At 42.5% G+C, this 72,089-nt stretch overlaps 2 protein-coding genes across 2 annotated transcripts; both read left to right on the top strand.

Annotated features, from left to right (window-relative positions):
• The first annotated feature begins 18,436 nt into the window (after positions 1-18,436).
• LOC138977648 (uncharacterized) lies at positions 18,437-31,350 on the top strand. Its single transcript, XM_070350373.1, has 4 exons — positions 18,437-18,459; positions 23,517-23,716; positions 27,851-28,023; positions 29,464-31,350. Exons 2-4 carry the CDS (start codon positions 23,517-23,519, stop codon positions 29,847-29,849), a joined length of 759 nt encoding a protein of 252 aa, XP_070206474.1. The 5' UTR covers positions 18,437-18,459; the 3' UTR covers positions 29,850-31,350.
• A 17,940-nt stretch (positions 31,351-49,290) lies between these two features.
• LOC138977754 (probable ATP-dependent RNA helicase DDX49) lies at positions 49,291-71,136 on the top strand. The gene is made up of 12 exons (XM_070350380.1): positions 49,291-49,486; positions 50,290-50,413; positions 51,254-51,339; positions 54,722-54,843; positions 55,233-55,411; positions 55,849-55,989; positions 56,673-56,825; positions 58,890-58,987; positions 61,442-61,516; positions 69,241-69,329; positions 70,562-70,633; positions 70,966-71,136. The coding sequence occupies exons 1-12, from the start codon at positions 49,372-49,374 to the stop codon at positions 71,107-71,109; spliced, it is 1,398 nt and encodes a 465-aa protein (XP_070206481.1). The 5' UTR covers positions 49,291-49,371; the 3' UTR covers positions 71,110-71,136.
• Positions 71,137-72,089: the final 953 nt, after the last annotated feature.

Raw genomic sequence — 72,089 nt, 5'->3', positions numbered from 1 at the left:
TCAAAACTGATATCGACGGAAATGTCGTCGATATCACTTTTACAATGAGCTCAGTTTTGCCCAATTGACCAATGGAAATCCACGTAACATATGAAATAGCAATATAGAGAGATAGGGAGACTGAGAGACTGAGATGTGGGCCGGGAGGGGGTTGGGGAGGGGAGTCAGTCGGCGGGGCAGACACGGAACTGAGGGGAGAGGTAAAGATACAGACATAGGCAGGGAGACAGACACCTACCAGTGAAGAACAAACGGAAATGCCCTGGGCTAGATTGAGTTATTATTTTTTTATTTCCGACGGTGCGACAGCTTGCTTGTTCTGCTGTACTCATCACATTTCATGACTTGTGTTTCCGCAGCCAGCACAGCAAGCTCGCTGGTAGAGAACAACACTTTACGATTTTCTCTGGCTCTTCTTAGAAACAGAGGGATTCCTATTGCAGTTGGGATTTGGACCTAATCAGGTAAGTGTGGGGTGGGTGGGTCTCTCTGTCTCAGTGTCTGTCTGTCTGTCTGTCAGTGTCCGTCTGTTGACTGAGGTATGTCAACGTGCGCTGTGTGTGTGTGTGTGTGTCGTTCTTTAGTCTGTATGTCTGCCTGTTTTTTTTCTCTGTCTGTTTCTCCTAAGTTTGCGTCACGACGGTGTGCGTCAGCTTCAGATATAACTCAACGTATATAGTCAGTGTGTGCATTCTTAGATAATGTGTACCTATGCCGTCAATGCACTGTACGGCCGTGACAATCGCAAACCCACTGATACACATACTGCATGACACACACAGCACCAGTGGAGCGAGAAACAACTGAATTCAAGTCAAGTTCATTTTGTGTGGTTAGCTTCGTCCAGCATTAAATTTGTAAACTAGTTTAACTATTCATCCTCATTTGTTATGAAATAGCATACGTGTGTCATCATCATGACTTTTAATCAGCAACTTGTATGTGTTTCTCTCGTGAGTGATGCGATGTGCTCCGAAGAGACAATTGTCTATTCTATTATGTTAACATGAAAATGAACATTAACATTTTTTTAACTTACGATTTGATCTTTCATTCTTGTGTCCAGTAATCATCAAACCAGGTCAGTCAGATGTTTGTTGATCGCTACTGGTGATTCCAAGGTCCATGTATCATTACTTGTTCTGTTATGTAACTCTGGTTATGTAATCATCATGAAACGCAACCCGTGGTCACTATTCACACTGTAAACGCAAATGTTCCACTTTTGAACACTCTAACTCTTTTTGTAACCATTTGTGAACACTGTGGCAGTGACGAACTATATAATTCTACAGGAAAAAGTAGCACACATGGCAAAGGCTGTGTTTACTATGTGTGCTACTGTTTCTTGTATATAGAATCTGAATTAGATAGCATTTTACACAGTGTTCACAACTTACAAAAAAAGTGTGTTCAAAACTGAGTAGAACACTTCTCAGTCTTCTGTTCTGCGACTAGCGTTAAACAGTTCGCTGCGTCTGTGGCATTAGCCGCTTCGACTGAGTTACATCTTCAAAACTGACAGTGTGTTTTTTGTTCCATTCTTTTCTTTCTCAATCTTATTTTCACAGTTCGAGAATTTATTGAGAATAGAATAATCCATCAAATGTATATGTATGCTGATTGCTTCTTTCAGGTGTGCGAAGTGTGTGTAATAATTATATCAATGGGATAGTTTTCATACACTTAAATGCACAGTCCTTCCCGGCCGTGAACACACTTCAGTTTACCATATGATACACCTGCCCAGGCTTTTGAATGGAATGAGAACAGCCCTCTACTTAGACATATATATCAAAAATCAACGCCATGACAGCTTCCTGCGCAGGGTGAGACATTTTGTGTGTGAATTCATTTCACAGATTGCCACGAGTCTCCGTTAAAAAAAATCATAAAAAAATCTACTCTACACAGAAACCACGCAGGGATGGTCTTATCCCGCGTAAGGCGTAACAGCCTGGGGCCAGATCTGAGATCAGAACCAGTCCAATCGTTTACACGAGCAGGATTGTGCCTTGAATCGTAGCGCTGCCGTTTGCACAGTCGAACAGCCCCACTAACACAGGAACTTGTCGATCGAGCGTTCGGACGAACAATCTGTCGTTACTGTAATACTATTCAGACAAAACGATGTTAAACTTTTGAAATTGCTTTCCTGGGCTTACCTACCCCATTATTGTCCACTTGCCCCCCGGGCGGATGGACGCTTTAATGGGTCGAGCTAAATTGTATTTAACTTGTCCTTCCTGCGACTTTTTGACCTTTTTGCTGAGCTGGGGCTAACGAGATAGATACGAGATTTAAAAGAAGGCCTGCATTTTTATCGGGTGTTTGAAAACGGGTACATCACGAAGCGTCCCGGTACCGAAGCGTCCCGGTACCGAAGCGTCCCGGTGCCGAAGCGTCCCGGTACCGAAGCGTCCCACTATAACGCGTCACAGGGGTACCGGGACGCTTTGGTACCGGGACGCTTCGGGACGCTTCCGCGCAGTAGGGCACGAAGCGTCCCGGTACCGAAGCGTCCCGGTGCCGAAGCGTACCGGTACCAGTCACCACGCACATCCTGGGCTCGCATGCCAATGTATTATATAGCAAAGGGAATGCCTGTAATTCACACAGAGCAATCACTTGGTCTTAAACGTGCACAAGACAAAAACTTTCATACTGGGGGAGCGAGCCAGTCTGAAGAGTACTCGGGTCCAGCGCGAGCGTTCTTTATTACCCAAATGAACCCAAACAAACCCAAATTAACCCAAATGATACAATTTAAAAGTCGGAGGCAGAACTGAAAAGACTTTTTCCGACGCTCACGCTTAGTGAAGCCAGAAAGCGTGTGTGATAACAGACATATCCCTCTTGTGAACGGAAGCCTACGGACTTTTCCCCCGAACTTGTCCACACGGGTACAGTATTTCTGTGTTGTGAGTACAGATCTAAAGTAAAGTTGGGGAAAAGTTGGACAAAAAGTGATTTTTTTTTTACCGAAAGCAAATCAAGGTCTGTGCAAAATTAAAAAAATCAGTGAACTCAAGGTCAAATCAAGGTCAAGATTAAATTTAAAAAAAATAAATATGGTTAGTCAAGTCAAGGTCAAATCAAGGTCAACAAGGGCGGATCTGGGGGGGGGGGATTACACGGGTTACGTAACCCTCCCCACCCCCCCAAAAAAAAGAGGTAATTTATTGGCTCAGGATGCACCAGATAGCTCTATTTTGCTTCTTTGGATAAACAAAATTTCCGGAGGGGCATGCCCCCGGACCCCCCTAGAGGCTTAGGCGCCTTCGGCGCCGTCAACTTGTATCTTCGCAGTCATTCTGTAACCCCGCCCCCCCCCCCCCCCCCCCTCCAAAGTCAATTGATCCGCCCTTGGTCAAGGTTAAAAAAAAAAGAAAAAAAGTCTAAGTCCTGTGACGCGTTATAGTGGGACGCTTCGGTACCGGGACGCTTTGGTACCGGGACGCTTCGGTACCGGGACGCTTTGGTACCGGGACGCTTCGGTACCGGGACGCTTTGGTACCGGGACGCTTCGGTACCGGGACGCTTTGGTACCGGGACGCTTCGGGGTGTCCCCTTAGAAAACAGCACGCACTCATGAGCAAGCACCCGCACGCACACGCACGCACGCACGCAAACACGCAAACGCGGGCACAGCGTCTCATTGGGGGGAGTGTTGACTTGTTTTCATCATTTAAATGTTATGTACTTCTTCGGGTAATTCTTCTTCTTCAAGTTTATTTGTTTACCTCTTCAGTCTTCTCTGTTCGTGTGCTACAACTTCTACATAGGCTTACACTCAAATGTATTGTGAGTGGTCTTCTACGTGTGCGACCGTTTCAAGCTTCCCCGTAACATTTCGTTTTCAGGGGCAAACAACACTTTTTAAAACCCTGAGTTTTTGTTTGAGTGACTTCGCATAAGAAACAAGTCGCGTAAGGCGAAATTACTACATTTAGTCAAGCTGTGGAACTCACAGAATGAAACTGAACGTAGTCCGCCGCTCGTGCAAACGGCAGTGAAAGTGACGAGCCTGTTTGGCGCGGTAGCGGTTGCGCTGTGCTTCATAGCACGCTTTACTGTACCTCTCTTCGTTTTAACTTTCTGAGCGTGTTTTTAATCCAAACATATCATATCTATATGTTTTTGGAATCAGGAACCGACAAGGAATACGATGAAAGTGTTTTTAAATTGATTTCATTGATTAAATTTTTATATTTTTAATTTTCAGAGCTTGTTTTTAATTCAAATATAACATATTTATATGTTTTTGGAATCAGGAAATGATGAAGAATAAAATGAACGTAAATTTGGATCGTTTTATTAAAAATTTTTTTTTTACAATTTTCTGATTTTTAATGACCAAAGTCATTAATTAATTTTTAAGCCACCAAGCTGAAATGCAATACCGAAGTCCGGCCTTCGTCGAAGATTGCTTTGCCAAAATTTCAATCAATTTTATTGAAAAATAAGGGTGTGACAGTGCCGCCTCAACTTTTACAAAAAGCCGGGTATGACGTCATCAAAGACATTTATCGAAAAAAAGAAAAAACGTCCGGGGATATCATTCCCAGGAACTCTCATGTAAAATTTCATAAAGATCGGTCCAGTAGTTTAGTCTGAATCGCTCTACACACACACACGCACAGACACACACGCACAGACACACACACACACACTACACCACGACCCTCGTCTCGATTCCCCCTCTACGTTAAAACATTTAGTCAGTCAAAACTTGACTAAATGTAAAAAAAACTCGGGTGGAGGTCTGGCGGCACTGAAGAAAGCTTCTGTTTTTGTCGAAGCGCTGTAAATAAGTAGAAACGCTGCTTTGAGTTTTTTTGTAACCCAAGATCCCAACACTGAAGAAAAGCACGGGGGTAAAAGTGCACCGGATGACCCTGTGAACCCAAACGACATTGTACGAAGACCCTGTAATCCCGCTGTCTGTTTGGCTAATGGGTTTTTCTGTCGCACTTAGCACAGTGACTGTCATCCCAGAGCAATAAACACATGATCTATAGCGTCTGCACAATGCATGGCTTACCAACCCCGCCTGTACGCTGCAGGTGTCACGCTGAGTTTCTCACTTTAAGTTCAATTGGCGAACCGCAGCAATACAGAACAAGTCGCGTAAGGCGAAAATACAATATTTAGTCAAGTAGCTGTCGAACTCACAGAATGAAACTGAACGCAATGCAACGCAGCAAGACCGTATACTCTAGCATCGTCAGTCCACCGCGCACGGCAAAGGCAGTGAAATTGACAAGAAGAGCGGGGTAGTACTTGCGCTGAGAAGGATAGCACGCTTTTCTGTACCACTCTTCGTTTTAACTTTCTGAGCGTGTTTTTAATCCAAACATATCATATGTATATGTTTTTGGAATCAGGAACCGACAAGGAATAAGATGAAAGTGTTTTTAAATTGATTTGGACAATTTAATTTTGATAATAATTTTTATATTTTTAATTTTCAGAGCTTGTTTTTAATCCAAATATAACATATGTATATGTTTTTGGAATCAAAAAATGATGGGGAATAAGATGAACGTAAATTTGGATCGTTTTATAAATTGTTATTTTTTTTTACAATTTTCAGATTTTTAATGACCAAAGTCATTAATTAATTTTTAAGCCACCAAGCTGAAATGCAATACCGAAGTCCGGGCTTCGTCGAAGATTACTTGACCAAAATTTCAACCAATTTGGTTGAAAAATGAGAGCGTGACAGTGCCGCCTCAACTTTCACGAAAAGCCGGATATGACGTCATAAAAGACATTTATCGAAAAAATTAAAAACACCTGTGGGGATTTCATACCCAGGAACTCTCATGTCAAATTTCATAAAGATCGGTCCAGTAGTTTAGTCTGAATCGCTCTACACACACACACACTCAGACACACAGACACACAAACACCACGACCCTCGTCTCGATTCCCCCCTCTACGTTAAAACATTTAGTCAAAACTTGACTAAATGTAAAAACCACATAGTACGACCCGAATGCAAGTCACAGAAGCATGAAATGGCCAAGGTTATTTCCCGCGTATTGACAAAAAGTGAGTGTCAACAGCTTTGTGCCGATGGATGGAGGCAAGTGATACGATGTGTAATGTGTATATAATTTGTTTGCACTCGCTGATACCACTGTTCAAAGCGGGTCATTATGGAGAAAATTGTTCACGTGTTGTTACTCATCATCGAGCGTTGCTTGGAATTTACTCGGCTCTTTTGAAAATGTCATGTCATGGGAAAACCAACTGTTCATTTTCATGAACGCTATTTTGAATTTATTGTTTTAATCCTTTTTTTTTTAATTCGCACTTGCATTTTTAGTTCAGAAGAAAATAACACTACCAGCTTAAAATTTGAAATGTTAAGACCATTTTGACCAAAATTTCATGTACATATCTTCTAATATAGCTGTATAACAAACGTATGATTTTGGCAACCCCGTTTAGCTTAGTGTATAGTCGGGCCTTTAAAGAAACCCTCCTTACTGTGCAAAAGTTCGTGTACACCACCACAGATCTGTCCATGGACAAAAGTATCCTTTCTTGGACATTATTGACAGAAACATGGCTGCTTTCTTATTCTGCTCAGTGCGGGATTTTTGTTTGTTTGTTTGTTTGTTCTAAATTAATGTTATTCCCCCCGCGGGTTAGGGGGAAGAATTTACCCGATGCTCCCCAACATGTCGTAAGAGGCCACTAACGGATTCTGTTTCTCCTTTTACCCTTGTTAAGTGTTTCTTGTATAGAATATAGTCAATGTTTGTAAAGATTTGAGTCAAGCAGTATGTAAGAAATGTTAAGTCCTTTGTACTGAAAACTTGCATTCTCCCAGTAAGGTAATATATTGTACTACGTTGCAAGCCCCTGGAGCAAATTTTTGATTAGTGCTTTTGTGAACAAGAAACAATTAACAAGTGGTTCTATCCCATCCCCCCCCCCCCCCCTACCTTTCCCCGTCGCGATATAACCTTGAACGGTTGAAAACGACGTTAAACACCAAATAAAGAAAAGAAATTAATTTTACAGATTGACGTAGGTGTCAGTTACGAAATTGATCAGACGAAAAAGAAATCAAAATTGACTCAATGTAAAAAAAACCAAAAAAACAATTTTTTTTTTTTAAAGGCATTTGTTATTTGTGTCCAAAGCAAAGGATTTTCTTATCCTATGTAAAAGCCTAAAGGGACCGATGGAGATTTACAAGATGGTTTACACGGGTAGAAAGGTATCTTTGTTGGGAGGGGATTAACCTTAATAATGTCTGATCAGGGCGGGGATGTAGCTCAGTCGGTAGCGCGCTGGATTTGTATCCAGTTGGCCGCTGTCAGCGTGAGTTCGTCCCCACGTTCGGCGAGAGATTTATTTCTCAGAGTCAACTTTGTGTGCAGACTCTCCTCGGTGTCCGAACACCCCCGTGTGTACACGCAAGCACAAGACCAAGTGCGCATGAAAAAGATCCTGTAATCCATGTCAGAGTTTGGTGGGTTATAGAAACACGAAAATACCCAGCATGCTTCCTCCGAAAACGGCGTATGGCTGCCTAAATGGCGGGGGTAAAAAACGGTCATACACGTAAAATTCCACTCGTGCAAAAAACACGAGTGTACGTGGGAGTTTCAGCCCACGAACGCAGAAGAAGAAGAAGAAGAAATAATGTCTGATAACGACTGTAGTCGTTTTAAATGCTTAGCGTGGCCTTTTTTATATTTAGTCAAGTTTTGACTAAATATTTTAACATCGAGGGGGAATCGAAACGAGGGTCGTGGTGTATGTGCGTATGTGTGTGCGTGCGTGTGTGTGTGTGTGTGTGTAGAGCGATTCAGACTAAACTACAGGACCGATCTTTATGAAATTTGACATGAGAGTTCCTGGGTATGAAATCTCGGAACGTTTTTTTCATTTTTTTGATAAATGTCTTTGATGACGTCATATCCGGCTTTTCGTGAAAGTTGAGGCGGCACTGTCACGCCCTCATTTTTCAACCAAATTGGTTGAAATTTTGGTCAAGTACTCTTCGACGAAGCCCGGGGTTCGGTATTGCATTTCAGCTTGGTGGCTTAAAAATTAATTAATGACTTTGGTCATTAAAAATCTGAAAATTGTAAAAAAAAATAAAAAATTATAAAACGATCAAAATTTACGTTTATCTTATTCTCCATCATTTGCTGATTCCAAAAACATATAAATATGTTATATTCGGATTAAAAACAAGCTCTGAAAATTAAATATATAAAAATTATTATCAAATTTTTTTTTTCGAAATCAATTTAAAAACACTTTCATCTTATTCCTTGTCGGTTCCTGATTCCAAAAATATATAGATATGATATGTTTGGATTAAAAACACGCTCAGAAAGTTAAAACGAAGAGAGGTACAGAAAAGCGTGCTATGCAGCATAGCGTAACCACTACCCCGCTCTTCTTGTCAATTTCACTGCCTATGCCGTGAGCGGTGGACCACGAGTATACGGTCTTGCTGCGTTGCATTGCGTTCAGTTTCATTCTGTGAGTTCGACAGCTACTTGACTAAATATTGTATTTTCGCCTTACGCGACTTGTTTTAAATGCTGGTACCAGTGTGTTACGAATAACTCGAGCTTTCATTTGAAAACGTGTGTAATTACTAAATAGGCGAAAAATCTGGGAATGGCTTTACCCAAGCACACAATTAGAGCATTGTACTACTCCAAGCTTGACGTTTTCATTTCTTAGTTCTTTTGGTTTCTTGCTGCATTTTTGACGTTGGCGAGCCTTTCAAGATGTCGAGAAAATATAAATGTTGGACGCCATTTGCGTTGCATATTTTGCAAAATATCTATGTCCTCGTGCAGACGTTGAACACCAAACCGTTTTGAAGCGGATCATGCGGTAAAGGAACGGCCACCTGATGTATGACACCCATGGGTATTTGCAAGGAAATGTCACAGAGTATTCAATATCCAATGAAAAATTAGAATACTAACAAATAAAGTAAATAGATTTAACAAACACACGCAAAAACAGAAATAGGTGGTTGCGTGGGAGGGGTGCGGGGGGGGGGGGGGGGGGGGGAGGGGAGGGAGGAATCACAGACAGTCTCCCGTGAGAGCGGACGTCACTGTAGGCTATTCCCAAGTCTGACTTAACGTTCAAGCAAACGGGAGAGCAGAGTGATTATTCATCTAAATAATCCTTTTAACATTCTTGTGAAAGCCAAAACAAAACCACTATATGTACACGTATAAAAAAATTGTTTGCAGGGAATGTTTTTCTTTCACCATAGCTGCCTCCCATACCCATATTCCATCTGTGTAAACGATAAGATGCTTTGTAGGGTAAACCCCACACACTTGTCACTTTGCATGCAGACTTCAAACAAAGCCCGAAGCGGAAACCCCAATCCATTGGTTTTTACATTTAGTCAAGTTTTGACTAAATGTTTTAACATAGAGGGGGAATCGAGACGAGGGTCGTGGTGTTTGTGTGTCTGTGTGTAGAGCGATACAGAGTAAACTACTGGACCTATCTTTATGAAATTTTACATGAGAGTTCCTGGGTATGATATCCCCAGATGTTTTTTTCATTTTTTGGATACATGTCTTTGATGACGTCATATCCGGCTTTTTGTAAAAGTTGAGGCGGCACTGTCACACCCTTATTTTTCAATAAAATTGATTGAAATTTTGGCAAAGCAATCTTCGACGAAGGCCGGACTTTGGTATTGCATTTCAGCTTGGAGGCTTAAAAATTAATCAATGACTTTGGTCATTAAAAATCTGAAAATTAAAATTATTGTTTTATAAAATGATCCAAAATTACGTTCATCTTATTCTTCATCATTTTCTGATTCCAAAAACATATAAATATGTTATATTCGAATTAAAAACAAGCTCTGAAAATTAAAAATATAAAAAGTATGATTAAAATGAAATGTCCGAAATCGATTTAAAAACAATTACATCTTATTCCTTGTCAGTTCCTGATTCCAAACACATATAAATATGATATGTTTGGATTAAAAACACGCTCAAAAAGTTAAAACAAAGAGAGGTACAGAAACGCGTGCTATGCAGCACAGCGTAACCACTACCGCGCTAAACAGGCTCGTTAATTTCACTGCCTTTTGAACGAGCGGCGGACTACGGTCATTGTGAAAAAATGCAGTGCGTTCAGTTTCATTCTGTGAGTTCCACAGCTTGACTAAATGTTGTTATTTCGCCTTACGCGACTTGTTTCTTTCTGTCTGTGTCTTTGCCCGTCTTGCTTTCCTTCTTTTTCTCTGACTAAAAAAGTTTATTTCTTGCCTTTTTGCTTTTCCTCCTGTTAGTGCTCGTAACAGTCTGCATATGGTTTACCTCCGTTGCGGACGACTTTGTCATCTGATAGTATGGTAATGCGATACGAACACTAAGGCAAGAAAATACAGAGACAGACATAACAAAAGCCTTTTTAATTATTTCCACGAGCTAAACCAGAGACATCACGTCCTTCTTTTTGATCTCAGAAACCTACACCTACGCACGCACCTGTCTACACGTCCTTTCGTCACTTGGGCGGTTTAAAGATACGGTCCTTTCCTGGTATCAAGAGCATCCTTCCACGTGTCTGTCCAGGCGTTTACGTGGTGTCAAGAGCATCCTTCCACGTGTCTGTCCAGGCGTTAACGTGGTGTCAAGAACATCCTTCCATGTGTCTGTCCAGGCGTTAACGTGGTGTCAAGAGCATCCTTCCACGTGTCTGTCCAGGCGTTAACGTGGTGTCAAGAACATCCTTCCATGTGTCTGTCCAGGCGTTAACGTGGTGTCAAGAGCATCCTTCCATGTGTCTGTCCAGGCGTTAACGTGGTGTCAAGAGCATCCTTCCACGTGCCTGTCCAGGCGTTTACGTGGTGTCAAGAGCATCCTTCCACGTGTCTGTCCAGGCGTTTACGTGGTGTCAAGAGCATCCTTCCACGTGTCTGTCCAGGCGTTTACGTGGTGTCAAGAGCATCCTTCCATGTGTCTGTCCAGGCGTTAACGTGATGTCTAGAGCATCCCTCCACGTGCCTGTCCAGGCGTTTACGTGGTGTCAAGAGCATCCTTCCACGTGTCTGTCCAGGCGTTTACGTGGTGTCAAGAGCATCCTTCCACGTGTCTGTCTAGGCGTTAACGTGGTGTCAAGAGCATCCTTCCACGTGTCTGTCCAGGCGTTTACGTGGTGTCAAGAGCATCCTTCCACGTGTCTGTCCAGGCGTTTACGTGGTGTCAAGAGCATCCTTCCACGTGTCTGTCCAGGCGTTTACGTGGTGTCAAGAGCATCCTTCCACGTGTCTGTCCAGGCGTTTACGTGGTGTCAAGAGCATCCTTCCACGTGTCTTCTCCAGGCGTTAACGTGGTGTCAAGAGCATCCTTCCACGTGTCTGTCCAGGCGTTTACGTGGTGTCAAGAGCATCCTTCCACGTGTCTGTCCAGGCGTTTACGTGGTGTCAAGAGCATCCTTCCACGTGTCTGTCCAGGCGTTTACGTGGTGTCAAGAGCATCCTTCCATGTGTCTGTCCAGGCGTTAACGTGGTGTCAAGAGCATCCTTCCACGTGTCTGTCCAGGCGTTAACGTGGTGTCAAGAGCATCCTTTTACGTGCCTGTCCAGGCGTTTACGTGGTGTCAAGAGCATCCTTCCACGTGTCTGTCCAGGCGTTTACGTGGTGTCAAGAGCATCCTTCCACGTGTCTGTCTAGGCGTTAACGTGGTGTCAAGAGCATCCTTCCACGTGTCTGTCCAGGCGTTTACGTGGTGTCAAGAGCATCCTTCCACGTGTCTGTCCAGGCATTTACGTGGTGTCAAGAGCATCCTTCCACGTGTCTGTCCAGGCATTTACGTGGTGTCAAGAGCATCCTTCCACGTGTCTGTCCAGGCGTTTACGTGGGGGTAACGAGCATGCTTCCACGTGTCAGTCCAGGTATTTATTCGGGTTAAAGAGCATATCCTCCCACGTGTCCGGCGAGGCGTTTACGTGGGGTCAAGAGCATCCTTCCACGTGTCTGTTCAGGCTTGTAAGCGGGGTAAAGAGCATCCCAACCTTCCAAATGTCTGTCCAGGCTTTTACGTTGAGTAATAAAGAGCATCCTTCTGCATGTCCAGGCTTTTTACGATGGGTAAAGAGCATCCTTCCACATGAACACATGCCATGCATGTTTCTGCGCAGATTGTTTTGGGGGGGCTGTTTTTATTTTTTGACTGACACCTAGGTCAATCTTCGAAGCTGGTTCAGTACTTCAGCAGATAATTCCAGCTCTGTACAGGAAGCATCGAGACTGTTGATTGTGTGTGTGTGTGTGTGTGTGTGTGTGTGTGTGTGTGTGTGTGTGTGTGAGGAAGGATGCTCTTAACTCAAGTAAAAGCCAGAACAGGTCTCGTTTACATGATGGTTTACGTGATGGTTTACACATGGTTTGCTTGACGGTTCACATGCTTGTTTGCATGACAGTTTACAAGATGGTTTACATGATGGTTTACATGATGGTTTTGCATGATGGTTTACATGATGGTTTTGCATGATGGTTTGCTTGACGGTTCACATGTTTGTTTGCGTGACGGTTTACAAGATGGTTTAAATGACGGTTTACATGATGGTTTACTTGCTTGTTTGCACGCCGGTTTACACGATGGTTTACTTGATGGTTTACACGATGGTTTAGATTATGGTTTACGTGAGGGCGTGTTTGCATGATGGTTTGCAAGATGGTTTGACATGATGGTTTGCGTTATAGTTTGCTTGACGGTTTTCATGCTTGTTTGTATGATGATTTACACAATAGTGGACAAGGCAAGGAAGGAAGCCTGAAAGAGACATACTTCTCGGAGGCCCGGTGTAACACAACATTTTTACTCCACGAAAAATTTACTCCGGAGTAAATATTTCGTACGAAATTCTTACTCCGAGTACACTTTTCGTACGAGAAAAGAACTCCCCAAGGCACGAAAAAATTACTCCCTCCACGAAATTTTTACTCCCCATTTTGTTTACTTCCAGTAAAAATCTCGTACGCAAAAATGGGATGCGGGCGAAGGGATAATGCCAATAAGTGATCTCGCGCAAACGAATGTCGCGCTACCCTCCTTCCACCCCTTCCACCACCAAGAATAACAGGGGACAAGGGAGTAAACATTTCGTACACCTGGCATGGGAAGATAATTGCTCGTGTTGGGGTGAAGTAATTTAGCTCTTTTAGCGTATCACCAACTCATGTCCCTAAAAGGAAAATTTCCTGTGAGGACGTTAAGGACCCCCATTTCTCAGAAGTAATTTATTCGTTATTTATTCGTCAGGGGAGTAACATTTTTGTACGAAATTTTTACTCGGAACTCACCTGTCTTGGGGAGTAATTTTCTCGTGCAATGGGGGAGTGCTTTTTTCGTAAAGTGAGTAACTTTTTCGTACGAAATGTTTACTCCGGAGTAAAAATCTCGTGGGAGTAATTTTCTCGTGTTACACCGGGAGCGATCTGAAGCAGTGATAACTTTTGCTGTGAAACTGACAGACGTTTTTGTTGCGACGACCAAGTAGCGTTCAAGTCACACTCCTTCCCGGGCTCACCTTCTCAGATCTGACCTGACTTTACATGGCATCAGACCATCCCTCCACTTGGTCACATACCAACAGTCAAGAGCTTGGATGCTCTCTTGGAAAAGTCGGGATTTTTGTGTGAATTAATTTGGTAAAAGCTATAAGTGGCTTTATACTTTAAAAAATATAACAAAATTACAACTCAACACAGCCAGTAGTCAGTGTTGAGAGCAAGTGGAGGTGTGACGATTTTATCTTTCGCCGTGGTCATAATATTTCGATTCTCGGCCTCGTTGATCCAGTATAAACTTCACACTGAACAAAACAAAAAAACTTCGATAGTACTGATGAGCGACCTTGTGTACCTTACATTCATAGGACCAAATTTGTCCAACCAATTTGTTTGTATTTAACTTAGAAATTTGATTCATCCTAACTAGTGTTTCCCTTCTTATTCAAGGGACGTAACCACTCGGTACACGTTTTCGAAGAAATCGATTTTTGGGGTGAAACCAATTTTCTTCACATGCAAGAAACTGACATGCTTTTCGTCCACAAATAATTTCACTTCTTAATTTTACCAGGAAACAACATTTCAGTCTTGAGTATATAATTATCGAGGGGGAAATATGAACACGGGCGAAAGATGAAATCGTCACAGAGGTATGGTCGTATCCCCTGTAAACGCCTGGCCAAATCTGAGATGGTGAGCTGGCCGTACTGTTTGTGAATGTGACTAATTACATTCGTCATAATAGTTTTGACTGAAATTGGAAAACTGAATGACGGTTCAAAATCGACGCTCGTCCGAGACAGTACTCGCTAATCGCCGAGTCATTATTCTGGTAGCAGTGGCTAAAGAAAGACCTTTGGTTCAAACACACGCAAAAATTGCGACCTTACCGACCTACACAACACCATGGTCAATTAGTCTCTGGTAGTAGACTTTTTAACGAAGGGGACATTCTGTTGTTGGACAGTGTAGCGGTAAAGGTACAGTCGGATGACAAGAAAACACTGATCTCAGAGTCTGTCCAGGCCACTAGTCATTGGTGGCTTTTTAAGAAATTAATTGTTTAATTTTTGGTATGTGACCAAGTGGAGGGTTAATCTTAGTCTCTTAAAAGCCAGGACAGATATATGAGATGATGAGCCCGGAATGGTTCAGTTCACGCTGGGGAAGGACTGTGCATTTATACCACACACACCCTTATATTCCTGGCAGCCAGTGGTAGGCACTATATATATACACAAAAACGGCGATAGCCTACGGCAGTTGGCAGTCTGGACAGGAGAGGGCAAGAAAGGCCTAATCAGCCATTTCCATCTTCACAGGCGGGGTGCTACGAAAAGGCCGGAAAGGTATTTGGCAGTTATTTGGCTCTTTGGCGTTCGTCTGTCACTCTTCATTGTCTGTGCCATGATTCATTTTGCTTTTTTGCCGTTCCTTCTTAGAGGAGCACGAGTAGAAATCAGTGGCGTGTAAGTGTAGTCAGTGAGTGTGTGTGTGTGTGTGTGTGTGTGTGTGTGAGAGAGAGAGAGAGAGAGAGAGAGAGAGAGAGAGAGTGTGTGTGTTCTAATACGACACCGTGATCGTTTCGGCGTCAGTGCAGTCTAGCGAGATGTTACTATTTAAAAAAAATACATTTAACAAACAGACCCCTCGTTTATAATAATAATAATAATAATAATAATAATAATAATAATAATAATAATAATAATAATAATAATAAATGAGCATTTATATAGCGCAACATCATAACTTTACAAGTATGCTCTTTGCGCTTGACACATTTAAAATTAAAACACAGTTATACAAGCATTTACATCTACATTCATAGTTTAGAGACATCTTCTTTCTTCTTCTACGTTCGTGGGCTGAAACTCCCATGTACACTCGTGGTTTTTTTGCACGAGTGGAATTTTACGTGTATGACCGTTTTTTTACCCCGCCATTTAGGCAGCCATACGCCGTTTTCGGATAGTATTTTTCGTGTTTCTATAACCCACCGAACTCTGACATGGATTACAGGATCTTTTTCGTGCGCACTTGGTCTTGTGCTTGCGTGTACACACGGGGGTGTTCGGACACCGAGGAGAGTCTGCACACAAAGTTGACTCTGAGAAATAAATCTCTCGCCGAACGTGGGGACGAACTTGACTCACGCTGACAGCGGCCAACTGGATACAAATCCAGCGCGCTACCTACTGAGCTACATCCCCGCCCGTTTAGAGACATCTCAGTGATGATCTATTCCGGACAAGCGTTAATCCGTCTGAGCCGTTACCCTGACGGCCGCCATAATTCCTCTAGTTTTAAAGACTGATGCTAATTTACTTTTGAGGTATAGGTATCTAAAAATACGTGTATTCGTTTTTTTAAAGTCGAATACGTCATTTATATTTGCCTTGATCTTTCTGCGGATACTCCGAGTTTCACGCTGAACCATTTCAACCATTGTTTTTTCCATACTCAAAGCCGCTGAAAGTGAAAAAAAATCATGACAACAATTCGGGAGTCTCTGCGATCTGTGGAAGACACACAAATGCACAGTATTACGTTCAAACACGCAGCTGAAAGCCCCTTTCATACCAATTCCTAACATTGTTCAAACTTGTTTTAGGAGGAGATTGCAATAATAACTATACCTTGCGACACAATGACACGTACGATGTTGACTCAGCCAGTAAGCCGCCGGCTATAATTCCCAGAATTATTCACAGCAGTCTTTCAGTCACAGATGATTGCTTCGCTTCACAAGGGATTGCACCATTCTTTTCAGTTCAGTGCAAAATCGATTATTTTCGTTGAAGACAAAGTATGGTTTGCGTCAATGTTTACGTTGCAGATTGCAACTCATTACTGACTTCTATGAGATATTTGAGGTCGTCACAACAGAAAATGAATGGTGTGGGGAAAGGTCACACAGTGCACAGTGGTATGAGTATGAAAACTGCAGTCCTCATTAGCGGGCTATTATGGTAGGCTACATGTGACAATAACATTGTGAACTTTTCATTTTTACCCACATAAGGGATATGTACGACCCATTCCTACGTTAGACTGTACACACACACACACACACCAAGCGGCACGCACGCACGCACGCACACACACACACACACACACACACACACACACACACACACTAGCACACACACATACACACACACACACACACACACACACACACACACACGGCAAACACACACACACACGCAGACACACAAACACACACGCAGACACGTAACACACTGACACACACACACACACACACACACACACACACACACATTGGCACACACACTGAAAAGGTTTGATAACAGAAGGGGTCAAATCGTTCTAATGATGAAGGCACCAGTGCTAAGGCTGTAGCTGTGATCGTTATTACTGGATTTCCTTTGTCCACCTCCGTCGCAGCTTGAGTAAGTCTACCTGTTTTTTGCTTTTCAATTCTGAAGAAAAGCAATTGCGACAGGCGGGGGAGATAGTTCAAGAAAGCGACGTTTATTAGTTTCATCGTTTTCCAGCTGGGGATGCGTGCATTCAAAGTGAATCTTGTGCTTCAATTCCGCAAATATTGCGATTGTATTGCAGAAAATCTGTCTGGCTGATCGCATGTGTCTGCTTTCAGCGCGCGTGTGTGTGTGTGTGTGTGTGTGTGTGAGTGTGCTTGCTTGCTTCTGTGTGTTTATCGAGGCAACTAGAGGTATGAAAGCTAGTTACGATGATGATGATGATGATGATGATGATGATGATGATGATGATGATGATGATGATGACGACGACGACGACCGTACGACGACGACGATGATGATGATGATGATGATGATGAAGGCGACGAAGAAGGCGGCGAAGTCGGCGAAGATGTTGGTAATGATAAACAAATTCTTGAAATAGTACAGTACGTGTGAAGACCTTAAAGAAGCTAGACATATAGTACGTATAGCTGCTTGCTATTCACGAGAAAAGAATGCACGCAAGGTTTGCTGTATATATAAACAAACCGAACAGACAACATGCCATTTGCCTTTTATAATAAACATTGATAACATGCCGCTCAAATGAGCGAGGCACAAATGAGCGAGGCACAAATTAAGGAAGTCATTTGTAAGTGTTGCGTTTGCATTTGCGAATACGACGAGGAATAGTTCCGACCCGGAAAATATTTTTCACTGTCACGCACGATTTGACTCAGTCATATTTATAACTCATCAGGATGATTTATAACTGTGTAACAGATGAGCAACATCCAATTGCTAATATAGCACTGATGCTCTCACCTTAAGGGCAAGTTTGTACTTATTCACACTACTGAGTAATCCTGAACACACACACACACACACAAAAACAGAACTGTAACACACAACCTGCTTGACCGAGAACCTTGACACAGTGAGCGTCTCCCCCCCCCCCCCCCCCCCCCCCCCCCCGCTTTGTTTAAGACTCACTAGGCCTTGTGTTCCTAGGTTGGTTTTTTCTGTTCATCAGTAACGTCCGCGAATATATCTTCATTTTAAGATGCCCTCTTTATTACGACCTGATTTATCAGATTTTCGTTTCAATAAGGGTAAGCCACAATACTCTCATTTTCGCAACATTTTCCCTTTTTTGTGCGGTCTTAGTGTAAATGGATTCCGATGTAATCATTTCCGCAACATTTTCATTTTTCTCGGTCTTAGTGAAGGCACACTCACTATGGTTAACCAACGTTTTCCTTTCCCGCTCGCAGTAAGTGTAGGTGTAGACCCATCGTCTGCTGACTGCATCCTATCTTGACTCACGGACTAGCAAGGTGCGTGAGATACGAAATACGATCCCGCTTTTGGTCCGTCGGTGGCGAAGGTTTGTTTAAGAGCTTAAACCCGAGCTGACAGTCGTTTTTCAATGAAAACGACTCCGGACACGCCGCTTGGGGACTACGGTAAGCTTCAGCCTTGCTGGCTTCAATAGAGTGTGTGAATACACAGTCCTTAGCTCATACATCTTTTGTCCCTTGCCGCTTTGACGACAAAATTTGTTTAAGGTGAGACTTTTGTTGTGGACACTGCTTATTTTTACACACGCTTTGAGCCTTTTCTGAAAAGGGGGTTGGAATGGGTTTTCAAATAAAAGCAGACTAAACCGACAGTTTAGCAACCCAAACACTGCATATTCTCTCGAGTACCGACCGTGGTTCTCTTTCACGAGTCGAGCGTATCAGGTAACGGATAAAGCGTTTGCCAGTGAGTTAGCTAAGTGGCGACAGTGTACAATACCATTTCAGTGTGAAGACGCTCTCCGTCGGTGCAGTTGGCTGTGACATCGCGGTAAGCAGTGCTTCTTATTAGTCATGCAAGGAATTAGTCCGTTATTAGTTTTACCATTTTCTGCCACAGTTGAAAACTTTGTTTGATGGATACATTCTCGTGGAATAAAGCTCTTTTTTTCGTCTAATGTGTTTGCGCGTGTAGCCGTTTTCTGCCCATGCAGTCACCAAGGGAGCCGTTTTCGTGGGTATTTTTAGAGGTTAGTACTACTGTGGCCACGGCTGCTTCTGAAAATGCCCCCTGTCATCTTCTTCTTCTGCGTTCGTGGGCTGAAACTCCCACGTACACTCGTGTGTGGTTTTTTCTTTGCACGAGTGGAATTTTACGTGTATGACCGTTTTTTTTACCCCGCCATTTAGGCAGCCATACGCCGTTTTCGGAGGAAGCATGCTGGGTATTTTCGTGTTTCTATAACCCACCGAACTCTGACATGGATTACAGGATCTTTTTTGTGCGCACTTGGTCTTGTGCTTGCGTGTACACACGGGGGCGTTCGGACACCGAGGACGGCCAACTGGATACAAATCCAGCGCGCTACCGACTGAGCTACATCCCCGCCCCATTATTTGACAATAAGGGTCCGTACTCGAGCATAAAATGAGACTATTATATTAACGAATCCGAGGTTTAACGCAAAAGGTATTTACGCGAATGCGTATAGACGTACTTTGATATAGGCATTAGTGTTGTGCGATGTTTCACGCAAATATGCTCCTTAATCCTGATAATTAGTTTAGCCTGTCAATGTTAGCAGTATGATTACCTGTATTTGACTGTCCAGCATAATTATATTCACACTGACACAAAATGATGCACAACATCTGCGCCGAGATCGAAGCTTTGCTGTGAGAGTTTAACATTTTTTGGGATCGCTGCAGCCCTATGGGGGTTTCAAGTTTTGTATCTAATTGTCATTGGAAGACAGTTTGAATTGGCGCAACACAACAAAGTGTGAAGTTTGAACTTTTCTGTATCACTTGAGTACCTAAGTCCCTTGATATGTTCTCTGACGAAGGGCGGTGTGAAAGTGTTTATTTCCTCATTATATTTGGTTTGCACACCTCTGTTGCGGAAACATCAGTCTGAACAGGGGCGGATCAGTTGCTTTGTAAGGGGGGGGGGGGGCACTTTGAATCGAAAGTGAATGTGATGGGCGCGAAGCGCCCGAATTTGCTAGGGGGGTCCGGGGGCATGCCCCCCCGGAAATTTTTTTTTGCCCAAAGAAGCAAAATGGTGCCATCTGGTGCCATTTGAACTTAGAAATGGTTATGGAATCAGCATAGAAAAATCTTTTTTTTTCTTCTTTTTTTTAAATTTTTTTTTAGGGGGGGCACGTGCCCCCTGTGCCCCCCCCCCTCGTCCGCCCCTGCTGACGGTATTACAATAAATTGCGCAGCACCACACTCAAAAACATAATACATAAAAACAGTACACATTGGAAAGAGAGAGAGACAGAGAGAGAGAGAGACAGAGAGAGAGACAGAGAGAGAGAGAGAGAGAGAGAGATTGGATTGGATTGGATTGAAGCTGAGAGAGAGAGAGAGAGAGAGAGAGAGAGAGAGAGAGAGAGAGAGAGAGAGAGAGAGAGAGAGAGAGAGAGAGAGAGAGAGAGAGAGAGAGAGAGAGAATGACAATACCAATTCTTTATTTCACGAGGGTAACAGAATAAGCATAGGTATACTTTTTTGCATCTGGCCCTCGCCCCAAAGAGGGACTAAATCTACTATAATAACTACACAAATACATAATTAGTGAAATAGTATAAGTTTATGTACATAAGCGCATTATATAAAAATAGTGTAGTTTATAAATGTTTATGACTAGGTGCAAAGCCAAAATTTGCAAATTAAATTAAATTCAGAATACTGTGCAATAGTACATCAACTCTGCAAGACGATGGGTATTATGCAGAACATCATAATTTCGTGAACAAAAACTATAAATCAAAAGTGAGTGACTGTGTCCGAAAGAACATAACAATCAAGAATATACTATTTTCATTAAATGGGATATATATTTGTTTCTGAAAGAATCTGTGCTGGTAGCTTCCCATAGGGCATTCGGAAGAGCGTTCCAGAGACGGCCACCTGGATAAACTAGACTAGACTTAAATATGTCTATCGTAGGAAGAGGAGTGTTAAATTTCTTAAGATTGTGTGAATTCGTCAAAAAGAACTTTGAACAAATGGTTTGGGGTAAAGTTTTGGATATAATTTTATGCATAAGGGTTTCTTTGTTAAAAAAGCAGCCTTCAATTTAGAGGTAGGATCCCTAATTTTATCTAACTCTGTGAGAATAGTGTGCTTTAGTAATACTACTTTTAGCGATCTTTTATGTAATCTGCTAAGTGGTTTTAAGGAATTTTCATGCGAGAAAGATGGGTGTATGGTGGACATCCTATGAGCGTTTTGAACATGTATAAGTATTTAGGAGTATGGTTGTCTACACGCCTGTCCTTCTCTCACACTCTTAATGATTTTGCTGCAAAAGGGAAAAAGGGAGTCATTGGTATTTTAAAATGTTTATGGCAACTGGGTGACAGATCTCCAGCTATTTTTTTCAAGCTTTTCGACGCACAGATTCAACCGATGCTGTCATAGGGTGCCGAAGTTTGGGGGGTTGAAGCAGACCATACACCTATAGAGAGAGTTAATTTATTCGCACTTAAACGTTTTTTGAATACGAGTATGAGAACACCAAATGCTATGGTCTATGGAGAAACGGGAAGGTACCCCTTGTTTATAAACAGCTTTGTTAAATGCATTCGTTTTTGGCTACGTATATTGAGGATGCCACATCATCGCCTTCCGAGCAAGGCGTATACAATGCTGAAATATCTCCATGAACAAAATAAGAAAACATGGGCCTCCTCGATCTGTTACTCTCTGTACATGTACGGTTTTGATGAAGTATGGGAAAACCAAGGTGTTGGCGATGAGAGGGCGTTCCTAACAGCATTTAAAGAAACACTTATTTCATCCTATAAGCAAACCTGGCTTGAAAATGTACAAGGAAGTGACCGTTTCTCTCTGTACAGAACCTTCAAATCAACCCTAACATTATCCAACTATTTAAGTGATTTGAAACATATTAAAGCTAGAAATCTTCTGATTGGACTTAGATTGGGAGTATCTCCTCTGAAAGTGCATCGATTTCGCTTTAATTTAAATGCAACCTCCGCTGATTTATCTTGTCCATTTTGTTGTGGCAGTGTTGAAGATGAAGTCCACTTTGTTTTAGTATGCCCTAAATATGCTGAGTTAAGAGACTATTATATTCCACGAAAATACACTAGAATCCAATCATTGTTTAAATTAACCATGCTGTTTTCAAACACTAGTAAGCCGCTATTGCTACGTTTTTTGAGTCACTTGAGAAAAAGTGACTCTATGTAATCGGTCAGTGTTAGTCTGTCCGGCCGGCCGTCCGGCCGGCCGGCCGTCCGTAGACACCACCTTAACGTTGGACTTTTCTCGGAAACTATCAAAGCGATCGGGCTCATATTTTGTTTAGTCGTGACCTCCAATGACCTCTACACTTTAACGATGGTTTCGTTGACCTTTGACCTTTTTCAAGGTCACAGGTCAGCGTCAAAGGAAAAATTAGACATTTTATATCTTTGACAAAGTTCATCGGATGTGATTGAAACTTTGTAGGATTATTCTTTACATCAAAGTATTTACATCTGTAGCCTTTTACGAACGTTATCAGAAAAACAAGGGAGATAACTAGCCTTTTCTGTTCGGCAACACACAACTTAACGTTGGGCTTTTCTCGGAAACTATAAAAGTGACCGGGCTCAAATTTTATGTGAACGGGACTCATTGTGTTGTGAATAGCAATTTCTTCCTGTCCATCTGATGCCTCATATAATATTCAGAACTGCGAAAGTGACTCGATCGAGCGTTTGCTCTTCTTGTCTACATTTGTCATGAAGGCGCTTTCCATTCGTAATCCATAATCCGTAAACGAAACAGGGCGATACTAGTAGGATGTTCTTGTTTTTGTTTACTATGTGCATTTGTATGCTGGTGCTTGAGATGTGCTCATCTCCATGAAAAGGGCCCAAGGCCTACTCATTAAAACATTCAGACTTCAGACTTCAGACTTCTCTCTCTCTCTCTCTCTCTCTCTCTCTCTCTCTCTCTCTCTCTCTCTCTCTCTCTCTCTCTCTCTCTCTCTCCCTCTCTCTCCAGTCCTCTCTTTCTCTCTCCTTCTTTCTCTCTCATGCTCTCCATCTCTCTCTTCCTCTCTCTCTCTCTCTCTGCTCCCCTCTCAGCCTCCCCCCTCTCTCCCTCCTTCTCTCGCTCTCTCTGTCTCTGTCTCTCTCTATCTCTCTCTCCCCCTCCCCTCTCTCTCTCTCTCTCTCTCCCCCCTCTCTCTCTCCTCCTCTCTTTCTCTCTCCTTCTTTCTCTCTCATGCTCTCCATCTCTCTCTTCCTCTCTCTCTCTCTCTGCTCCCCTCTCAGCCTCCCCCCTCTCTCCCTCCTTCTCTCGCTCTCTCTCTCTCTCTCTCTCTCTCTCTCTCTTATTCTCCCACTCCCCCCTCCCCTCATTCTCTCTCCCGCCCCTCCCCTTTCTCTGTCTCTTTCTCGTTCGTTTTATAGCAACTATATTGAAGTAGTTTCCATGTCCTCAATTTTGTCTTCAACCAGAACAATCTGCTTGGACAGATGGAGACGGATGACGCAGGATGGACGACGCAAGTCGTTGTAGCGACTGTGGTAGGCTTGTCGGCAGTGGTGCTGTTGTGGCTGTGTGATACAAGTCGTCAACACATACACCTGCCAGTTCGCGAGATAGGCGTGGAGCCAGGGAAGCTGTACACTTTTCTGAGTGATCCCCAGAACCTCAACATCATTCATCCTAAAACGTGAGTGTGGCCTCAAATCTCATGACGCGAAAATCCTGTTTTGAGTAAGACAGAAGGCCACAATATGCAGGAACCCTGTTTTGAGTAAGGGTAAAAGTGACAGGATGCACTGAGAAACTCTGTTTTAAGTAAGACTGAAAATCACATGACGTAGAAATCCTATTTCGAGTAAGACTAAAAGTCACATGATGCAGAAATCCTATTTTGAGTAAGACTAAAAATCACATGGTGCAGAAACCCTGTTTTGAGTAAGACTGACAGTCACATGATGCAGAAACCCTGTTTTGAGTAAGATTAAAAGTCACATGATACAGGAACCCTGTTTTGAGTAAGACTGAAAGTCACACGATGCAGAAACCCTGTTTTGAGTCAGATTAAAAATGACAGGATGTAGAAACTCTGTTTTGAGTAAGACTAAAAGTCACATGATGCGAAAACTCTGTTTTGACTAAGATTAGTCACATGATGCAGAAACCCTGTTGTGAGTAAGATTAGTCACATGATGCAGAAACCCTGTTTTGAGTAAGCCTAAAAGTCACATGGTGCATAAATGAGTATGCCTATAACCTAATGATGTTATAATCTTGTGTTGACTCTGGCGGAGATTACATGATGGAAAAATCCTATTTGTTTTAAAGATCTTTCGCGTAGCTTCGTGGCAGGCTTATGACAAGTGCTGTAGCTTGCGATGTTAAGTCATGACCTTCAATCGTGATTGCGTTGCAGTAATTCGGTATGTGTGTATGTGTGTGTGTGTGCGTGTGTGCGCGCGCGCGCGTGTGTGTGTGTATGTGTGCGTGCGTGTGTGTGTGTGTGTGTGTGTGTGTGTGTGTGTGTGTGTGTGTGTGTGTGCGTGTGTTTGTGTAGTGTGTGTGTCTGTGCGTGTGTGCGTGCGTGCGTGCGTGTGTGTGTGTGTGTGTGTGTGTGTGTGTGTTTACATGCTTTGGCTTGGTTAAAAACGTCACCACTGTGTTTTTCAAGAGGGGCGCGGGATAAGTAGCTTTTACTACCTTACTTTATATCAAGTGGCAAAACGTGACACCAGTCGACCAGATACGACAGATACACAATTTAGACATTCTGAATCATATTAATCGTAATGTGACACCTCCGTCTGTTGAAAAAAATTAGCATCAGATGCTTTCAAGTTTGAAGTTTTTATTTATTTTTATTTTATTTTTTAATTTCTTTCTTTTTTTGAGGGGATTATAGGCAAATAAGGATAGCGAGAGGTATATATATATATATATTAAATAGTATTACTTTGTTAACCTAGGGGAAGTTGAACTAACGACCTTCCGCTTGGGAGACCGGCGTCGAAGTAATCCACTGCGCCATTTGCACCCATCTTACAGTCAGTTCAGTTTGTGTTTTTCTAATAAGTGTTTTACTTTTTAAAACTCTGCAAAGTCTTAAAGGTCGACTCGGTATAAAATTAGATTTCATAATGTCAAAGAGACATGCTACATTGAAAGATCTTATTTTAGAAAGCTTTTCTCATCGAACGCAGAAGAAGAAGAAGAAAGCTTTTCTGACTATTTTCAAGATTGTTCACACCCACGTACCCCACTGTGTCTGGACCCCATGTGCGTTGTCATCTTTTTAATCCCTTTTCAATTGTTATTATTATTTGTATGTACACCAAATGTTGAGGTGCGGAGAAACTTTCGTGTCTAGACACTACATAAATTGTTTATTTCTTTCTTTGCAAGCATCGGGTGCAGACAGGATATCAAGTTTATCGGGAAAGTGCGAGCCACTTGAGAGGTTGAACATTTCAGCTATTGTTTCTGCCTCCCTCGTAATGGACTTTTGGAAGCTGTCCTTTGATCTTCCAAGTGAAAACCTACTTTAAAAAAGAAAAAAAAAGTGTGACAAAACAGAACCAAGAAAATCGATCTGAATTTGCTATTTAGAAAGGGGAAGAGGGAGGGGGCACGACATAAGCATTTTTTTCTGAAATGGAAAGTATCAAAAAACATCAATGCTGGACATGTTATTAATGTGACCCTCCACCACGAAATGGGTCGCATGTCACCTCGCGCGGTTCTGCGCTTAGCTTCATATAAGTCCGGGGAGTGTCTAGTAACAGTGTGAGGGTCACCTTAGTCACAGGCTTATTACTCAAACAGTTTTCGCTCTTTTCTAAAACGGTTTTCACCATTGGATAGAACATGAACAACTCTTTAGGCAAATGTAAAAATATGAAAATCATGCAAAGGTGACATGCGACTCATTCCGTGGTGGAGGGTCACATATGGATGGAAAACGGAACCTTTAGATTGACTAAGATCATCACCTACTTAGATATTTCCTTCTAGAAAATGATCAAATATCTCATTATTTGCGAAACGCCAAGACGATTAAAAGGTTCTTCTTTCGACACATATGTGCAAACTTTAGTGGCAAATGAGATACAGCCGACAACGTAAAGTCATTCAGCTACATTTCTACAACAACAAAAAGCACCATTGTTCGAGTTAACAACTGACATTCGCACCTATCGTATAATTTGGCCCGTCAGTGTCGGTAATGCGAAGACTAGCTACTGGGACGAACCCTCCATGTAAACGCCAGAAATGATTTCGTTTGTCGTCGCTGCATGGGCAGTCGACGAAACGCGACCTACACATATGTTAAATCACCAACAACTTTCTCACAGTGGGATCCGAGCCGACAGGGTGACACTAAGATCTGACTCAAACTTAAACAAATTGCCGAATCCTTCATGTCAATTTTGGCAAAATTGTCGAAGAATATTAATCATAGCAACATCCGTGCATGTACTGTCAAGAATGCACACACAATGCACATTTCTGCAAAAACATACAATAAAAAATCTGTTCTTGTTGTTGATCTTGAATACTGTGCAGCTGAGTAATTGAATTTGACAGTGTAATTATCCTACGGTCTTCTTCTTCTTCTTCCATATTGTGACCACGGTCATTTAGGCTGACCATTATGTCACATTGTGGAGGGTTGCAGATTCCAAAGAGTGAGAAAAAAAAAAAGAAAAAAAAAAGCCTAGCTAGAATCTACTGGGGGCTGGGGAGTTCCTGCACAATGCAGGAACTCGACTCCTGCGCAATGCAGGAGTCTGGGGCCTGGGGGTGTGAGAGGAGGAGGGATGAAGGGGTCTCGTTCCAGTCCCTGATTGTTCTTGGGAGGAAGCGTCTTGTGCAAAGGCTTGTAAACAAAGTTTCAAATCATAAAAAATTATTTAAGTTCTTTGTTTTGTTTTGTTCCTAAACACAGCTTATCAGAGAATACGCAAACAGAGAATAGACCGTAGGAATTGTAAACATGTTATGGATGCAGAAGGCTAATCGGTGAAACCACGCGTAAACTGACAAAAACGTACAAAGTATCACCAAAGTCACGTTCTGTATCCGAATGCTTTCCACTGACATGTGCAGGGGTAAAATTATCGTTACAGGTTTGTACAGCTCCACCCTTTGCCTCTTTTTTATCGTTTACCTTGCAGTGATTATCATCAGTTGAAACATGCGCCTCGCATGGCTGGGTTTCAATGCTTCACGCCCAGGCCATTAACCAACACAAAAGTATCGTGTGTCTAGGACGAGTATTAGGCACACGATTCTGCACACTCCACGCCGCTCAGTGAAACGCTTTTGTAAAGGAAATTCGGTGTCAAAAGCATTTATACTGTTGAACGGGCGTCTTTATCAGTCTTTAAGCCAGTGTACATGCCGTGTGGTGCTTGATCCGTGCGTGTGTGTGTGTGTGTGTGTGTGGCTGTGCCCGTGTGTGTGTGTGTGTGTGTGTGTGTATATGTGTGTGTGGCAGTGTGTGTGTGTGTGTGTGTGTCAGTGTGTGTGTGTGTGTGTTTTTGAGAGACTGAGAAGGAGAGGGAGCATTCATTTTGTATGTCCGTGAATGCGCGTCAATTCAAGTTTGCACACATGTCGTGTGTTTCCGTATACGCATGAGAGAGAGAGAGAGAGAGAGAGAGAGAGAGAGAGAGAGAGAGAGAGAGAGAGAGAGAGAGAGAGAGAGAGAGAGAGAGAGAGTGCGTGCGTGCGCGCGTGTGTTCTTGCCCGCCAACGTGTTTGTGTGTTTTTACCTGTTCCCAAGTTCAATTGTATGTAAGCTCTCTCTTCCTGTTCATTGCAGGACGGCGATTGTGGTGGATAATGTGACGGAGGGGGAGGGAGGGAGGAGAAGGACCCAGTTCGTGTGGGAAGAGAAGGTGCCCTTCACGGTAAAGTCTGTGGCGACCTTGACCTGTGACCCCTCTACTCGCACCGTCGTCATTGACATCACACCGGCGGGCAACATGTTTAAAGGTCAGTTCTCAGCAGTGAGTTACATAATCATACTTATATATAGACCGATAGCAGAAGTGGATCAGTATTACGTGTTTGCGCATGTTCTTTATATTCTCTCTCACAATGTTGTCACTGTTAAACTTTTTAACAGGTGGTCCTGAGTCTTATCAATTTTTAACGAAACTAAAATTGAATTAAAGTCCATGTTTTTAATGGTCCTTCCCCTAGGAAGTCAACGTATATAAAGGAAATATTATAAATATTCCTCTTACAATTTGAAAAAATATTGTGATTCTTGAAATAAACTGCTGTTTTATCGTCCCTCCCCCGAAAATACGTATGTGGACCCCAAAAACTTATAAAAAACATGGTGATACATGACACTTATTTTACGAAGTCTTAATTGTAACCTTTAACCATTTATCTCACCCACTCCCGTCATCCTCCCGTTTACCAGCCTGCCCCCCTCACTTTTTTTTTTAATTTTTTTTTTAATAATATGTCATGTCCAATATAGACATTTCAAGCCCTGACGGACAATACTGAAGCCCCTTAATTTTCGTTCGTGGATCAAACTAGTAGTTCTCATTCACTTGTGCCGATAGTTATACCACAGAAGTCCCTAGTCGCATGCGAAACTAAGGGGATGATTCGCGAACCAGAGGGGTTCCACAAGTTATGAATAAACCATTTGATTTAATTTAATTTAATTTTAATTTAATTTGATTTCATGTCCTCGATTATCCCAATGCTGGTAAATTCGGGTCGCTACCTCCCAATAGAAAGCTAGCAGCAACAAGAGTCGTGCCACCCAGGTGTGTGCGTGTTAAAGTGTAATCAGCCACCTGCACTGATGGCAGAATGACCGAGGTCTTTTACGTGCTACTGTGGTGACACGGGGCTGGAACATAAATACCGTCTCTGAGTCTGCACATGAAGTTGACCCGTGTCCCTCCCTGCCATGTCGATCATTCCATCCATCTATGCTGAAAGTCCTATGCGACGACTCAATGAACAATTAGCTAACTCATTGAATAGCCTTTTCAGTTAATTAATATATCAGTTACACGTCATTTGCAGTCAACCTGTCGACAGTCTTTTGCCATGAGTACTATGCAAGTTGGATGCGCAGGCGTGTATGTCGTGGTGTATGTTTGGTGCGATTGTGCATGTGTAAAGCAGTTGCTAGTACATTATTGTGAGCTCCCGTAATCAGTGATTGTACCTAGGATGTTTGTCAGTGTATGTGTGTGTGTGTGTGTGTGTGTGTGTGTGTGTGTGTGTGTGTGTGTGTGTTTGTGTGTGTGTGTGAGTGTGTGTGTGTATGTGTGTGTGTGTGTGTGTGTGTGTGTGTGTGCGTGCGTGCGTGTGTTAAGTCAGATTATCCCGATATGTAATTCTGATTGTATCTTTAAAAGATCAACGCATTCTAAGCACATTTTAATTTCTATTCAATAGTCAAGCTTACATGGCGCTGTAGAAGAGATTCACGAGATGAAGCAACGAGCAATTACAGCGACTCAGCAAACATAAAAGAAGGTCACAGATCCACAGAATCTCCACGGAATGGTGGTGACCGTCCCACAGACGACATGGCAGACGATACCAAAAACATCACCAAGGACGACCACCACACCTTCATTGGAGACAACAACACTTCCTCTGTAACGAGCGACCAGACGACTTCCGGTCAAGGGACGTCATCCACGGCCGTTTTCGAAAACCATGTGCTCGTCACGGGACCTCGATGCATCGTTGTGCCTATTGCTCATTTCACCTTGAAAACAGTGCAGGAGAAATTAACGTACAAACTTCAGCAGTATTTTGCAGAGGGGATGCGGTGATTGTGTTCCAGAATTGAAAATCACATCTGCATTCCGGTGATAGAACCATGTGAGAACATTGTGCCAAAGACCACCTACAACCAACTTTCAGTGATATCCTCGGGCCACCTTCAGCAAGACATTTCACGTATCAGTGACCGTGCTTTGCCACCAAATGACATTTGCGTAACACTGCGTGTGTATGTATGCATCTTTAAACCGCCGAAATATTCATATTCCCCATTGGTTTTGGGAGTCTTTGAAATCCACCTGCTAATTGTAAAACCACACGCCAACCACACGCTTGAAGCAATATAAAACCATTTAGTCAATCTGTCGGGCTAAAACTAAAAGAGCAACCAACACAAAACAGCCAAACCGGGACTACATGTCGGCTAAACCCGAAGTCCAGCTCGTCTCCGCGAAGCATGCAAACGTATTGCCTAATTAACCTATCTTATTTAATTGTAAGTATGGCTTTCAGAGTAAACATGGCACATGCCATATCTATCTATTTTTGGATTCAGGAAATGATTAAAAAAAATAATTAAGAGAAAAAATCATTTTTTGATCGATAACTCAAATTTTATTTTTGATTAGAATGTTGAAATGTTGAATTATAAAACTCATTAATTACTTTAAGCCTCGAAGCTGAAATGCAATCCCTTAGTCCGGGCTTCGTCGAAGATTGCTTGACCAAAATGTCAATCAATTTGATAAAAAAAAATTAGGGCGTGACAGTGCCGCTTCAACTTTCACTAAACGCCGGATATGACGTCATCAAAGACGTTTATCGAAAAAAAGAGAAAACCCGATCTGGGGATGTTTGCAGCAAACAGAGAGAGAGAGAGAGAGAGAGGGGGGGGGGGGAGAGGGAGAGAGAGAGAGAAAAAAAATCACTCAGCAGTATTCTCCGCCGGAACTCGAAGAACTATTCTGCATACCCGTCTCAATTATATTTCTCTCAATGAGACAAGTATTCGGATGAAAAGTGTACGAAACATGGAGGTGTGTTTTTTTAATGAAAGATTCTGTCACGTTTATTCATTATTGACCCGCCTTTTTTGTTTTTGTTTTTATTGTTTTACTTTGAAGCTGTACAGTTGGTTTACGCAATATTGTACCGTGTTTCACTTTTTACCTTCATTACGCAATTAGATTTAGCTCGGCTGCGTTACTCATCATACCTTCTTCGTGAAAGCTTTGAAATAGTGGGTAGGCGCTTTTAAGCATTATTTGAACGCTTTTTCTTGCTGTTGTTTTTGTGATACAATAATTTATTAGTTTGCTGTTGTGTGAGGACGTTGTATTGGGAAACTGTATCATCTTTTTTGTTCTCTGTTTCTTTGTTGTATTTAAAGATGATGAGCATTCATACTCATGAGAATACATGTGTACATTGTATAAAAGAAGTGAAAAATATTGTTTCAAAAACGCGAACCTTTGTTTTGCTATTCCAAAGCGCACTTTAGCTTTGGTTTGTACCAACCACAGAGAGAAAAAATTATACTATGAAACGACTTTTTTTGTCTGAAGCAGAGTTTAATTGTTTGTGTGCGTGTGTGCGTGTGTCAGTGTGTGTGACGGTGTGTGTGTGTGTGTGTGTGTGTGTGTGTGTGTGTATCTGTGTTCATTCACACCCAAAACAAGCATAACAGCATCCACTCACAGTCATTCCAACTCAAGAGTAACAAGAAAGTATTGCTTCGTCTACTCACTAGTGTGACATTTACTTTACTATAGAATATTAACTGACACTTGAAAGATGCGAATCTCAAAGAAACATGACAAAAAGCTTCAAATACACTTGGACACGCAAATTTACATATTATCACATATTTACAGATGTAAAATTTGGGGACTGAAAGAGTGCAACTGGTTATCATCAAGTTTACTTTTTGTTTTTATTTGACCTCAGTTGCATGCAGGCTGCAACAGCCCTTTTGTAGTACCTCTTTTAAGGCGGGGAGCACCCTTCTTCATCGGTCTTTTTGTTTTTAAATCAAATTCTGAACTTTGCTAAAACTGGCAGGTACCTTACTAATTGATATCTTTATGAGAAAAAACTGATCCCTGTTATCTTTTTATATGTGTCGATGACACCTGAAGCTTAACGTCCTCACAGGAACTAGCGCCTATTAGGGACAATACATTTAATATGATAAGCAAGGAGAACGAAAAAAAGAAGAAAAAAAGGGGGGGGGGGGTGTCGCGAACCTAACTCTAGTATGTACAGTCACACACACAAATGTATATTGGTGTGTCATATCTAAATTTATCAATGCACAATTTTTGCAACAATGATAAATTAATTAAGTTAATACCCTGAATCATTGGCATTACATTAAAAAAAAAGAAATGTTCTACATCATCTAATTTATCTGGACAGAATGAGCAATTATTGTTATCAATGATTCCCATTTTACAAAAAAATTGATACAGTTGTGAACATTGATGGGATTACGTTTTCTAAAATGTTTAGTAACGTACGTTTTGTTTCATATTATACCTTGGTGTCTGGTTTTGTTCATACACTCTTTTACTCAAACCATACTTCAATTTCCAATTGGTTTTTCATTAAAACTTCCTTTTCTGTTTACAATTCTCGTCAATCCAGGGTATATCTTTTCTATGTTATACGATAAGTCCATGTTTTCTTGTTTTTTTTTTACTCATTCTTTTCTCTTTTAAAAACAAATTGTACTCTACCAAATCTGCAAAGGCCTGTCTATTTACAAAACTAGAACTCTCTGATTCCACGTATACGACAGCCAGTACAATAAGTTGAGTGTTTATGCCACGCTCACTCTATATGAAAAACAAACCATTGACACACCTAAATTTATCAATTACAACAGCATTTACTTATATTTTTTGTTGGTTTTCTCGTACACGGTGACAAATGTCAACAAATCAATACCTAAATACCTAAATGTCTCCTTATTTTCTTCAAAACTTGTTTTCCATTTTCAAACATAGAGTGCTTAACCCCTCCATTTCTACTGTCTCAATATTCATCAACTTATTCTCTGATAAACATTCAATGTCATGCACAAAATTATTGTCTTCTAAATTCTTCAAAATCAGGGTACAATACATTTGACTTTTATACCGCACACGCCCAATGCAACAAACAAGACAAGGATATTTCTTTATCATCTAATAATTCACTTTTCGATTTTGATCTGCCACACTTTGAACTTTTTTTTTTATCAGTCAAACACAAATTCGAACTGTGGGCACACTGGTAGGTTCGTGAGCACCGCAGTTAAAACTCTAAACACATGCACGCGTAAAAAGCAATGTACAGCGCAGAAAAATAGGATATAGGAAAATAGCATTTGCAGGGAACACGTGGCTGCTTTAAACCAAAGCATAAATTGTGGTATTTTCTCACCGCCTGGCAAAACAAATGTGACAATGCACAGAAGAATTCGGCATAACGGACATTTTTGACAAATGATATTGTAACATAATAAAATAAAACTTAAGATGCAGCCCCACGTGAAAAACAGTCAAATTTGTAATACCTTTCTCGGTCTTTAATGCTGGAGTCTGCCCCACGTCAAAGTAATAAAACAAATTTAAGTGAAATTTTCTGTAAGTTCAATGGGTGTTTGGGCAAGAAATAACAAATAGAACAGGACTTAGCAAAACAGCTTTTAATGAATTTTCTACGATTCTATAGTGGATATGAAATCAAATCAACAATTAAACGGTCACAACCGAAGAAGACTAATCGAGGAACAAAGTAGGAACAAATCACTTGGCCTGTAAATTGAAAAACGTCAAGACATTTTTAAAGGATATTTTTCAAGTTCAAGGATAGCTAATGAGCGAAAGATAATACAAGGAAGTGTTACGCTTTTATTTATTAACTAATGTATGAAACTTGAGCATTAAGTATCAGACTTTTACACAAGAATCGCCACTTAATAAATCAGTAGAATTAAAAGAATTTTTTTTTCGATTTTCCAGCATAAATACCTGATTTCAATGAGTTATTTATCAGTGCTGTCCATCTTTTTTTCAATTTTTTTTCTTCATTTTAGACACTTCAACAGGGCCAAGACCTACTTTCATTCTCTTTTTCGTTCTAAGGGGGAGACTTTAGCCTTAAACTTCACCCTCGTGAGAATAGAGGGCTCTGGTACTCGGTTTCATGAAAAATAGTCAGAACTGTCTGACATTCTAAATTGTAAACATTACCATTTCTGAAGCTTCTTCTTCTTCTTCTTCTTCTTCTTCTTCTGCGTTCGTGGGCTGAAACTCCCACGTACACTCGTGTTTTCTGCACGAGTGGAATTTTACGTGTATGACCGTTTTTTACCCCGCCATTTAGGCAGCCATACGCCGTTTTCGGAGGAAGCATGCTGGGTATTTTCGTGTTTCTATAACCCACCGAACTCTGACATGGATTACAGGATCTTTTTCGTGAGCACTTGGTCTTGTGCTTGCGTGTACACACGGGGGTGTTCGGACACCGAGGAGAGTCTGCATACAAAGTTGACATTGAGAAATAAATCTCTCGCCGAACGTGGGGACGAACTCACGCTGACAGCGGCCAACTGGATACAAATCCAGCGCGCTACCGACTGAGCTACATCCCCGCCCCTCTGAAGTAAGCAAAAGTATTATTATTCATTTCTTTTGTTAATGTTGACAAACTCTCTCATTAATTACGCAGATGAGGACCTATATTAATAATATAGACTCAAAATAGCTAAACACTAGAAAATCCATGAGATCACATTTGAGCGGTTCTTAGCCTGAAGCTTGAAAGATTGTCGTGCTAACGGGGTTTGCCAAACACTCTCACAAATAACAAACACACATTGCAATGGGAGACTAGGTCCAAGGCACTGTAAAGAGTGTTAAAGGGACGATGGTGGAAAAATCAAAACCGGTATTGATATGAATCACAAAGTAACTGTAAGGACAGATCGACCAAAGATCCGATTTAGACCAGCCAACCAATTTACAACCTCTAACAATAAATTAAGATGCATGCTTTACAAGTGGTAAATTCAGTTATGCTGGTCAAAAATATCAACAGTATCTACATTCAATCTTTGCAACATAAGGGGATTTCCACATGGCCATCGGTTAAAGGTACGTTAAAAAAAAACGTTGCAACATAAAGGAAACAACCAAATCACAAGTGTTTTGTTTTTTAAGTGTCGTTCTTTTAACATCTGTCACAAAGATGTGGGTCATCTTGAACACGCGGCCAGTACCGTGTAACTGGCCTTGAGACCGATCGATTCAAGGGGAGCAATCTCAGTCATCTGAAAGAGGGAAATCAAAACGCAATCCGCCTTGTTCGATTTTATGGGCTTGGACGATAGAGAAAAATAAGAAAAGCAAAAGCTGGAGTCCAGTCTGGACGAAACTGCTATCAAGAACGCAGAATTGATTTTTTCTGAGTTTTTTTAGCCGTAAGCGCCATGTTTATCGGAGCAGGAAACTCTTCCAGAGTGAGGCCCCTTTGTTGGTTTCACTGCAGCCGCCAGCAGTTATGAGAAATTCGAAATGAGAAATGGCGCTTACGGCTAAAAAAAAAAAAACCCAGAAAAAATCAATTCTGCGTTCTTGATAGCAGTTTCGTCCAGACTGGACTCCAGCTTTTGCTTTTCTTATTTTTCTCTATCGTCCAAGCCCATAAAATCGAACAAGGCGGATTGCGTTTGGATTTCCCCCTTTCAGATGACTGAGATTGCCCCCCTTGAATCGATTGGTCTCAAGGCCAGTTACACGGTACTGGCCGCGTGTTCAAGATGAGATGTGGGTATGATATTTGTGATGTGCAACCACGTCGTGTTTTTAACCTCCCTAAGTATTGAATTGCGATGCGTAGGGGACAGGAGAAGTGTTATCACGAGTTTTGTGCGTTGCACGAGAAAACCCAAGTTTGACATGAGTTGTGTTTATGAGAAATGTAGCTGGTCTGGGTTTAATAACGTCACAACGTTGTAGATGCTCGACCGAGCAAGTGGTCTATAGCGGGTGTCAAGTTTGTCGGGGACAAACACTCTTTCAAGAGACGGGTCTCTTAAGGTAAATGATTTTTGTTGTATATTCTTGAAGCTTGAATACATAGCTGGAATGTAAATGTTAGTGTATACAAAGTGCACTAAATTCTAGTGTGAAGTTATCAGGGTTTTTGTTGGGAAAGTTCTTGAACATAAATGTTGTTACGCCGCATTTATGTTATGTTTAAGACGGTGATGCTATGTATGGTAGTGTTATTCATAGATTAAGTATAGCGTGGATATTGAATGTGGACGGAATGTGAATGTAGAATGAACGAGAATGCCTGAGATGATACATGAATGTTGTGGAAGAAGATATGGTTTAAGAGAATGTTGTATTAAGACTTGGGTTAATTCTTTAGGAGTTTCCATGAGGAGTTTTCCATGGCGTGGACAAGGGACGGACCTTACCAGGGGCGGATCAGTTACTTTGTAAGGGGGGGGGACACTTTGAATCGAAAGTGAATGTGATGGGCGCGAAGCGCCCGAATTTGCTAGGGGGGTCCGGGGGCATGCTCCCCCGGAAAAAAATTTTTGCCCAAAGAAGCAAAATGGTGCCATCTGGTGCCATTTGAACTTAGAAATGGTCATAGAATCAGCATAGAAAAATCTTTTTTTTTTCTTCTTTTTTTTTTCTTTTTTTTTCGGGGGGGGGGGGGGCACGTGCACCCTGTGCCCCCCCCCCCCCCCCCTCGTCCGCCCCTGCTTACACGGGAGAATGCGGAGCGATGGTGGGGGAAGAGACCACATCGGCGCAGAGATGGCTAGACGGAGGAGTCTTCATCGTCAAGTTACCGGTCGTAGAGACGGCGGTTATTTTCGCTAATGGCGGAAGTGTTTCTCGGGGAGAAACGTGAAAGGTGTGTGTTGGCACCTATAAGGAGAGTTTCTGGGAATTCATCATCTACGGGATTCAGCGAGAGAAGGATGTGTAAATGACGACATGCAGTGAGCCGTGATACGAACTCGTGAGTGTCTGTCAGCACCTTATCCTGTGCGTTAATCTATCTTTGAGAAAGTATTTTTATACTATGTATTTACATGCATTGAGTGAATGCTATATGTTTGTGTGAACTGTGTGTTCGAGAAGTTGACTCGTATTGATGTATTTGAAGTGAAGAATTGTGCGGTAATTTGTGAGGAATTAATAAGCTTGTATCCTCCCAAATTCTGTGTTTGAAGTGTGTAGTGTGAAGAGTGAAGAGTCAGTGGAAGTAGATAGGGCAGAACACGTACATATAAAAGTAACTCCCTTATTCACACTAAAATCCACTTCATGACAACATCAGACCTTTTTCTAATAACTACAACATACTACAGAATACAAAGCTTAAAAACCAATGACACAACACTTAATATTCATTAGAAATCAGGTATACACGATATGATGTTTAAGCACTCATAGTGAAATAATATAGTCTTCAAACTACTATATTGTGCAAGGACAGCAGAAGTCCTAACCTTTCTTCATTTCCTTTTTTGCTTCGCTGAGCAGGATGTTAGGTAGCAGTCATTCAATGTCTGTATCAGTTCACTTGTATTTGTTCTACAAGAGTCACTGAGGCTGGCTGAAGTCCTGGTCTGTCTGTGTTCGGAGTCACTGAGACTGGCTGAAGTCCTGGTCTGTCTGTGTTCGCTTCTATTTGTTCTACAAGAGTCACTGAGGCTGGCTGAAGTCCTGGTCTGTCTGTGTTCGCTTCTATTTGTTCTACAAGAGTCACTGAGGCTGGCTGAAGTCCTGGTCTGTCTGTGTTCGGAGTCACTGAGACTGGCTGAAGTCCTGGTCTGTCTGTGTTCGCTTCTATTTGTTCTACAAGATTCACTGAGGCTGGCTGAAGTCCTGGTCTGTCTGTGTTCGCTTCTATTTGTTCTACAAGAGTCACTGAGGCTGGCTGAAGTCCTGGTCTGTCTGTGTTCGCTTCTATTTGTTCTACAAGATTCACTGAGACTGGCTGAAGTCCTGGTCTGTCTGTGTTCGCTTCTATTTGTTCTACAAGAGTCAAGAGTCACTGAGGCTGGCTGAAGTCCTGGTCTGTCTGTGTTCGCTTCTATTTGTTCTACAAGAGTCACTGAGGCTGGCTGAAGTCCTGGTCTGTCTGTGTTCGCTTCTATTTGTTCTACAAGATTCACTGAGGCTGGCTGAAGTCTTGGTCTGTCTGTGTTCGCTTCTATTTGTTCTACAAGAGTCACTGAGGCTGGCAGAAGTCCTTGTCTGTCTGTGTTCGCTTCTATTTGTTCTACAAGAGTCACTGAGGCTGGCTGAAGTCCTGGTCTGTCTGTGTTCGCTTCTAATTGTTCTACAAGAGTCACTGAGGCTGGCTGAAGTCCTGGTCTGTCTGTGTTCGCTTCTATTTGTTCTACAAGAGTCACTGAGGCTGGCTGAAGTCCTGGTCTGTCTGTGTTCGCTTCTATTTGTTCTACAAGAGTCACTGAGGCTGGCTGAAGTCCTGGTCTGTCTGTGTTCACTTCTAATTGTTCTACATGATTCACTGAGGCTGGCTGAACTCTTGTCTGTCTGTGTTTACTTCCAATTGTTCTACATGATTCACCGAGGCTGGCTGAAGTCCTGGTCTGTCTGTGTTCGCTTCTATTTGTTCTACAAGAGTCACTGAGGCTGGCTGAAGTCCTGGTCTGTCTGTGTTTGCTTCTATTTGTTCTACAAGAGTCACTGAGGCTGGCTGAAGTCCTGGTCTGTCTGTGTTCGCTTCTAATTGTTCTACAAGAGTCACTGAGGCTGGCTGAAGTCCTGGTCTGTCTGTGTTCGCTTCTAATTGTTCTACAAGAGTCACTGAGGCTGGCTGAAGTCCTGGTCTGTCTGTGTTCGCTTCTATTTGTTCTACAAGAGTCACTGAGGCTGGCTGAAGTCCTGGTCTGTCTGTGTTCACTTCTAATTGATCTACATGATTCACTGAGGCTGGCTGAAGTCTTGTCTGTCTGTGTTTACTTCCAATTATTCTACATGATTCACCGAGGCTGGCTGAAGTCCTGGTCTGTCTGTGTTCGCTTCTATTTGTTCTACAAGATTCACTGAGGCTGGCTGAAGTCCTGGTCTGTCTGTGTTCGCTTCTATTTGTTCTACAAGAGTCACTGAGGCTGGCTGAAGTCCTGGTCTGTCTGTGTTCGCTTCTATTTGTTCTACAAGATTCATTGAGGCTGGCTGAAGTCCTGGTCTGTCTGTGTTCGCTTCTATTTGTTCTACAAGATTCACTGAGGCTGGCTGAAGTCCTGGTCTGTCTGTGTTCGCTTCTATTTGTTCTACAAGATTCACTGAGGCTGGCTGAAGTCCTGGTCTGTCTGTGTTCGCTTCTATTTGTTCTACAAGATTCACTAGAGCTGGCTGAAGCTCTTGTTTGTCGTGTTCACTTCTATTAAATTTTTGTTCTACAAAATTCACCGAGGCTGGCTGAAGTCCTTGTCTGTCTGAAGTCCTGTGTTCAACCACTAGAGTCACTCGGCAGGCTGATTATACGTAGCAGTCCTTGTCTGATTGTCTTCTCTTCTTTTGGTTCAACTGGAGTTGCACAGGTTGGGAGCAATCCTTGTGATCTTCCTCAACGAGTCTGCTGGGCTCATCTGGGCTGGCCCTGCTTTAGATGAAAATCTAAGCACAACTATCTGAAGACAAAAGAAAAACAGAATAAGTGCAGAGTCCTGGTGAACATATGATTTACAAACATATCTATCTACTTAACTTACTCTTACCGTAACTAACTTAAAGACATTTAAGCCTCAATCTTAAATGTTGTTATGTCGGGCGAACGATGTACAACTTAAAGGGATTATATCTAACAAGAAAACTGTCTCAAATCGCCCCAAGAGCTATACAGTTCAGGTTGGGGGTTGTTATGTGACCACGCACAAGGAATGCCTTAAAATACACGTTTGAGCGCTGAGTTACTCAAATGGAAAACGGCTGTGTATTGAGTGGGCATCCCAGACTGTAATTCATATTGTGACGTTCTTTGCACCAGTCATAATTGTCGTCCTACCTTTCAACCCTGAGAGGTTCATGCGCTTTTCCTAGAAATACAGATTTAAAATTGAGCCGAGAGCTACAGAATTCGTCTTGGGAGATGACAACACAAACGATGAAGGTCTTAGAATTAGTGTTTGAGCGTTCTATTTTTCAAATCTGAATGCTATTTTTGGTAGTCATTTCAAACCGTAATATTCTCCAACTGACATTGTGTTCGTTCTTATTGTGCGAAGCGTTTTAGCCCCGTATGGCACGGGATTTGCATGCATAAGCTAGACTGTAGGATTGATTTCCTCAATGTAACGGTCTTAATCTGATTTGACGAATGGGTCTCTATGAAAACTAAATAAACAATGATGACGATCGGAAGTCCGGACTCCTGACAGGAGAGCTGGGCGATGCAAACCACTCACTGATTACGATGCTGTCAAGGTGGCAAATTGACACTTTTTCTTCTTTATTTGGTGTTTAACGTCGTTTTCAACCACGAAGGACGGTTATATCGCGACGGGGAAAGGGGGGAGATAGGATAGAGCCACTTGTCAATTGTTTCTTGTTCACAAAAGCGGCACTAATCAAAAATTTGCTCCAGGGGCTTGCAACGTATTACAATGTATTACCTTACTGGGAGAATGCAAGTTTCCAGTACAAAGGACTTAACATTTCTTACATACTGCTTGACTAAAATCTTTTCAAAAATTGACTATACTGGGAGAATGCAAGTTTCCAGTACAAATGACTTAACATTTCTTACATACTGCTTGACTAAAATCTTTACAAAAATTGACTATATTCTATACAAGAAGCTCCCATGGGGTCGCCTTCACGCGGCGGGAGTGTTTCCACAGAGCTACCCCACCCCTTTACTTCTCTTCTTTTGTCTTATTTCTGCCTTACCAGTCCTTTCACCTATATTTCCTTCCAAGAAAACTCTCCCTACTATTCCCTGCAGATTTCCAATTCTTTTCTTGTTGTCTTATTTCTATCTGACTGGATCCATCACCTTTATTTCACTTACCAAAAGTCTTCTTTTCCACATCCTTATTTCTCTGCACCCCGCATGTCGTAAGAGGCGACTAACGGATTATGTTTCTCCTTTTACCCTTGTTTAGTGGTTCTTGTATAGAATATAGTCAATGTTTGTAAAGATTTTAGTCAAGCAGTATGTAAGAAATGTTTAGTCCTTTGTACTGGAAACTTGCATTCTCCCAGTAAGGTCATATATTGTACTACGTTGCAAGCCCCTGGAGCAATTTTTTAATTAGTGCTTTTGTGAACAAGAAACACTTAACAAGTGGCTCTATCCCATCTCCCCCCTTTCCCTCGTCGCGATATAACCTTCGTAGTTGAAAACGACGTTAAACACCAAATAAAGAAAGAAAGAAAGCTATACAAGAAACACTTAACAAGGGTAAAAAGAGAAACAGAATCCGTTAGTCGCCTCTTACGACATGCTGGGGAGCATCGGGTAATTCTTCCCCCTAACCCGCGGGGGGTACAAATTGATAAAGAGAGAAATGGGAAGGGGAAGGCCGTTGACTCGTAGCATAGACCTATATTAGGTCGTAGCGACTGTTAACACCTGGAACAGAGAGAGATGGGGAGACAGAGACAGAGACTCGGGAGACAAAGACAGAGACAGACAGAGACAGAAACACAGCGACGGAGAGAGACAGAGACGGAGAGAGACAGAGACGGGGAGACATGGTGAGACAGCGAGAGACAAAGACAGAGAGTCAGACAGACACAGATAAAGACAGAGACGGCAGAGACAGAGACAGAGAGAAGGACTGAGAGAAACAGAGACGGAGAGACATAGTGAGACAGCGAGAGACCAAAGAGAAAAATACAGACAGACAGACAGTCAGTCAAATAGACAGACAGACAGACAGACAGACGAAACGGTAAGTGAAAGAGATATATCGAGACAGAGACACATTTGGACATGCAGAGACAGAGAGAGAAGAAACGGTGAGAGAGATGGACACTGCAGAGACAGAGACATAGAGACACAGACGGACAGACGGACAGACAGACAGACAGAGACAGACATACAGAGAGAGTGAATGGTTTGGCGACTCAGTCAAGCGAACAAGGGACTCATTACTGAAGGTATATGCAGTCATGTTGTATGGGATATTTGTATGCGTGTTTTGACCCTGCGCGCGCGCGCGTGTGTCACAGTGTGTGTGTGTGTGTGTGTGTGTGAGTGTGTGGTTTGTTGATGTGCTGGAGGTGGTATGGCACATTTTCTGTGTGTCTGTCTGTCTGTCTGTGTGGCTGTCTGTCTGTCTGTATGTCTGTCTGTGTGGCTGGCTGTCTGTCCGCTGTGTGGCTGTCTGTCTGTGTGGCTGGCTGTCTGTCTGTTTGTCTGTGTGGCTGTATGTCTGTCTGTGTGGTTGTACATGTGTGGCTGTCTGTGTGGCTGTATGTCTGTCTGTCTGTGTGGCTGTGTGGCTGTCTGTTCTTTCTCATGCGTTGGAACTCTGAAATCAGTCACGAACTCAGTGATGCCAGTCTCAGCAAAATATATATGTAAACGGCTAAAAACAACTTGAAGGCCTATTTGATAGACTTACTTTACCACGTTATTCCTGACATCTTCTTCCTCTCTAACTTTTCCTTTTTCTGATTCTTTATCTTTCCTCGTCAAGTTCCTACGTTTTTATATTTAGTCAAGTTTTGTATTCATTTGTCACGGTCCTCCTCCTGCTCATCTCCTTCTCTCACTTCCTTTTTACATTTAGTCAAGTTTTGACTAAATGTTTTAACATCGAGGGGGAATCGAAACGAGGGTCGTGGTGTATGTGCGTGCGTGTGTGTGTGTGCGTGCGTGTGTGTGTGTGTGTGTAGAGCGATTCAGACTAAACTACTGGACCGATCTTTATGAAATTTGACATGAGAGTTCCTGGGTATGAAATCCCCGAACGGTTTTTTCATTTTTTTGATAAATGTCTTTGATGACGTCATATCCGGCTTTTCGTGAAAGTTGAGGCGGCACTGTCACGCCCTCATTTTTCAACCAAATTGGTTCAAATTTTGGTCAAGTAATCTTCGACGAAGCCCGGGGTTCGGTATTGCATTTCAGCTTGGTGGCTTAAAAATTAATTAATGACTTTGGTAATTAAAAATCGGAAAATTGTAAAAAAAAAATAAAAATTTATAAAACGATCCAAATTTACGTTTATCTTATTCTCCATCATTTGCTGATTCCAAAAACATATAAATATGTTATATTCGGATTAAAAACAAGCTCTGAAAATTAAATATATAAAAATTATTATCAAAATTAAATTGTCCAAATCAATTTAAAAACACTTTCATCGTATTTCTTGTCGGTTCCTGATTCCAAAAACATATAGATATGATATGTTTGGATTAAAAACACGCTCAGAAAGTTAAAACAAAGAGAGGTACAGAAAAGCGTGCTATCCTTCTTAGCGCAACTACTACCCCGCTCTTCTTGTCAATTTCACTGCCTTTGCCATGAGCGGTGGCCTGACGATGCTACGAGTAAAATGGCATTGCGTTCAGTTTCATTCTGTGAGTTCGACAGCTACTTGACTAAATATTGTATTTTCGCCTTACGCGACTTGTTACATTTAGTCAAGTTTTGACTAAATGTTTTAACATAGAGGGGGGAATCGTGACGAGGGTCGTGGTGTGTGTGTGTTTGTGTGTGTGAGTGTGTGTTTGTGTGTGTGAGTGTGTGTATGTGTGTGTGTGTGTGTGTGTCTGTGTGTGTGTGTGTGTGTAGAGCGATTCAGACTAAACTACTGAACCGATCTTTATGAAATTTGACATGAGAGTTCCTGGGAATGATATCCCCGGACGTTTTTTTCATTTTTTCGATAAATACCTTTGATGACGTCATATCCGGCTTTTTGTAAAAGTTGAGGCGGCACTGTCACACCCTCATTTTTCAATTAAATTGATTGAAATGTTGGCCAAGCAATCTTCGACAAAGGCCGGGGTTTGGTATTGCATTTCAGCTTGGTGGCTTAAAAACTAATGAGTGAGTTTGGTCATTAAAAATCGGAAACTTGTAATTAAAACTATTTTTTTATTAAACGATCCAAAAACAATTTCATCTTATTCTTCGTCATTTTCTGATTCCAAAAACATATACATATGTTATATTTGGATTAAAAACAAGCTCTGAAAATTAAAAATATAAAAATTATGATCAAAATTAAATTTCCGAAATCGTTTTAAAAACTATTTCATCTTATTCCTTGTTGGTTCCTGATTCCAAAAACATATAGATATGATATGTTTGGATTAAAAACACGCTCAGAAAGTTAAAACGAAGAGAGGTACAGTAGAGCGTGCTATGAAGCACAGCACAACCGCTACCGCGCCAAACAGGCTCGTCACTCAGTTTCACTGCCTTTTGCACTAGCGGCGGACTACGTTCAGTTTCATTCTGTGAGTTCCACAGCTTGACTAAATGTAGTAATTTCGCCTTACGCGACTTGTTTCTTCTCCTCCTTCTCCGCTTCGTCTGCTTCTCCGTCGTCGTCAAAACTTGACTAAATGTAAAACTTGAAAACAACACTAAGACCCCCCCTCCCCCCCCCCCCCCTGTAATAATATGATGCATGTGTAGTATGACACTCACACACATAGACAACACTGTGAAGGCGTGTATAGTAATGATTACACTGTATTGAATATAAGACTAAAAGGTAAGAGTAGGGGAGAGCGGGGCTGGTAGTAACATTTTTTAATTACGGACCTCTCAAGCTGAATCGTAAGGACATTGTTTAGATCTTTTTTCAGCCAGATGATCCTACGACTATTTCCTTTTGATAATTGTTGAAGGTTTTACTGAAATCTGTCATTTTTAGAATACAGACTATGAAAAGTAATGCTACCTAATGTGTTACAACTAACCCCATAGGTGGGGCAAGTTGTAACAGCATGTGGGGTTGATTGTAACACTGTTACAACCAGCCCCGTCAGAGTGTCTTTATACAGTCACAACATGTAGACACTCGTAATACTTAAAAATATGGAAAAATAACAAATTTGGGTGGTTTGGCATTTATTTAAACCACAAAGGGAACAACTATAACATCAAACACAAAATGGTAGCTGGTAGAAGAAAAAAACCGTGATGAACTTTGACCTGTCATTCCGAATCCGAGGCACAATTCTGGAAGACATAGATGTTCTTTTTCTCAGTACATTCTTCATGCGACCAGTCGTTGCATGACACACACATGGCCCACTGTTCGTTTGGACGACTGTTTGAATATGGTTCACAGCAAACTAAGCAAAAACAGTCATCGTCTTCAGACGAATCACCGCTAATGGCTGATTTTAAGTTCCTGCTTGCTTTCCGCTTTCTCGTTTTGGGGGCTGACTTCTTCGTACCAACTTGAGCTGTACGGGTAGGTTTTCGTTGCTTTTCCTCTGAGAGCCGTTGTTTTTCTGGAGTGTCTGTTAGTATGGCCGACTTTCTCCGTTTCCTACCTTTGGAAGCCATCTGTCTTGGGGCAGCCTTTGGAAATGGCCTGACGTGAAAAGCGGAAAAGTTTGAGGTTGTTGGCTTTGTTGGTGTGTTAGTCATGGGGGTGTAGTCCTGTTGTGGTTTCTGGGAACGCTTGGCACTGGCAGAGTGGGTAACCTGTGAGTCCCTAGCGTCAGGTTGGACATCGGAGTCACGGTGGACGGCCGATGCAGTCTGGTTTGTTGGCTCTTGACAAGGAACGACAGGATTGTAGTGAGCTCCAAGCCCTTCACCTGTCATCTGAAAGCGGACAGTACCAGCCGCGTTGACTCCTGGTCGACCTGGGCCATGGACAAATTCCTGAATTTGACCGCCTGTAGTTTGGTAAATGATGGCAACAACGGGAAGCGCATTGCACAGAGCTGCTAGCACTAAATCAATTGTATCAGTGTTGTACTGCTTCTCCACGATGAACCTCTGCAGGTCTGTCTTCAGGTCGTTGCCCTCGCAGGACAATTCCTGGTAGTACTGCAGATGGCCACAAACTTCGTCTGTCAGCTTATCACAGAGGCTGTCAAAAGAAATTGTCATGATGTTCTCCGCCTCTAAGCTTCGTTAAAATGAATGAAGGATACAATGGCCATCTCCTCGCACTCTAAAATACTTCCCTTCCCTGTGGTTTTCAAATAACGGGCCATTGAAGTTGGCTGATTTACTGCTTGAGAAGAACCTGGATTTTGCGTCGAGGCTGAAGCTGCCGGTCTTTGTGTTTCTGGCGAAGACTGGGTCGCACAAGGTGGAGAAGAACTGTTGTCAGATGATTGACCAGGTTCTGGGCAGGGTCTGTCTGCTTCTAGGCAGGGAATATTTGTTTGAGGGCAGGGCCTGTCGCTGACATTATTTTCAGGAGTTTCAGCGGCTTGTGACGGGCAGGGTCTGTCAGTGACAACAGAGGGCTGATATTCCACATCTGTGAATATTTCTGGATCAAATGGGCAAATTCCAGTAACTCTAAAGCCTTTGATTACATTGGTTGGCACCCCTCTTATTCAATAACAGAATGAATTGAACAAAGGCCTGCCATCCGTTTATCATTCTGTTATTCAAACACACAGGAGCGCAGAGACTACAGTAAACACGGGACGGTGTGATAAAACAACATGACGGGGCTGGTTGTAACAGTGACGGGGCTGGTTGTAACACTGTTACAATCAGCCCCGTCAGTTTTGTTACAACCAGCCCCACACCATAGTACACCCGTGCATCCCAGTGACTCCATTACCGCGCTAAAGTATACGCAAATGTGAGTGCATCACAGGATTAACAAAGCAACAAGCATTCATACTTAGTATGTTTTGAGATTCATTTCGTAAACACGGTTGAACAGTTACAAATTGTTCACAAGTTGAGAAATTTTACTCACCTGCCTGAATTTTGAACTTTTTGGTTTAAAAGTCGAACGTGCTGGCTTCATGCCGCCATTTTTACGTCAGTTTATAGTAAGGGTTAAAGGAAGGTAATACACCTAAATTAAACTGCCAATCATAAAACAATGAAGAGTTATTTCCATTGTTACTTCCAGCCCCTGTTACTTTTAGCCCCGCTCTCCCCTACTGAAGCAAGAGACTGTTCACTGTGATAGCTGAATGCAGACTGCCGCAGAAGGCAAGGATAAAACTGAGGCTGGCTGTGTGGCCAGGCAGTATGGATAACCATGAATATTGCTATTTCATATGTTACGTGGATTTCCATTGGTCAATTGGGCAAAACTGAGTTCAGTGCAAAAGTAATATCGACGACATTTCCGTCGATATCAGTTTTGATATCGACGACCTCTTTATTGCTTCCCCACTTCAAAAACTGACAAAAACACCTAAATTTAAAAACAAACAAATATATATGAAAATGTAATGATCCCAGAATTTAGTTGAGCAAGTGACTAAAGACTTTTTGAAAGAAAAGACATTTTGAAATGCTGAAAAGTACAAGAAAAGAGTGAACAAAAAGAAATAATAATCAGAGGGAGGGATATGGAACAGCCAAAACTGAGACAAATACTTTTGTAATTTCTTTACAGTAAATACAAAATGTCCAGAGAATTAGCAATATATCTAACATTGACTGACTGTGTGATGATATCTTCGGCTACGGCTATTGGTCTGTTTCGACAGTGATATCAAAATCTCGACCTCCGGTCTCGATTTTGATATCACTGAGACCATAGCAGAAGATATCATCACACAGTCCGTCAATATTGGGTACTAGTGAGCATGCAGATATCACTACACCCCCCCCCCCCCCAAGGAAAATAGAGATAGAGAGAGAGTAAAAGTAGTAAAAGACAATGTCATGTCATTATCATCAATTCAACGACGCCGGAGCCGCGTCATCATTAGCATCAACTGATTATCATTAATAATATTCAGGGCCGGATTACCGGGGGGGTTATGGGGATTGCGCAACCCCACCCCCCCCCTAGCCTAAACATGTACCTTACTTATTTAATTTTTTTTTATTATTGCTTATTTTATGCCGTTTCATGCAAGGAGCGACCATTTTCCTATCTCAGAATATGACCTACCCATCAGCTTCAGGGGGCTTTGCCCCCTGACCCCCTCAAGGGGCTCTGCCCCTTGACCCCGTCCAGGGGCGGACGACGGGGGGGGGGGGGGGGGGTGTTTCTAGGGTTTCCGGACCCCTCCCCCCCAGCCAAAAAATAAAAATATTGAATGAGGTATGCATTTCTTTATTTTACATTGAGTTTCAATTTTTGGGGTATTATTCAGTGACAAAATCTGCTGCCTGAAACTGGTAATGATCATCCTCAGAATGCACCAGATTGCACCATTTTGCATCCTTTTTTTCAAAATTTTCCGGGGGGGCATGCCCCCGGACCCCCCTAGCTTTGCGCCTTCACACCCATATCTTCACAATATACTTTTGAACCCCCCCCCCCCCCCCCTATAAAATGAACTGATCCGCCCCTGCCGCCAGGGGGAACATCCCCCTGGACCACCACTGGCAACCCCCCCCCCCCCCCCCTAGGCCCTCCTCTTAGCCTAGTCCGGCCCTGATATTTGTTTTTGTTCCAAAATAACTGATAAAGTTAAGCATTTGTCCCTCTCCTGAAAAGTTGGAGTCGAAAATACAATAAAACCGTGGCAGCAAAAATAAGTTGGTCAAGAACCGTAGGACAGCAGCGAACTACTGACAAGAAACAAAATTCAGAAAGAAAAATAGTTCATATTCTTTACAAATATATTGATTTGTATGAAAATGTAAAAAGAAAAAAAAGTGAATGTGGCAGAAAAAAAAGAGTGTAGTCCGACTTTATCGGACGGGCTGCCAACAGACGCCCATTCACGGGCGCGATCCCACTACTGCGCGACACGGAGACTTTTGTCTGCTGTGTTTCCACCCTGGACCGGTTCGTCTCTCCTTAGTCAACCTGGACCCCCGGAGCTCCCCCCAAGGGCCCATATTGATGCCGGGCTTAGTGCGGACACCCGATCGACATGGCACGCCTGCTGACAGGGCCCCCGCCCTCAAACCGTTCCCACTCTCGGTCTCCAAGTAACTGGATTACAGGAGCACGCCACAACTCCCAACCGACAGTTTCATGTTCGCTTATGGATATAAACTAAGCCGTCGAATAATGGTGTATTATTGAGGAGAGAAAATAGGGGAGTGTATTTTTCAGATTGAACTACTTCGTTTTGACAAAAAGGGCCTATAGTCTGCAATATTTGCAAAAAAAGAAAAGATTCTTGACTGAGCTGATGAAATCCACGTCACGTGGCAACTTTCGTTCTTGGTTTACGACATACGAGTGTTTTGACCTTTTTTTTTTAAATTATTATTTAAATCGTTTAATCTATCTTACCGATCGCGGTTCTCAAATATGAAAGAATCTAATAAGGTTCCATTATCTAAATTTAAAATTGAGTATTGAAAAGGGAGATACAACTTTTTTTTAAATTTTACGACATGCTAACTTCCTGCTGTCCGTTCGACTTCCTGCCCATGTGAGGAATTGTTGACAAGTATTCCACAGTCTGGTGTGGTTTTTCAGCAACAAAGATGGCAGGTTTTGCTGAGTTGGGGCTCGATGACTGGTTGGTACAACAGTGTAAATCAGTTGGACTCAAACAACCAACACCCATTCAGCTTCAGTGTGTAGAACCGATTTTACAAGGTAATTATATGTCCATACAAGATCATCTGTCTCAGTCACGTCAGTGTCTCACTCACTGTCTGTCTTTCAGTTTCATTAGATTCAGAATTAGATCTCTCTGTCTCTCCCCAGTCCCCCTCTCTCTCATTTTAGTCATTATCTCTCTCCCTCATTCACACACATTCCGTAATTGTTTTCAGCTTCGTTGTGCAAGTGTCACCCATTGTATTACTGCCACAGTATCAGTAACAAATACTAAGATAACAATAGTAACTAACATTGAAGTTTCGTACAGATGTGTTGTTCTTTTTAGTTTCTTAATGATTAATCTTCTGCTTCCATGAACTGGTTCCTTTTTGGACGTTTCAAGTTCAGCGAGTAGAGTTTAAGTAGAGCTGGATAAAAGGGGTCTGTGTCTGTGTGTGGCCCAGGCTCACACATACATATATATAGACCTATATACACACACAATTCTGTGGCAATCAGTGTTGGACTCAAATGGCGCTGGCATTACAAGTACATGTACTACTACCACTAAGGTTGGTCTGGAAACATTCCAGTTAAGGAGCTGCAGAGGAGCTCCATATTGGGAATTTATTCCATTGAGTGATGGTGCATGGAAAGAAGGTGTTACATATGGAGGGGTGTGTCATTCTGTTTTGAAGCATTTTCTCATTGGTTCTGGAGCTACTCTGATAATTTATCTCATCACATTTTCATGAGGGCACCATGCATCTTCTAATCTTAGAGGAAGGAATAGTAGAGAAAAATATATTATATCAGTTACCTGTATGTGATATTTTTGTTTATGTTACAATTGTCAGGGAAAGACTGCATTGGGTGTGCCAAGACAGGCAGTGGCAAAACAGCAGCATTTGCATTGCCAATTTTACAGAAGTTGTCAGAGGATCCTTTTGGGATTTTTGCACTAGTGCTCACACCAACAAGGTCAGGATATATTTTCATTGGCTTTTTTCACCTTTAGTTTCAGAGAGCCATAATCATACTATTCATAGTCATTAGAGTTGCATGCTTGTATGTGTGAGTCTTGTGTAGTGGCCTGCCTGCATTTAGTCTACCCTCATTGGCTCAACTCTACAGGCTTAAAGGTTATACACGCAAGCAGATGTACCTCCTGCTTATCAGGAAAGTTGCTGCATGTTTTTTGTTACACTTTTCTCTTTGACATTCTTTTAATGTAAAAGCATAAAGGTGACAAACAGAACGTCGAAACAAACTTTGGACTTGGTTGGAAATCTTATAGAACTACATGTGTACATAGACAATTTATCCTGGACCGCCAACTAGCTCTCTCTCCGCTCTTTCTCTCTATCACGAGGTAGCGGCCTCTCGCATTTAGGAACCTACGCTTACAAGCCTTTCAGAAATCAGGGAGACGTGATATCCGGTGTCGATTGTAAACATGGACGAAGTTGCCGAGGTAAGTTCTGAAAATGCTAAAATAAACTCAGCAAAAGTGCATATGGAACATGTTTTTCGATGAGTTTTGTTAAGTTTAGTTTGGAGTTTTGGAAAATCCAGTTCATTGTCACCTCCCATTGTCACACATAACTGGAGCGTGCTTTCTTTTCACTGTCTTCGAATCGCTTGCCTTTCAAACCGGACGCGACGCGCCCCTGAAAGTCGAGAGTCGTAACCTCGAAGGGTCACGTGACGAGTTGGCGGTCCAGGCTATTTGGTCTATGATGTGTAGAAGAAAATTGGTAACGTTTTTCTCACACTCACAGTAATAATTTTTTAGTGCATGTTTTTTTCTTTCTTCTTCAGAGAATTGGCATTCCAGATTGCTGACCAGTTCAGAGTACTGGGAAAATCCATGGGTGTCAGAGTCACAGTCATCACCGGTGGCATGGGTAGGTCACTTTCTTTTGATACATGGCATCTAGTAAGAAACAACGATTGTCTCTGGTTTCATAATGTTATTGTAGTTGTTCACTTGTTGTGTCATCATTTATTAATTGATAATTTATTCATTTCCATGAACACTGTGACATCGGATGTTTTTGATGGATTGTGCTCACACTGCTCCTCCTCCTCCTTCCCTCTCAATTTAAAGGCATTGTATGGAAACAGTCTAGATATATATATATATATCCCATGACCTCCCTTCTTTGTCTCTGTTACTTCAGTATGGGTATATATGTTGTATTTTTATAGCTCAATAAATACATCATGGACTCCAAAAAATATATGATAGTGCAGATTCCGATTTGGGCAAAGAACTACTTTCCTCCCGACCTTTGACCTCGCGCCGAACAATGTGACACATTTGTATGAAGTTCCAAAATCGTATTGCACGGCTCAGAAAACCATATCAGTTGCACGCAAAAATGAATCTCAGAACTGATCTGATGTATGAGATGCAATAAGCAAACGTTTCTTTCATTATGAAAGCAATGCAGGTCGAAAAAAACGAACATTCAACTTACAAGATAACCAGATGCTAGCGAACCAAAACAAAAACACGAGTACCCTCCCTTGCATCGTTAGCAGACGACTTTTGAGAATCTGTCAGACCGTCCTTACCTGGCACGGTTGGGCTTCGCTATCAAACATCGGCTGTTTCACGTGTTTTGCGAGCAAGTCTACTCTTTTGTCTGGCTCTGCAGTAAGTCCACATTGGCGATGAAGGTATCCAAGAACTTAACATGTGTGTATTTTTCCGTAATCCAGTCATATTCCTTCAAAATGCAATCAATCGGCGGTGACAGACGTGTCGGTCGCGTTTTCCTCACACCCATACCAGTTTAAGTTCATCCATGTAAACACACTCGCAAAACAGTTTATCACGTAGACATTTCAAATAGGGAGCAAATGGTTAAATCTAAACCTACATATTTGTTCCCTAAAATTTGCTTCTCTGTCAATAAGCCTAATTACACACGTTCGAGAAAAACAACGTGGAATCGATTCTGAATCGAGTAAGCCAAATGGGTCCCAAACCCGTTTCGCCCGTTCTGCCGACCTGAAACGCAAAACAAAAGAATTGTGCGCTTCAACTAAATTAATTTCTATACGACTTCATTACTTTCTTGCAACTTATGAACCTTTACTTAAAGCTTTTAAATGGTCTGAAAGTAGTGTTACCGCGTACTTATCGATGCACTCATTCGTTTTATTTTTTCAGCGACGGTCATTTAGTTTAAGGTTGCAAAAGGGCTAAGTCTCGCTGGCAACACTGTTTTACCCTGCACAGATCGCAACAGTGCCGCTAGTAGTCTACACTTTGTGTTTGATGGTAGAATGGGATATACAGATTACAACACGAGTGGTTTTTGAGTCACTTGAGAAAAAGTGACTCTATGTAATCGGTCAGTGTTAGTCTGTCCGGCCGGCCGTCCGTAGACACCACCTTAACGTTGGACTTTTCTCGGAAACTATTAAAGCGATCGGGCTCATATTTTGTTTAGTCGTGACCTCCAATGACCTCTACACTTTAACGATGGTTTCGTTGACCTTTGACCTTTTTCAAGGTCACAGGTCAGCGTCAAAGGAAAAATTAGACATTTTATATCTTTTCTCGGAAACTATCAAAGCGATCGGGCTCATATTTTGTTTAGTCGTGACCTCCAATGACCTCTACACTTTAACGATGGTTTCGTTGACCTTTGACCTTTTTCAAGGTCACAGGTCAGCGTCAAAGGAAAAATTAGACATTTTATATCTTTGACAAAGTTCATCGGATGTGATTGAAACTTTGTAGGATTATTCTTTACATCAAAGTATTTACATCTGTAGCCTTTTACGAAAGTTATCAGAAAAACAAGGGAGATAACTAGCCTTTTCTGTTCGGCAACACACAACTTAACGTTGGGCTTTTCTCGGAAACTATAAAAGTGACCGGGCTCAAATTTTATGTGAACGTGACTCATTGTGTTGTGAATAGCAATTTCTTCCTGTCCATCTGATGCCTCATATAATATTCAGAACTGCGAAAGTGACTCGATCGAGCGTTTGCCCTTCTTGTTTATATGGCTTGTATTTCAGTCAAGACCCAGCGGGAATATCAATCGAGAGCCACTCGCCAGAGGCTCGTGTCTCCCGATGATATTCATCCGCTGGGTCTTGACTGATATATATATACAAGCCATATAAAAAACCACTCGTGTTGTAACCTATACATATATATATATATATATATATATGCGGGCACAGTGGGCTGGTGGATAAGACATCGACCTGCTAATCGGAAGGTCGTGAGTTCTTCTTCTTCTTCTTCGTTCATGGGCTGAAACTCCCATGTTCACTCATGTTTTCGGATGGGTGGGATTTTACGTGTATGACCGTTTTTACCCTGCCGTTCAGGCAGCCATACGCCGCTTTCAGGGGAAGCATGCTGGGTATTTTTGTGTTTCTATAACCCACCGAACTCTGACATGGATTACAGGATCTTTTCCGTGCGTACTTGGCCTTGTGCTTGCGTGTACACACGAAGGGGGATAGGCACTAGCAGGTCTGCACATAAGTCGACCTGGGAGATCAGAAAAAATCTCCACCCTTAACCCACCAGGCGACCGCGGCCGGGATTTGAACTCACGACCTTCCGATTAGGAGGCCGATGTCTTATCCACAAGGCCACTGCGCCCGTCGGTCGTGAGTTCAAGACGCGGCTGTCTGGTGGGTTACGGGTGGAGTTTTTCCGATCTCCCAGGTCAACTTATGTGCAGACCTGCTAGTGCATTAACCCCTCTTGTGTGTAGACACAAGCACAAGACCACAGTAAAAGATCCTGTAACCCATGTCAGAGTTCGGTGGGTTATAGAAACACGAATATACCCAACATGCTTCCCCCTAAAGCGGCGTATGGCTGCCTGAATGGCGGGGTAAAAACGGTCATACACGTAAAAAACAAAACACTCGTGCAAAAGTATGAGTGAACGTGGGAGTTTCAGCCCATGAACAAAGAAGTCTAGATTTAGGAATGTAGGTTTAGCCCATTATGTTTTTGATAAAATGTATTAAACACTGTTTTTCCGATATATTCAACTGGCAAAAATCAAGTTGCCTGATCTATCCAACCTCTGGGTGCTATTGTATTTTTCTGTGCAGAAGAAATGTCAGCTAAAGTGTGCTTGCTTGCAGTTCGGTTGTGTATCATTGCTGTTGATGATAGTCTGAGTATAGGTTTTGCACACTATGTTTCTGAGATAAGGTTGTTCATGCCCGTCTGTAAAGTGGAAAAAAAGGCAATTACTCATCAAGGTACTAATAACCGTTTAATTTTGTTCTGTACAGACATGATGAAGCAAGGACAGGACCTGTCTGTCAAGCCACACATCGTCATCTCCACTCCTGGCCGTCTGGCCGATCACATTGACAGCTGTGACACCTTCAGCCTCGCTCGCATCAAATTCTTGGTCAGTTGCTTGTGTGTCTGCGTTTGGGGTGGAGGGTAGGGTGTCACTCTCAGACTATTGACAGGCAAAACAGAATGACAAAACACATTGAGCAAAAACTGGTCATTTGGTTAGGGTAACTTGTCAAACAAAGGCGAAATAACATTGCTCACTCTATTTGATAGGGAAAACATTTCAAACTGAATCAAAGCAAGTAGGATTGACCATTTTATTTCCGCTGTTTTGAAATTGTAACTGGTAAAATAAATTTCTGGTTACGCTAAGTGTTTCTTTCACCAGAACAGTTATAGATCAGAGCTAATCTTGCTAATATTTTCAGATGTTGTGACCAATAAATTGTGGTTTTCACATTCTTAGGCATTAAAATAATACTTTCTGTCTGTACAAAGGTGATGGATGAAGCTGACCGACTTCTTGACGATAACTTTGGCAGCCAGCTGGAGACCATTCTGAAGATGCTGCCACCCAAGCGCCAGACATTGCTTTTCTCTGCCACAATGTCCTCCACACTGACCGACCTCAAGGACTCTGTGCTCAACAAACCCTTTATGTGGGTCCAGGAATCTGAGTGAGTCTGATCTGATGATGAAGGGGATGGAATGGAGATGTGTGTAACTAAGAATTGCAGACAGAACTGTGCTACTAGACACCTCATGCCAGTGATGCATGGAGATGTGTGTAACTAAGAATTGCAGACAGAACTGTGCTACTAGACACCTCATGCCAGTGATGCATGGGATGTCTGGCTGTGTTTGGTTGTCTCCCTTTAGTAGATCTCTCCATCTATGTCTGTTTTGAATCAATGTTGTTGAACTTTCTCATTCTTAAATAACACAACTGTGCCTTAAACAATATATGATGTTTGGTGGCTTGGAACATATGGTCTTCTGTTTCAGCTTTATGGACCGAGAGCACAGAGCTGCCATCTTAAATATAAGTTCAGTAAGTTTTCATGAAAAGTGTTAATAAATAGTGCTTCAGTTTACGGATGAAATCTTTTTGCAGGAGAGCAACAGTAGACGAACTGAACGAGGAGTATGTGCTGGTTCCTGCCTCCATGAAGGATGCCTACATGGTCCATGTGGTTGACCGCTGGACGCAAGAACACCCTAAGTCTTCTGTTATCATATTCGCATCCACTTGCAAGTAAGATATAACAGGCACATGTTCATGTACTCAGTTTAGTGAATACGTTTTGATCTGTAGTATTTCAGTGCTTGCATTGAAAACGATCTTATCTTTTCTTTAAAGGCATACTAACGCACTCCCGTGTTTACAAAGTGTAGTTTGCCCACAATCGATGTCAAACGCACCATAAGACCATATAATGACGATACGTCACCATGCGCGGACCATAATACATGCATTACAGCTTGTTCTAGCCTCTGAAAAAGTGAGGATGTCAACAAAGCCGCGGTGTTCTCTCCCTTGCATCAACGTTACATGTGTTGCCAAATCTATAAATAGGACGATCCAGATCAAAATGAAAATTCAAATATCTCAACATTTAAGGGGTCCTAGACCACAATATTTTGCAGGGAACTTAATTTAGTCTGTCTCCAGCTGTTGGTAAAGCAATTAGCGTGTATAGTCATCGAGTACATATGGCTTTAAAGATGACATGTTTACTGTTCATTTTTGGTCTGTCTGTCTATCTCAAGAATACAATATTTACACAAGGATTGTTACAGAGTTTGTTTTGATCTTCATAATTTATTCATTAATTTGTTACAGAGTAGTTTTAGCAGATCCTTCAGATGAAATTTGGCTTGCTTCAACGTTCACAATTCTTAACATTCAAATGTCATCTGGTGCCAAACCTTGTTCAGGTACGCACAGATTCTGGGCATGATGCTGGAGAAGCTGGGGTTCCCCTGTGCCGTTCTTCACTCCATGATCCCACAGCGCTTCCGTCTGTCTTCACTCTCAAGGTTCAAATCCAACCAGATCAGGATCCTCATCGCAACAGACGTTGCCAGCAGGTGAGCAGATGGATTGCGTTTGTTTAGGCTTTTTGTCTGTTTTTGCTTTTGAATCTGGCTGATATTTAAAATTTTAGTTTTTGGTAAAGACGATTGAAAGCCTTGCTATTAAGGATCTGCTGGCTTTTGTTTTTCATTTGAACTTTTCCTTGATTACACCTCAGCGAAAAGCCTCGCTATAGTATCAAAAAACAAGAGGCGAAGCCTTCAAGGCTCACGTAAGAAATCGACAAACAGTAACACAAACTCAATCACTCCGTCACACATACACACACACACACACACACACAGTAAGCATAGGTGACACTGTGCAAGAAAGCGAGACACTAGATCTAGATCTGTCTGTCTGCATGTAGCCTGTAACTTACAGGGACACGACTGCCAACTAGTCTCGGCCCGCTCAAAATAACAATGACCGAGACTTTCAGTAATTCCTTTGCGTGACGTCTAACCCTCTTACGTCATAATGTGACGTCTTCAAATGTTAAAGTTTCTATCACACACACACACACGCACAGACAGACAAAAGTTACGATCGCATAGGCTACACTTCCGTGAGCCAACAAGAAAGGTTCAGTTTATGGAATGTTTAATTGTAGACAAAACAAAACATTCATAAGAACTATCTGTTTTTGCATTATCCTTGTTAACCCCTTCACTGCCACAGTATAATAGCCTTTTGGTATTGCTGTGTGCCAGGCCAAAATTCAGTTTTTTTGGGTAGGTTCACTAATCTGTTCACTGCTCATTCATTTATTGAGATATCTCTGAGATATTTGGCATGGTTTTTTTTAATACCCTTGGCTATCATGTGATATCAAAATAATAGGATTTTGTTAAAAATGTTTTTGTAAATATTGATATAATGAACATTTTTTTTTCACAAAACAAACAGTTTTCAGACACACACACATACATTGCAGCAGATAAAACAACACAAAACACTGCAAAAACAGGTGAAAGTGTATAATGAAAATGAAGTCAAACATCTGGTACTCACATTACAGCCATCAAAAGTGTTCTGTGTGGTAAATCCATAAATGAATAAGGGTACCACGCCCCATTCCTCGGCCACGCCCCATTCCTCGGCCACGCCCCATTCCCCCGCGAACTCGAGCCCCTCCCCTAACCACGACCACGACCTCTCACGACAGGAGGGGGTACGGTACTTGTGCTAGGAATAGCATGGTCAGAAACTTTGGCAGCATCAGACTCAGTCTCGAAGTCACTTTCAGTTTCCATTTCGAAGTTCGAGTCATTTTCGTCTTCATCACCCACAGCCTCCGACAAAAGAGGGTGGTGCTGGTTGCTGTCTGTCTCATCGTCGTCGGAATCGCTGTCATCTAGTCCTCCTAAGTCTTCATCGCCACTATCATTGTCGTTCAACACTTCTTGCAGAGCTTCTAGCGCACTGTAGCGCTTGAAGACAGGCCTGCGGGTTGAACTTCGACTTTTGTCCGCCATCTTGAATACGATTATAGGTCTGGAACTTTCTCCGAGTTTTCGTCACGTGATACGAACTTCTGCGGACGGTCCAAGGGAAATCACTACTTTTTAGCAACCCTATACTAGAGCTTGGACCAGTTTTCCACGCTTACCTCCCATTTAAAATTTCAAAATTTCGCCGACACAAATCCCACGTACGAGATACGGTTATGGGCGTACGACAAACCGAAAATGACCACGTATCACGTGCGGGGTGTACAGTGAAGGGGTTAATAGTACAAAACATCTGTGTGGTTTTTTTTTATCATAACTTTTTGTTTATTAGGCCTTATGCCTACTTCAGTGTGCATGGAGTTGCTCCTAAACTCTATTGCTGTTTTTATGGAGCCCTTCTTTATCGGTTCCTCTGTTTTCTGTTCACAATGTCTGTTCCCATTAACCTAAAAACTATATGTTCATAAGAAAGGAACATCTGTGCTTTATCTTTCAGCTGTCTTCAGACTTTGCAATTTTCTCCTTTTAATTTAAAATAAAACGCGTTGTTGTAGCAACACACTTTTCAGCATCAGTGTTACAGATTAGATGTATACATGTATAATGGTGGTGCCTGTATTTCAGAGGTCTGGACATCCCAACAGTCGATCTGATCATCAATCACAACATCCCTAACAGACCCAGAGACTATGTCCATCGGGTGGGTCGCACAGCCAGAGCTGGTGAGTGTTAGTAAAGTAGAATTAAGGGCAGGTGGGCCAGTGCAAAATTGACCAAATCGTTCAAAACACTGTTTTGGGTATTTTAGCAGATTATGTTTCCATAACATACCTATCATCCATGTGTGTCAGTGTTTTTGTCAAAAGTGTCCTATTTATCTGTCAATAAAGACAAAATGTGAACATGTGTGGCATTGATTGTCTTCTGTAGTCGATATTCCCCCGCCAAAAAATGTCTCATTTCAAAGGCTAGTTACGGCTTTGTCCTCAGCAAAACAGTGCATTCACGACATACGAAACTGCGCAGCAGCTCTTGACCTATAACATGACATCAGTGTTTTGATGAATGTTCCATTCACTCAGCCACTAGTCCGTTGCAAAAGCAGCAATCGTAATCGAACGGAATCGAACGGAAATGTCCTTATTTGGAAGGTACTCGACATCCATTGGTTCGTTTCATAAACCGAAATCGGGAACCAGTTTACTTTGTGAGTGCGCATGCTCAGCTTACAAATTTTGCATACGGAAACTACCGAAGAGACTCTCGGCCATGACGGGAACACCCGAAGTTCACTCGGTTTTACAACATCCTGGTTACACATCAAACGATCGGTGACAACCGAAAGCGAATTTTTCTTTGAGAAACAACCTTTGATACGATAACAATGGTTCGAAATAAGAGAGAGGACAATGTCTTTATTAGTTCGGTTAGCAACAACAAGTATTTCCGCTGGTACTAGGCCAAAGTTTGGATTCTGCCGGTGTTTCCGATACAGAGGAAAGCTTTGATCTCCACGCAGATCCACAGGTCGCCATTTCCGAACACGCCATGCATGGCGCAGACTTTTTACGTCTTGCAACTGGCTTGCTTTGCGCTGAATTTGAGTCAGTTTCTGAGCAGTATCTCCTCGACAAGCAAGTCGAGCATTTGCTACGCAAAAAAACAAAAACAGGAGAAAGTATCCAACATCAGTCAGATTATCGGTAATGTTTGCTGGGTCTGCCATTTCACGAACGAAACTGGATCAGCAACTGTTTGTATCAATCTGCACTTTCGTAAATTCCGTCACTGTCACTGTGTCATTTTCTTCACCGCGATACACAGTTCATTGCGAAGAGCTTCCTCAGTAAATCGTTCAGATTCCACGTACGATTTGTTGTCAAAAAACAACTCAAACAAAAGTTTCAAACTCATCATCCTCCATCTTGCTTGTCGAAGCACTAAAGTACTGTATCGATGTAAAAACAAAAGCAGAAAACTTCGACCAACAAATTCAGCGCATAAGACACGACGAGATAACGGAAGGAAAGAAGCCTCGTTCTGGCTCAAGTAAGTTACCGTTAAAAATACCGTTATTCGCATGCAAATACAAACGAGAATCGGGTCATTGATACACGTTTAGCGCTGGGGCAGTATCCCCATGCTGGTTGACAGAGGGAAAGAAGGGATGGACGCATAAATTCTCTGCTGGCGTGCTAAAGGCTAAGTAGTTTGCAATTCAAATAAACTAAGCTGTTCATTCATAACACAGTTTTGTCCTTGTATGTCTGTTTCAATAGTGTTTCTGTGGTGTTCAATCTTCAATGTCGTTTTTCTCAGTTCAGCCATTTTGCCTACGGTTACGTCTTGAGTTACGCGATTTCTCTGGCTGTAATTTAGCTAGAGCAATATTTTCTTTTGTAGTTTGTGCAGAATATAACATTCTAGGGGATTACGAAGGGATTTTGCTGAAATTTTATTATAGTCATATCCAGATTATTTCAAAAAATAATTTCGCAAGCGTTACCCTAAAGTTTGACAGTTGTAACAAAGAAGTGTTCCTAACTCCAAATATAAATATAATAAACAAGATCTGCTTCGTAATCCCCTAGAGCATACCCAGAAGGATAAAATAAAACAATAATTAGAAGTGTGACAATCACATCTGATGAAAATCCGTGTATCTCCTGTACTCCACTTTTGTCTGTATTTTGACTGTTTTTGTCGCGTAAAACAAAAACCAGCAACCGCAAATACAAAACATGACTATTGTTTGTCATCATTTGTTCATTTCTTTCATAAAATAACATTTAGACACAATAGAACATTCAAAATAAAAAAAAAGGTAGTGCACTGGCCCACCTCCCCTTAAATAGCAGAATTAGGCATTTCATCACATTCCAACCATATTGTGCTTTGAAGCTGTCAGTGACAGAGATGTACATATGAAATGTTTGAATAAGACAGTTTTTTTAAGTTATTCAAAATCACCAAAACTTAATTAATGATAAAAGAAAAGGAAAACTTGAGTTTCTGCCCTCTAGCGCTTTATATCAGATTTTAATTTGTGTCTCTTTAACCAGTCATTGTTTGAATGTGACTTGATATGCACAGCCTTGTAGCAAATAAAGCTGAAGTCCTTTTTTGTTTGTTTAGTTTTTGTGTTATAGATATATTTCACGATTTATTCTGTCCAGGTCGGTGTGGCCAGTCCATTTCCATGGTGACAGAGTTTGACGTCAAACTTCTGAAGGCGACAGAAAGCTTCATCAGTAAGTAGCTAGAAATGTTATTGAATCAATTGAATAATTTGAATAATTACCACATCTCTGTTAGTTTATTTGGAGGAGAAAAACAGCAGTCGCCCTACTGTACGTCAAAAATCAAGAAGTGTTTTTTGAATTCTTTATTTTAACCCAGACTTTCCTGGTGTAGGATGTTTTCAAGAAATAATGATTAAATTGCATATCTTAACCCGACTCATATATAGCATTAACTTCAGTTTAAGTGCTAAGACGCTGAACTACGCTTCACCCCAAAGGGGAAGTAACCCCCTAAAAAAGAACGGCCTTGCCCTATAACCCATGTTGGACAAGAGTCAAGGTCATACCGTCACTTGACTGATCACGCGTGACTCCACCGCCGCCATGTTGTGAAAGCTCACTCCCACTTCAGCCTCCGAGACGCTCGGACGCTTTTTACACTACGCTACAGGCTTTCAGCCTAGACTGTCTTCTAGACAGTGTTTCACCCCGTTTATCAATCAATCAATCAATCAATATGAAGCTTATATAGCGCGTATTCCGTGGGTACAGTTCTAAGCGCTTGTCGAAGAGTTGTCAACACAGGACTAACAAAGAAACTAACATCTACAGACGGACACGAACCCTACCACACACTAGCAAACCCTGATAAACATACAACAAACAACTGTTTAACAACAATGTACACATCAATAGCTAGGTCCAAACAAAATAATATTAAACACAAAGAAAACACCTCTCACAGAGCACAGCACAAGAATGTCTTTTTGGGCACAACACATCACGTTGAACATGAAAGTCGCAGCCAGCTACGGGAAGAACTGAGTCTTCAACCTACTCTTGAACGCGTCAAGAGAGGGGCTCTGGCGAAGCTCAAGCGGCAGGGAGTTCCAGACGGAGGGGCCCGCGGAGGGAAATGCACGCTGACCAGCAGATGCGAGTTTCGAGCGAGGGATGTGAAGGCGGAGTGGGTCAGCAGCAGAACGAAGGGGACGGTCGGAGGGCTGGGTGTACAGGTCCAGGGAGAATTGAAGGTACTCGGGAGCAGAGTCGTTGAGACACTTGTAGACCAGAGTGGACAGTTTGTAGGAGATTCGGGTGTTGACAGGTCCCTGCTTTTCATGCACCAGTTTGGGTGAGCTCGTTCTATTTTGTTTGCTTTTGCTTGCGTTTGTTTCTTTCTCCGTGTTTCGGTCTGATTGTTGTTTACCATAACTCAGACTGTTTTCTCAGCAATGGCTGACAAGAAGAAAAAGAAACCACAGACTAGACAGGTAGCTGCTGACGTTTCACCCTTTAAGGTTTCGCATAAAGAAAAAGGCAAAGGCACTATCGTTTCTGTTCTTGACCCATGTTCCCAAACAACAATGTCTGAAGGAGGTTAAAAGTAAGGCTACTTCAGCCAAGGTCTAGAGACGCAGTGGAAAAGATAAAACTTGTGTTAGAGAGGATTTTTCTTCCCTTTTCGTGACGTTTTCGTCCCAAATGAGCAATATGTTTGTGCAACAACAGCAGCTTGCTGCGGATTTGCAGGCCAGTCGTCAAGAGTTACGCTCGCTCCCGGCGGGATTGAGCGACGTGGCTTCGTTGTCACGCATCAGGGTTCCGCCTTCATACACAGTCACTTCGGCTGACGTGCACACAGAGGAGGAGGCTGCTTCAGATGCGGAGCGGTTTCACGCTCTACAGGTTTGTCAAGTTCACCGGTAACCAGGTTTTCTGGTGAAAGTGTTCAAGTTGGGCCGGAACTAGTAGCTCCCCCGCCGAGGCTGGGGAGTGAAAGTTTGACTCTCCCGGAGGCTATCGCTCTTAGTAAGCGGAACTCACGGGGGATCAACACCGGACAACAAGTTGGGCCGGAACTAGTAGCTCCCCCGCCGAGGCTGGGGAGTGAAAGTTCGACTCTCCCGGAGGCTATCGCTCTTAGTAAGCGGAACTCACGGGGTGTCGACACCGGATAACGAGACGGATATACACACGGGCAGACTAGCATGTCTCCAGTGAATGTATACAGTTCTCAACTTCCGCCCTCTGGGCAGGAAGCTGCTTTTTGACAGGCTTCGCACTGGTTTTTCGTTTTGCAGACAGCCTCGTCCTTGGAGGAACAATTTAGCGACGCAGCTAGTCACAATGACTTTCAGTGTCCAGCCTCAGCAGGATCCGAGTTCAACGAGTCTCACTCAGTCACTGAGGAGGAAGTCGATTTCAGGTTGTCACTCAAACTTAAGCCAGCTTTGGTTACTGCGGCTCAGGTAGCTGCCAAGTACTTTGCTGAAGGTGTGACAGCTACGACAAGCTCTGCGGCACCACCACCCTTCAGCGGTGGGTGATTTCCGCCCAGCACTTATGGAAACTCAGGAATTTTGTTTCAACGAATCTCCTTCCGTGGCTTACGAACTTTCCAAGGTTCTGGCTAGAACTTCGGGCTCGGAGAACAACTTGCCTGTAGACACTGTGCCTCTACTAGCGGCACACGGTCAGGCGCCTGTTGCTGCTCAGCCATGGCTTGCCTCAGACCAACTACGTCATATGAGCGCTTCGGTTCATTCCCGCAAGTTTGCTGTCTCCCGTCGGCATCACAGCCTTATTGGGACTTACGCTCTGCCGAGTGCACTGCTTCCGGTCACTCCGGAGCTGGCCAATCTTAGGGAGGATGGCTATCGTTTAGATAAAACATGCGCCTACTCAGAGGGCGCGCTGCTTGGTTTGGAGGAGACGGGAAGATATTCGCTGGAACTTGCGTCTCTCTCAGAGACACTTCTTCGATCCCTTTCGCGTTCAATCGCGTTGTCCTTGGACCCTTTCGAATTCCGAAACGACGCGAGCGTTAAAGACTGCTGGCCTCTTTGGCTAAGGTTTCAGGCGAGCAAATGTTTGTCGCGGCACGTTTATACGCGCATGCGGTGTACACGCGCAGAGACTTCTTCTTGTCTGGTTCCAAAATTCAAAATAAGTCTACTATAGACTTGCTCAAGGCCTCTCCTTTCGCAGAGGGAGCTCTGCTCGGGCAACCCTCTCTTGACGCACTCGACAGGCAAACTCAAAACACCAAGGACTTCACAATTGCCAAGCTCACTCAGCATGGTTTCGCTAAGCCACAGGCCAAGCAACAGGGTCCTCCTAAAGCTTCTTTCACAGCTGCTAATCGTGGACGCAACGCACAGCAATCCCAATCCTTTTCTAGAGGCAGAGGTGCACCTTACCCCAAGAAGAAGCCGTCTTTCGGCAACTCTAGAGGGTCGGGTCGAAAGTCCAACCCCCAGTGACGGGGCCCCGAGCTACTCATCCCCACGGCCCCCACCCTTTTGGTGGCGGGCGGCCCCTCCCGGGCCCTTCCTTGCTGGATACTGCATGTAAACAGTCAGTGGATTGTGGGGATAGTACGTTCGGGGTTCAGGCTGCTCTGGAAAGAGGGAAAAGCACCTCTTACAAGAACACCTCCCGCGTTCAGATTTCCGGCAAAACCAGAGGCAAAGGTCACGATTCAGTTAGAAATTGCTGCCCTTCTTCAAAAGGAAGCAGTGGAAGAGGTTTTGGACCACAACTCCCTGGGTTTTTATGGGAGAATCTTCATAGTCCCAAAGAATTCGGGAGGGTGGCGGCCAGTTTTAGACCTGTCCCCTTTAAACAGATTTCTCAGGGAGATTCGGTTTACTATGGAAACTCCCTCTTCTATCCGGGATGCACTCAGACCAAGGGATTGGGCAACGTCAATAGATCTGACGGATGCTTATTTCCACATTCTCATGCATCCGTCAGACCGGAAGTGGCTCAGATTTCGGTGGGCAGAAGAGATTCATCAGTTCAGGGCACTCCCTTTCGGCCTATCTCTAGCCCCTTGGGTTTTCACAATGGTGACACGACAACTTTGTTCTCTGGTCAGACAAAAAGGCATTCGCCTGCGTGCATATTTGGACGATTGGCTTGTCCTCCATCAGGAACAGCAGACCTGCAGTCTTCACATGCAGGCAGTGTTACATCAGGCAAACGACCTCGGTTTTCAGGTCAACCAGAGCAAATCAGAACTAATACCGTCCCAAAACTTTACATTCCTAGGGATGACGTTCGATACGGTGACTTGGTCAGTACGTCCTTCCCTGAGAAGAGTCAACCAACTTCAAGACCTGCTCAGGTCTCTCAGATCACAGAAGCAGGCCAATGTCAGGGTCTTGGCTTCAGCTCTGGGACAGATGGAATCTATGGCCACACTCATTCCTCTGGGGAGAGTGTGCAAGAGGCCTTTTCAGGCAGCGCTCAACTCGGAATGGAACTCGGCTTATCAAGGCTGGGATGTCTCTGTTCAGATACACAGCTGGATTGGGCAGGCCACACAACAGTGGCTACAAACAACCTTGTTTCTGGGAGTTCCTATTGTCCTCCCACCTCCGGAGGTAGACATGTTCACAGACGCGTCTCTGTCAGGCTGGGGTGCTCATCTTGCACACCTCACAGCCTCGGGGACTTGGTCAGCGAGTCAATCTCAGTCCCACATAAATGGGCTGGAATTGGAGGCAGCCTTTCTCGGGCTTCAGAATTTCTTTCCTGCGGTTGTCGGGAAACATGTTCGTCTACATACAGACAACACCACGGTGGCGGCATATGTGAACAAGCAGGGCGGGTCACGATCCCACACACTCTCAGTCAGAACTTGTCAGATCCTGCGGTGGTGCTCACAGCATCAGATCACTCTTTCGGCTAAGTTCTTACCAGGTCGACTCAATGTCCTGGCGGACGCTTTCAGCCGTTCCTCCAGCGTTCTGCACACGGAGTGGACGATCACCTACCACGCGCTTCAGCGATTGTGGGTACAGGTGTAGCGAACAGATCTACTAGAGGTTTCTCAAACCTCTAGTAGATCTGTTCGCTACGATGTTCTCCCGGAGACTACCAGTCTTTGTCTCGCCGTTTCCGGATCCGGAAGCATGGAAGACAAACGCTTTGGAGATCGACTGGACGGGCCCTGTGGCATACGCTTTCCCTCCATTTCAGCTGTTGGGCAAGGTACTCAGAAAAGCCGAAATTCTGGTGGCACCAATGTGGACAAGCTAACCTTGGTTTCCGGACTTACTTCGTCTCGCAGTAGGCCCTCCCATTCCTCCAGAACTAGAGAAGGGAGATCTACTCCAACCGCGCACGGGCGTACATCACGAGAATCCACGGGCTCTGCGCCTTCACGGCTGAAGACTGTGAGGAAGTCTTTGCGTCACTCAGGTGCTTCGGACAGTACCCTCGATTTGGTTCAGAAGGCTCTCAGACAGTCTACAAGTTCTGTATACACTTCACACTGGTCTGCTTGGGTGACATGGTGTACCAAGAATGGGGTTAACGCTACCTCTCCTTGTTCAATGCAGGTGGCTAACCATTTGTCATGGTTAGCCTCCCAAGGCAGGTCCCCATCATCTCTCAAGGTCAGGAGATCAGCGATTTCTTCCACTCTAAAACAATTGGGTCACACAATTTCTCTTGGTGGAGTTATTGCAAGCGTGTTAAGGGGCGCTGCAATGGATTTTGTCAGGGCAAAGACACCAGTCCCAGCCTGGGATTTGTTTTTAGTTCTAGAGTTTTTGAGATCTTCTGATTTCGAACCCTTACACTTGGCAAGTCTTCATAATCTGACACGTAAGGCTCTGCTGCTTACTTTCCTTGCCACAGCTAGAAGGAGCTGTGAGGTACACGCTCTCTCGGGCCTTCCCAAGGGTCTTTCCTGGCAAAATTGCTTAGGCACAGTTAATAATTGTCTTCCATACCCGTGTGACTTGGAATAAGGCCGTGAAAGGTAAATATGCGCCGACATGGCTGCAATCTACTGGCCGTATAAAATTTCATCTCACACGGCATCACTGCAGAGCGCCTAGAACTGTACCCACGGAATATGCGCGATATAAGCCTCATTGATTGATTGATTGATTGATCGAAAGTGACGGTTCTATCACACTTCGTTTTAGGCCTGATTTCTTGGCAAAAAATCAAAACCCTCACCATCCTTCTCCCTTAATCAGGATTCCGCCTTTATCTACCATCCTAGCATCAGGAGACCCTGACATGGCAAATTGTCCAGTTAGAACACTCAGCAGCTATTTGTCTAGGACTGCTTCGTTAAGAGCTAAAGAGCAAAAACTCCTTTTCATTTCACTCAATACAGCCCGGAGCAGAGACCTGTCACGGGTTACCTTAGCTAGGTGGATGTCTACACTCATTAGACAAGCATATGACTGGTGGCATAAAGAAAAAAGGGGGGGGGGGCAGTCTGTTCTCCCTCTGTCGTCTGCATGGGCCTCATCTTTGGCCGTACTCAAGTCAGGGAGACTGTCTGAAGTACTCGACGTTTTCATAAACTTTTATTTGCGTGACATTGCAAGTACGCGACAAGATGGGACCAGCTCCTTACCGGCTATGGTGGCCGCAGGGCAGGTTCTTCCCAGATCATAGAGTAAGTTACCCGCCACCTACATTAGCAATCTGCTATATGTGAGTCGGGTTAAGATATGTAATTTAATCCAACATTTTTGAGTCACTTGAGAAAAAGTGACTCTATGTAATCGGTCAGTGTTAGTCTGTCCGGCCGGCCGTCCGGCCGGCCGTCCAGCCGGCCGTCCGGCCGGCCGTCCGTAGACACCACCTTAACGTTGGACTTTTCTCGGAAACTATCAAAGCGATCGGGCTCATATTTTGTTTAGTCGTGACCTCCAATGACCTCTACACTTTAACGATGGTTTCGTTGACCTTTGACCTTTTTCAAGGTCACAGGTCAGCGTCAAAGGAAAAATTAGACATTTTATATCTTTGACAAAGTTCATCGGATGTGATTGAAACTTTGTAGGATTATTCTTTACATCAAAGTATTTACATCTGTAGCCTTTTACGAACGTTATCAGAAAAACAAGGGAGATAACTAGCCTTTTCTGTTCGGCAACACACAACTTAACGTTGGGCTTTTCTCGGAAACTATAAAAGTGACCGGGCTCAAATTTTATGTGAACGTGACTCATTGTGTTGTGAATAGCAATTTCTTCCTGTCCATCTGATGCCTCATATAATATTCAGAACTGCGAAAGTGACTCGATCGAGCGTTTGCTCTTCTTGTATTAGTAAATTTTGATTTGATTAATATACTTACCCGACTCACATCGTTAATACCCTCCCTAAAAATGAACAGATCACTTCAGTGGGAGTGAGCTTTCACAACATGGCGGCGGTGGAGTCACGCGTGATCAGTCACGTGACGGTATGACCTTGACTCTTGTCTAACATGGGTTATAGGTCAAGGCCGTTCTTTTTTAGGGGGTTACTTTCCCTTTGGGGTGAAGCGTAGTTCAGCGTCTTAGCACTTAAACTGAAGTTAATGCTATATGTGAGTCGAGTAAGTATATTAATCAAATCAAAATTTACTAATAAAATTTTGGATTTCCACATATACAGTGGAACCTCTCTTTTAAAAAAAAACAATTTAAGAATTCCTCCCTGTGAACGCCTTGTTTCCTCAGATTTTCTGTTCATAACCTCTGTAAAGTTACCCCCATTTTAAGACTCCCTCCTTTTTAAGACCTGGTTTTCTAGAGTTCTTAAAAGGAGGGTTCCCTGTGTAAGAAATTCCACTGAGAATATAAGGGCTTTTTTGAGTATTCAAAAGGTTTGCTTAAAAAGATAGGCTTGTATGGCTTGAGTACTTGTATTCACTCATAGTTTACTTGTAGTTGGCTGTGGCCTGGTCTAACCTCATATTTTGTTTGCAGACTCAAAGATGACAGAGCATCCGACAAAGGAGAAAGAGGTTCTGGAGATCTTTGAGGAAGTGTCCGTGCGAAGAAGGGAAGCAGAAATTGTGAGTTTAGATAGTGGACTTTATGTGTATGTTTTTGTGTGGGTTTTTTTAAAGGTTGAGAACACTTTCATTGTACGTTTCATCATTGAAAAAAAATCTGTCTGGTTATAAAATGACTTTTTCAGACAACAAAAATAGTACTGTGCATCTTGGAAGCATTAAGCTTGCCGTGTGAACTGAGAAAAAAACAAGTCGCGTAAGGCAAAATTACTACATTTAGTCAAGCTGTGGAACTCACAGAATGAAACTGAACGCACTGCATTTTTTCACAATGACCGTAGTCCGCCCCTCGTGCAAAAGGCAGTGAAATTAACGAGCCTGTTTAGTGCGGTAGTGGTTGCGCTGTGCTGCATAGCACGCTTTTCTGTACGCTTTGTTTTAAATTTCTGAGCGTGTTTTTAATCCAAACATATCATATCTATTTGTTTTTTGAATCAGGAACCGACAAGGAATAAGATGAAATTATTTTTAAATCGATTTTGGAAATTTTATTTTAATCATAATTTTTATATTTTTAATTTTCAGAGCTTGTTTTTAATCCAAATATAACATATTTATATGTTTTTGGAATCAGAAAATGATGAAGAATATGATAAACGTAATTTTGGATCATTTTATAAAAAAATAATTTTAATTACAATTTTCAGATTTTTAATTACCAAAGTCATTAATTAATTTTTAAGCCTCCAAGCTGAAATGCAATACCAAACTCCGGCCTTCGTCGAAGATTGCTTGGCCAAAATTTCAATCAATTTTATTAAAAAATGAGGGTGTGACAGTGCCGCCTCAACTTTTACAAAAAGCCGGGTATGACGTCATCAAAGACATTTATCGAAAAAATGAAAAAAACGTCTGGGGATATCATACCCAGGAACTCTCATGTAAAATGTCATAAAGATCGGTCCAGTAGTTTAGTCTGTATCACTCTACACACAGACACACATACACCACGACCCTCGTCTCGATTCCCCCTCTATGTTAAAACATTTAGTCAAAACTTGACTAAATGTAAAAACCACTTGCATCGGTCTCGAATAGCAATATCAGCTGAAGAGACGATAACAAATAATAGCCAATTAACCAGCCATCAGGAAACTGACTGGACCAAAATGGGGAGCAGGGATGGGCGTTCCAGTCAGTTGCTTCACTGTGAAATTACTTCACTGTGAAATTAGAATTATTGATATTGAAGTGAACTGTTACGTCATGTGAATTGCATGCACATTTTTCAGAGGCTGGATGAACAGGACTTTGGTGAGAAGCGCGATATCAACAAGAGGAAGAAGCTGATACTTGAAGGAAGAGTAAGTGGGTTGTGGTATGCTCATAGAACACCTGAAAAGTGAATTAGCTTTCAGTCAGAGGCGCTGTTTGCTCTAACATGAATGAAGTAAATGTACTTGCCATTTTGATACCCAACAGAACGTTTTTGGGCAGAGCTTCATATTCGTACTTGTGAAGGATCATGCATGCTTAAAAGGGAGAGCAAGACAGACCGAGATGAAGAGTCAAAGAGAGACAGAGAATGTTTCTGTGACAATGTTAGTGTATGTGTGTTAGTGTGTGTGTGAGAGAGAGAGAGAGAGAGAGATGTAGACAGACAATTGTAAAAATGGCCACTAAAACTATATTTCAGGACCCAGAAGAAGAAGAAAAGCAGAAGAAGAAACAGAAGAAGGATGATGGAAAGTCCAGGGAAGATGTTCAGAAAGAAAAGCAGCTGAGGAAAGACAAGTACAAAGCAAAGTTTGCGAAGAAGAAGAAAAAAACTACAGCGTAAAAGTGACCACTGTGGTAAAACTTGGGGGGGGGGGGGGGGGGGGGAGGCTTATAAAGATGGGGGGGGGGGGGGGCGTGTTACAAAACAAAAGAATACCCATGATACAAATGTGATGAAACTGATATTTTACATAATAATGTTGTAACACTGCATTTTTGTCAAGGTGTTGCACAGTGTTGGGGGATAAATATTGCTTTGTTGAACTTTGGTGTTCGTGTGATGGAAGCTGACATGGGTTTTGTACATGTACTGTATGGAAATCTTTATGTACGTGGGTTGTTTCAAAAGTTTGTAGCCTGCATACGAAAGAGGTTTGCTAGAGCTATGAAATTTGGCACACATCTGCAACTCCCTTGCAGAAAGTAACACACAAAATACCAGGTATGTAGTCGCAACATACAGGACGTCATCAACGGTAAATGTGGTCTTCCTAAAAACAAAAACGGACATGATGAATTGCCAAGCGGCACATTATTGTGGACTTCAAGTGCCAAACATTCATGAGGACACTGTGAAGGTTTATAGGGAGTAGGCGCTTTCCTTAGCTATGGATTTAAAAGCCGCAGTTGTGAATTGTTTACATCGCAACAGCTAGCTTGCATGCTGGCGTACTGATTTTGGAAAACTACTTTCATCTGGTCAACTTTCCATGGCGTTCTCACAACCGGCGTAAAATTGATGAATAGCATTCTCTAGTTACAGTCTGGCCCCTTCCAAGAAAATTCACCCCAAAAATCCTTTGTTATCCCATAAGGTTAATGCCATGACTGTCCCTCCTGTCTTGGCCCCCCTTGTCTTCTTTAAAGAGGGCGAGTCCCAGTGCTTCCACTGCTGGGAGTGCTTTTCGGTTTTATGTTAACAGAGAAAACCCATAGTTTGTCAATGGTCACAAATCGTTGAAGAAAGTTTGCCAAATCAGCTTATTTTGAAGAAGATTGACATGTCATTTTAAGGCATGTTTGCTCTTGATCTGGTGTCAA

Source organism: Littorina saxatilis, linkage group LG1 (assembly GCF_037325665.1).
Source record: "Littorina saxatilis isolate snail1 linkage group LG1, US_GU_Lsax_2.0, whole genome shotgun sequence".
NCBI classification, from domain to species: domain Eukaryota; kingdom Metazoa; phylum Mollusca; class Gastropoda; order Littorinimorpha; family Littorinidae; genus Littorina; species Littorina saxatilis.
The sequence above is the reverse complement of the archived record's forward strand: the minus strand, read 5'-3'. Positions and strand labels throughout refer to the sequence as shown.

What these genes read in the sequence shown, in the direction of transcription:
- LOC138977648 (XM_070350373.1), top strand. Translation starts at nt 23,517, where the DNA reads ATGGAGACGGATGACGCAGGATGGACGACGCAAGTCGTTGTAGCGACT. An exon ending in AACATCATTCATCCTAAAAC is followed by an intron (nt 23,717 to 27,850) that starts GTGAGTGTGGCC and finishes TGTTCATTGCAG; the next exon opens with GACGGCGATTGTGGTGGATA. An exon ending in GGCGGGCAACATGTTTAAAG is followed by an intron (nt 28,024 to 29,463) that starts GTCAGTTCTCAG and finishes TCTATTCAATAG; the next exon opens with TCAAGCTTACATGGCGCTGT.
- LOC138977754 (XM_070350380.1), top strand. Translation starts at nt 49,372, where the DNA reads ATGGCAGGTTTTGCTGAGTTGGGGCTCGATGACTGGTTGGTACAACAG. An exon ending in GAAGAAGGGAAGCAGAAATT is followed by an intron (nt 69,330 to 70,561) that starts GTGAGTTTAGAT and finishes CACATTTTTCAG; the next exon opens with AGGCTGGATGAACAGGACTT. An exon ending in AGCTGATACTTGAAGGAAGA is followed by an intron (nt 70,634 to 70,965) that starts GTAAGTGGGTTG and finishes ACTATATTTCAG; the next exon opens with GACCCAGAAGAAGAAGAAAA.